The sequence below is a fragment of the Quercus robur genome, chromosome 2 (assembly GCF_932294415.1).
Source record: "Quercus robur chromosome 2, dhQueRobu3.1, whole genome shotgun sequence".
NCBI lineage: Eukaryota > Viridiplantae > Streptophyta > Magnoliopsida > Fagales > Fagaceae > Quercus > Quercus robur.
The window spans coordinates 60,605,927-60,675,607 of NC_065535.1; the positions used below are offsets into that span (position 1 = coordinate 60,605,927).

The 69,681-nt window shown below is 35.3% G+C and overlaps 4 protein-coding genes across 7 annotated transcripts; all 4 read right to left on the reverse strand.

Moving 5' to 3' along the window:
- Positions 1-730: 730 nt before the first annotated feature.
- Positions 731-9,770, reverse strand: LOC126714328 (uncharacterized). Of its 2 annotated transcripts, XM_050414423.1 has the most exons (11): positions 9,378-9,770; positions 5,945-6,047; positions 4,444-4,457; positions 4,100-4,318; positions 3,905-3,976; positions 3,645-3,731; positions 3,051-3,089; positions 2,451-2,555; positions 1,619-1,784; positions 1,109-1,218; positions 731-1,018 (listed from the first exon to the last, which is right to left on the reverse strand). In XM_050414423.1, the coding sequence occupies exons 1-11, from the start codon at positions 9,600-9,602 to the stop codon at positions 932-934; spliced, it is 1,227 nt and encodes a 408-aa protein (XP_050270380.1). In that variant the 5' UTR covers positions 9,603-9,770; the 3' UTR covers positions 731-931. The 2 variants fall into 2 exon arrangements, with proteins under 2 accessions (XP_050270380.1, XP_050270382.1); XM_050414425.1 differs by lacking the exon at positions 4,444-4,457 and having other exon boundaries at positions 9,378-9,463.
- Positions 9,771-15,436: 5,666 nt separating this feature from the next.
- LOC126714329 (NAC domain-containing protein 54-like) lies at positions 15,437-20,376 on the reverse strand. Its single transcript, XM_050414426.1, has 7 exons — positions 20,257-20,376; positions 19,846-20,140; positions 18,182-18,459; positions 17,728-18,060; positions 17,023-17,460; positions 16,412-16,490; positions 15,437-16,321 (listed from the first exon to the last, which is right to left on the reverse strand). Exons 2-7 carry the CDS (start codon positions 20,000-20,002, stop codon positions 15,621-15,623), a joined length of 1,986 nt encoding a protein of 661 aa, XP_050270383.1. The 5' UTR covers positions 20,003-20,140; positions 20,257-20,376; the 3' UTR covers positions 15,437-15,620.
- Positions 20,377-26,513: 6,137 nt separating this feature from the next.
- Positions 26,514-39,600, reverse strand: LOC126714330 (PH, RCC1 and FYVE domains-containing protein 1). Of its 3 annotated transcripts, none has more exons than XM_050414428.1 (9): positions 39,243-39,600; positions 37,770-37,856; positions 35,471-35,554; positions 35,282-35,350; positions 34,958-35,152; positions 32,101-34,191; positions 29,333-29,479; positions 27,159-27,568; positions 26,514-26,832 (listed from the first exon to the last, which is right to left on the reverse strand). In XM_050414428.1, the coding sequence occupies exons 1-9, from the start codon at positions 39,291-39,293 to the stop codon at positions 26,730-26,732; spliced, it is 3,237 nt and encodes a 1,078-aa protein (XP_050270385.1). In that variant the 5' UTR covers positions 39,294-39,600; the 3' UTR covers positions 26,514-26,729. The 3 variants fall into 3 exon arrangements, with proteins under 3 accessions (XP_050270385.1, XP_050270384.1, XP_050270386.1); XM_050414427.1 differs by having other exon boundaries at positions 35,282-35,362; positions 39,243-39,598; XM_050414429.1 differs by lacking the exons at positions 37,770-37,856; positions 39,243-39,600 and adding an exon at positions 35,733-35,848 and having other exon boundaries at positions 35,282-35,362.
- Positions 39,601-51,732: 12,132 nt separating this feature from the next.
- Positions 51,733-52,728, reverse strand: LOC126701513 (uncharacterized). Its single transcript, XM_050399658.1, has 2 exons — positions 52,252-52,728; positions 51,733-52,143 (listed from the first exon to the last, which is right to left on the reverse strand). Exons 1-2 carry the CDS (start codon positions 52,726-52,728, stop codon positions 51,733-51,735), a joined length of 888 nt encoding a protein of 295 aa, XP_050255615.1.
- Between the last annotated feature and the right edge of the window lie 16,953 nt (positions 52,729-69,681).

Here is a 69,681-nt window from a genome sequence, read left to right on the forward strand (position 1 = left end):
TGTTTGATAACATAGTAATTGATCTTTGATTTTCTTAAAATTTTGCAAGCATGAAAAATATAATAAAAACATGCAATCCAATGGTTAGATTTTCAAAATTCACACTCATAAAAATATATGAGGAGTTTGTAGAGTTTCTCTCCAAACTGGTTTGGAGAGAAACTTTGTTCGAAAAAAAAAAAGAAGAAGAAGAAGAAGAAGGAAATACTACTTTTATAAATACATTCCAATTTTCGTTTTAATGAGTAGATCACATAGCAGAAGCTCAAAACAAGCTAGTTTTTTGCAAATATAAATGCTAGTTGAGAATATCTACAATATACATGAAAGTTCATAAAAAAAAGTAATTAAACACATTAATAAATAAAAAGCTAATTAGAGTTCTAGTAGAAAAGATAAATTTAATTAATTAAAATTTATTTAGTGAAGGTCGAATATAATGTAATAAGAATTTGTTTAGTTTAGCATTGTTTTATTAAAACATATAATTGATCTTTTCTAAATAAACACACAACAAATTAGCATTTTTTATGGCTCTAAACATTGAAATCTTTGATGAAAGCAGGGCTTTCAAAAGCTAATGTTGCTGCAGAGGAGGAAGTCCTAAGAATCAAATGTAATTAAATAAACATTTATTTCAGAAGACCAAAAGTAATTTAATTAGAGTTTGTTTATTGTTAAATTTCTTTGTCCAAAAAAATATATAAATTGTAATTAGTTTCAACTGATATGTAACAATGTAATATTTTATAGCTCTGAAAAATTGAATCAATGCAATTATGAGTGCTACAAATATTATGAAAAACTAATTAATAGAATTATATCCTTGTGTAGCCTATACCATCAAATTTAAGGAATACTAAACAACCTTGAGGACAAATAATTTGAAATTCATTCTAAAAAATAAAATAATTTGAAACCATATGAAGCATTATCCGCAAGCTACTATGGTGGGCTGCAATGCTACGGAGGTATCCCTGTCACACATGTTAGCACTGATGCTTATTACTCCTTCTTCCTGCATGTCAAGATGTATAAATTTGAAGCATGAACCATAGAGATTCTTCAAAAAAGAAAATTTCCTTTTCAAAATAACTAATATTTTTACCTTTGCAAGGTTTCTAAAATGTGTTGTAGTGTAATTTCCTGTAGGAAATAAAGCTTCAACAAGATCTGCTAAAACCAACTGGGGTTGAGAGACAGCTCCATCAAACCAATCTTCACAAGAAAATTCATGAAAAGAAAAAGGATTAAACAAACTACACATATATAGTCATCAACTATAACTAAAATTTATCACAGAACATAATAACATGCAGAAACATGGTAGAATTGAAGGAATTATATGTTGATGAATTAGATACACCATTTCATGTGGGTTCCAAGTTAGCTCAATTGGTAAGCGGACACTATAGGTTGAAAATCTATTATATGCAAAAAAGAAAAGAAAAAGATAAACGATTTCATGTTTCCTTTATAACTGCCTTTGACAACTTCTGCTTTTAGCAGTTAATTACTAAGAAACCAAAAAAATCTTAGCATTACTATGAAAAAACATCTATGAAACTGAAATCTAGAAAATTAAGTGGAAGAAGAATTTCATTTTGAAAGTACTTACCAAGAGTAGTTGAGTTGTAAACTCTTTTATCATATCTCCATAAGCTTTGGTTTGTAAGAAAAGCAAAACAGGAGTGATCTTCAATATTTACATTCTGGAGAAAAGCTGCTAAATTGTAGCCAGATGGATCAGCAGTATATGTTTCGTCAATAATGACATCCACAGTCTACAAGGAGAATTGAATTCAAGTAAAAATGTGATCCCTATCAATGAAAAAAAAATTATCTAAGATCTAAAAATTAATTTAACACATTTGGCTCTCAAAGATTCATAATCATTTCATATTCAAAATTCATTTTTATTTGAAGAAGAGAATTTAACATTAATTTTAGATCAAGGCTAACAAGCTTTCATATTCTTTATGTAAGAAAAATATATGGACCAATCTCTCTCTTTCACATCCAAAGAAAAAATGGCATAAAGAGAACAGAGGACTCCCCAAAAATTTAAGGAAGAATTATTCACTGATAAGGATTGTTTCCAAGAATGCTTGTTTTTGATTTATTTGAACTATTACAGGCACAATTTGCTTTAGTACTAAAACATCAAACTATAGATAAATTAAAAAAAAATTTAGGTAACTTACGTTTCAAACAAATGTTTTTGCCAAACAATTTATGTAAAGAAGAAAGGAATAATAAAAACAAACAATAGTTTAATTAAAGGATAAAATTGTTTCCATAGCTAAATTTTATAGTTTCTACAGTTGGATATAACATTCCAGTAAGTTAAAACTTGAAGAACAATTGGATTCATACAAATGTACAATTTTAGTAAAATATGTAATCTGGTAAGCTTTTCACTTCATTCGTAATTTTATGATTCAACTTACACATAGGATGGCATGCAATTCATCCAAATCATCAGAATTAGAGATGTTATAGCTCATCTTATTGATAGAGTTGTCCACATTCCCTCCACCTGCATCTTCTGTGTACTGCATCAAAAGTATAAGTACATACAGATCCATTCAAAGAGTTAACAGGATTGGCTTAGCTAGGTTGAAGATTTGAATTCTCTTATTTTCCATACTTTTTCGGTGCAAAATCAAGACGAGAATAAAGTAAATGCTAAATAAAATCAAAATACGAAATATAAAATAGACCTACAACTTTTGTTGGATTTCAATGTAGGTTTATCAGTAATATTATTATTAAGAAGTGGAACTATGAACTATAAATTGAATGGATAGCATGTTAATTTTGTTCAGAAGTTAAAGTTTATTAAACTTCTTACAGTGATTTAGTTTTTCTTATTTTCTGTCTCACAAAAATTGTTGCAATAAAAAGTTTAAAACTACTTTGAATCGGACAAAAGCGATGGCATAAAATTTTAATCACAATGATTCATTAACAATAGATCCATTCCTGTGTTATGCCGTTATGATTTTTATGGTTTGACATAATGAAAAATTGCAAAATTTATTTGGTACCTTCATCTTGTATGTTTCCTTTGTAAATGACCAGACACCCTGCAAAGGAATAGCAAACCTAAATAGTAAGTTGCATAATTTTGCTTTGAAAAGCAATAGTAAGTCGCATATTATTCTTCCATTTGATTTCCTTCATTTTTTTTTTTTTCTGTGATTAATGTTAAAGGAACAATAGCAAGTAATTTTCGTTACTACTATGAAGCACAATTTATGTAGTCATATAAAGATTATAACTATAAAAACGAAATGGATATAGTTGGCAACAAGAATTAAAAATTACGAGGCAATCTAACAGTGTCAATGGAGGAAATAGTACATGGAATTACTAGGTAATAATGAAAGAAGAAGTTGCCTAAGGTGGTTTATAATATCACTGAATTACATAACTCTTTAGTCTTAAACTATATGTTAAGTTGTTGAGAAAAGATATATCACAATGATTTTTTTAATTGAATCCTATATTTCACTAACCCATTTGATAGCCACCCCAGAGGTTTTATCCAGGATTACTTTGATTCATGTATGGGTTATGCCTATATAAAAACACTATATTTTTCTGGTAAATTTAGAAACACTATTAAATAAGGTACAGACATCATAATATCCCATCCAGGCTACTGTTGGTTTGAATGATTTCTTGCTCGCCGCGACTTTAGTCAAGCACAAATAATTTTCTTTAACCTGCAAAGCAAAAATTATTTGTTAAAGCCACAACAAAAAAATCTTTGCATGGGTGTAAATATAATATTGATTCCAAAAGAAAAACAAAAAGACCTGTAATGGTGCACCACTTTCTTGTAATATTGTCACAATCATATATAAATATGTAATATATCATATACTGTTATACTTACTGCATCGTAGACTTGATTGGCTGTAGTTTCAAGATTTACAAAAACTCCCAAAAACTTGATCCACTCTGCCCTCTACCATTCAAAAACATCAAGGTCATATACATAATACTACGATTCTTTCATACTCATTCGGGGCATGTGTGTGTGTATATATATCATGTGCATGAATTTTTATTTATGAAATTACATGCATACCTGCAGAGGTGTCTCTTCTCCAAAGGGAGCAAAAGATGCAAAATTGCAAGCTTCTTGTTGATCAGTGTTGGTAACAAAGTGTACTGCAAATTGCGCAAGTTGTTGGGGCTCACTCTTGTTAATTATCTCAATTTCTCCACCTTCATACAATTTTAATACACATTGAGAAGCCACAGAATCTGATGTAATGCCCTTCAAGCTCCCTAGTAAGCCAAGAAGCTGTTCAAAAAGACATCAAGAGGCAAACTTTAAATGACGTAAAACAATTTCATTGAACATTTTTCTTTGGACGCTTCTATATATAAAACCAGAATTACAACTTACTGTAAGTCTGTGATCCTCACCTCGAAAAAGGAAACTGAAGTTTCACCAAAAGCAAAGGAGATGACACAAAGAAAAGGGTCAGATAAAATAAAGACCAAGGTAAAGGAAAGAGTTAAAATTTCTGTTCATTTAGATTGGGAATAATACACTAGAAATGAAGATGATGATGATTATTATGGTGAATGGTGATGAGTGACAATGCAATGTTAAATAAACAATAACAAAAGTCCTCTTTAGTTGGGCAAAGAGAGAGCTGAACACGGTAGCCCCTGTCACGGCTAATTGTGCAGAGCTTCCCAAATCTCATAATTAAAGTCTTACTATGAAATAAATAACTCTGCCCTTCTGTCATCAATTGGGGATGCTTGGAAGGGGCCAAAATGAGGATATACCCCCTTTCAGCCAAATTTTCCAACAAAATGTCTCATGTCTGAAACTATTTAGAGATATGTTCCTGTTTTAAACTCTAAAAACTCGATTTGCTAAAAATCGAGTTTCAATGAAAAACTCGATTTGCTGAAAATCGAGTTACAGGCAATCAAACTAAAAAAAAAAATTCATGGAACTCGAGTTCCATGCAAATTTTTTCAAGAAACTCAATTTTCAGTAAATCGAGTTTTTCATAAAAACTCGATTTTTAGAAATTTGAGTTCCAAAACAAGGACATATCCCTAAATAATTTCAGGCATAGAACATTTTGTTGGAAAGTTTGGTTGAAAGGGGTAAAACCCAATTTTGGCCCTTGGAAGGTGAATGTTGCTCTGTAATTGGTTTAATGAAAGTTTTCTTTATCAAGAAGAAAATAAAAGAAAATAAAAGAAAAGCACTCTTAGTACTCTATAACATTAAAGCTTTCTTGTTGTATAGAATAGAAGCTTTTGAATTTTTGTTAATTTCTTTTAATGTTATCACATAGGTTTTTAAAAGCTCATATTTTTCTTTATGTTATTAGTCTAATATACAAATTAATTAATTTTTTTTAAGTTGAAAATAATTTCTAAATAATTAGATGAAAATAATTAGAGCTCTTTGTTTTTTTTCAATAAAACAAATTAACATTAAAAAAATTATGATTAAATTAGGTTTTGATTTTCTTTAATAAAATTCTAATTTAAATTAGGTAAATTTTTTCAAGAGAAGGTCTTAGAACACAATTTTTATCGCAGCTTTTATGTAGTCGATCGTGAGTGATGAAAAAAAGTTGTTGTGAGTTCAAGTGAAAGTAGTAAACAACTACTCACAATTGGCTATATAGAATTGTTGCAAAGGTTGCAGCACAAAAATTGTGATTGTAGAATAACTGTTCTTTATGTTATTGAATTTAACTTTTTATATATCAATACTTATTAATCAGACATATATGAGAGACAGTGTGATATATATGGGGTGGGTGAGCTATTATCAAGAGAGAGAGAGAGAGTAATATATATGGGTGTATAAGCTATTATCTATTCAAAAACTCAAGTATAACACCGAAATTAATGGAAACATTAAAATGTGTGGTGTGAATAGCTGAAGTACCTGCAAATAATTCGGTATCAATGGAATAGTTTGACATTGGGATGACGAACGATTTGATCCTTGGGGTGCAATATTTTGTCCTTGCTGCCATCCTCGAGTTATCCTATAATTTATTTGTAAATTTTGACAAAATAAGTAATCATATGTATTATTCAAATGTTTTTAGTAAAAAGATACTCATACTACCATCCTAAGCAGTAGAAGAAAAATAATGAAGGATACCAAATTACCATGGTGGGAATGGTTGGTAAGCGGATACATTATTCAAACATTGAGTTGGCTTAGTAGATAGCCTGCATTTTGGCCCAAAGTATCGTTTGCTTTTTTTTTTTTTTAGACTAACTATTTTTTTTAAGAGAGTTTCAATTTATGACATTCGCTCTTAATGATAACTCTTTATATCAGATTAAGATACCAATCGGTTTTTGGTATAAGAGCAACCACATCAGCTCTTCTAAAAGATTTCGTCTATTTTACATAAAAAAACCTACTTTTTCTATTTCACACCATCATTTTTACAAAACATACACATCAATTCATCTATTAGAGCACGTAGTGGTGCTAAATAGTTATATTGCTAAAAATATAGCTATTAATCACAAAAGGAGAGCTGCAGTAGTGGAGGTAAAGCTAAAAAATTTAGCTTTTTAGTTACAGTGCACATCTAAAGCTCAAAGGTAAAAAAAAAAATATATATATATATATATATATTAATTGATTTCTCTCTCTTCTTTTATTAAATTAAACTTTTCTCTCTCCTTCTTTCTTTTCTCTTTCTTTTTCACATTCACTCTTTCTTCTTCACCGAACCAAACCCAGCACTTCTCCCTTTCAAATTTTTTTTTTTTGTTCCTTCCTCTATCAATTTTTTCTCTATTTTTTCTTACTACTTCACCTTTCTTTTTCACTGAACCCAGCCCTTCTCTTCTCCACCTTCATTTTTTTATTTCTTTCTTCCTCCAACTCCTCACCACTCCTTAGCCACTGCCCGCCAAGCTGCCAGCGACACAAGTCCTAAGCTGCCGGCGACCTAAACCTGGTGGTGGTGGTTTTGTTTTTTTTTTAAATCAGAGTTGTGGGTGGTGGTTGTTGAGGTAGGTTTGTGGTGGTGGTGGTGGATTGTTGATTGGGCTGTGTTCATGGGTTGTGTTTGTGGTCTATGTTCATGGTGGTGGTGGGGGGTTGTCCCAAGCCATTACTGTGGGCGGTTGTTGTTGGCTGTGGCGGTGGTGTGGGGTTTTTTTGTTGGTTGTTCCTGGGTTTTTTTTGTTGCTGGATTTGTGGGTTTGTTGAATTTTGAGATGATTTTGTTGCAAATTTGATGGATTTAGGTTGTGTTAATGGTGGCTTGTGGACAGTGGAGGTGGTTGTGGGTGGCTGGGGTTTTGGGTTTGCTTACTGTTCTTCAGAATCTTCAGTTGATTGATGGTTTTTTTTTTTTTTTTTTTTTTTTTTGCAGTGGGGTGTATTATTTTATTGTAGTAGATATATTATTTTATTGTAATATTTATATTATTTTATTGTGCTAAAAGCTAAAATAGATCCACTGTTGCAGGATGTTTTGTAAAATGAGTAGGTAAAATAGATAAAGTGACTTTTTGTGGTGCCAAATAGTTAAAAAAATAACTCCACTGTGGATACTCTAAATGCACTATATTTTATATAAATAATATTTTTATGAGTTGAAGAGAAAGAGAGAGTAAGTGGAAGAGAGAATGTGAGGGGAGAGAAATAATACTAAAATAATGTATAGAAGAGCTATAGTAACTGTGCATATATGCACGGTTACTGTAGCACTTATGAGGCTAATAGGATAGCCAATTAGTAAAGAATAAAGATAATAGTGTTATGACTTATAAGGCTAATAGGATAGCCAATTAGTGTTAGCCTAACACCATGACCATATATAAATATGGTTATTGTCTCTTTTAATTTTGTGCTATAAGAGTAATCACATCAGTTTGTGCATAAGATTCCGTTTACTTTACACTTAAAACCTACTTTTTCTATTTTATAACATCACTTTTACAAATCATTCACATCAGTTTATCTATTTTACAAGATATTTCAATAAAATATTCATTCTTCTCAATTTTTTTTAATTATTTCTCTCAACTACCACTTTACATTCGCGCGCCCTCTCTCTTTCTCTGCCCATTTTCTGATTTGTTGCTCTCTCTCTGTACCCATCTCCATCCATCTCTATACCCAGTTAGATCTCCATAGATAGCTTCACTCCTCAAACAAGACCCAATCTCCAAATTAGCACCGATCTCCAGCAAGACCCATCTCTCTACCCATCTCTATACTAACACAGATCAACTCTCCCTCTCGGTCAAATCTCCCTAGCTCTGATCAGGCAAGACCCATCTCGGTCAAGCTCTGTTCAAGCAAAACCCATGAGCTCCGATTGTTCCACAAGCACCGATCAAGACCCACGAGCTCCAATCTGTCTCTCTGTTGGTTTGTTCGTGTGGGTTTGTTTGTGTGCGGGTGTGCTTGTGTATCTTTGTATTGATTTGTCTGTGTGGATGTGTTTGTGTGTGGGTGTATTTGTGTGCATCTGAGGAAAAAGAAGATGAGGAGAGGAAAGTCACTGAGTTCATTGTGCACGGAGAAGAGAGAGAAAAAAAGGTGCGAATGGAAATTAATAAAATAATAAATACACATGCTACAGTAACTGTGCATATATGCACGGTTACTGTAACAATTGTGCACAAATGCACAATTATGCACAAGTTAGTGTGGGTGTTTTTTTGCTCAAATTGTGTAAAAGTAGTTAGTTTTTTCGTTTTGCACAATTATACCGAAACTGATGTAATTGCTCTAAATCTCTATAAGAGCTCGGTTTTTTTAAGATGGATTTCATGTGAAGTTTTTGGGTCTTCGGTTGGTACAGGGATTTCAATCCTAAATCTGTTGGGTTTATTCACTTTATTGTTTAGGGATTGTAGCTGATTATTTATTTATTTATTTTTTTAAAAGGTCACCTAGCAGGCCACATGGCAACATAGTTGGCATAAAATTAAAAAAATAATATTTTAATTTACAGTAAGTCACCTCACTTTTTTCTTCCATCATTCAATGATTTGGATTATTTTGACAAAAATATCAAAATGTTAGAGACTCTATACGACAAATATCATATTAGGGACAATTTTGACATATAAGACAAATGTTAAGGACGAAAATAATAATTAACCCTACAAACTATATCAAAGTTACAAACCTCTCTCCTAGACTTGAGGGTAAAGTTTGGGTCTATAATCTATATTAGACCTATTGGGAGACCTACTGGGATGATGGCCGTATCTACTTTCGAGCACATATCATCATTTTGGATGCATTACAGCCCGAGTTTGAGTTTCTCCCAGATTAGTATCAGTACAGTAATAGACTAATAGTAGCGCGTAAAGAAGAAAGAAAAGAGTACCTGGATGAGAAGGTAGCTCTTGCCGTCAATGGCATTCTTGATGACTTTGAAGGTCTGGCCATAGTATATATGGAAATTGACGGCATCTTCCACCTTTGAAATGTTACCCACTTTCACCGTTGTTGCTGCATGAACACCATCAAGACACCCAACATTTAAGAAGACCACTACGCCAAGGAAGAAGAAGAAGAGTTGCACCACACAACAAGAGCAATAAGAAGCCATGCTAAATGAACAAGATCGAAAAACAAGACCCTTTTTGGCTTTTACTACTCTATAACATTTCTGCTAGCTCTTTGAGCACGCGCATGAATATATATTATATGTAACTATGAACACCCCACACAGCTATCTAAAAAGAGAGATAGATTTGCAGCTTTTAGAATTGGGAATAGTGGTGGTGGTGTCAAATTAATTACATGAATATTGGGGCGGGAATCATTTTTTGGCATCTTGTGGACTGGGGCATATGTACTTCGTTAATTGGTCTGTGAATAGTATGTTACCCGTGAACCCATAGGTTGTCATTTTCTTTTCAACCTTTGCCATTTGTTCCTGTTTCCTACCCTTTCTGTCTTCTCCATCATCAAACCCATGTGGTGCGCACCACTACCAAGTCAAAATGTCCAAATTATCATATGCTTTAGTAAAAATATGAATTTTTTTTTCACATTATAATTTACACACTTAAAAATTTGGGCTAATTTTAATTTTACCAAATAAAATTTGAATTTACTCCATTAAATTACACAACGTTTAGATTTAAGCAATTCTATCTATGTCTGTTGATAAGCTGACTCTTAAGTGCCACGTTAGCTCAAAATGATATAATTTTTTTAAATACATTAAAATGATGTTGTTTTGTCTATAGAATATATATGTGTGAGTGTGTCTAAGAGTTTTTTTTTTAAAATTTTTTATTTATTTTGTTTTCATTTTCATTTTCACTTTTTCTCTTTTTTTCACTCTTTAGTGGCATTTACCTCTTGAATCTCTCTTCTTCAAAACAATGGTGTCCTTGTTGTCCACTTTGGGCTCTTTCTACTCATTGTCTTTGTAGGTCGACTCATTCAACTGGAAGTCTGGAAAATTCATCGGAGTTGTCGTAATCGAAATGGACCATACCTATATAAGTAATGAATGACATCATTGTCATCCGGTAATGTCTTTGTCGTTGACATCATCTTCGGCAACTTAAAAGAGGCTGAGAGAGAGAGAGAGTGAAGAAGAAGAAGAAGAAGAAGAAGAAGAAGAAGAAGAAGAAGAAGAAAAGTAGAGCAACGAGAGAATGAATGAGAACGAATGAACTTAGAATTTTTGTGTGTTGAGTGAGTTCATAAACAATGAAAGTAAAAGATTTAAAGAGCAAGGAGTGGGAAGTAGTCATCTCAATCACTATTTGGCCTTAGCACAGAGAGAGAGAGAGAGGTAAAAGTTATTTTTTGTTGTTGTGAATTTTAGTAATTATTTTATTTAATATATATATATATATATATTTTGTAAATTGTGTGACTGTGTTTTAATTGGGCCAATGGTAAAGATTGTGGGCTTATTTGGAATTTAATAAACACTTTATCAACAAATAAGGTTAGAAAGGTTTAAATCGAAATACTATATAATAATAGGAATGTGGATCCAAAATTTCAAAATTTATAGGATAAACTTAAAATTACCTTAAATTTTAATGGTGTAAATTGTAACTTAGTCTCTTCTTTTTGTTGTTGAGAATTTGTGTTCTTACTATGATTAAATGATTTTGAGATTTTTTGCAATAATGCCACAAACACAACTATTTTAAAAATAAATTTCATAATTATTAAAGTGATTGACTATAAATGAAGAAAAAGTAATGGATTTATGAATGTGAATTGTGTCCATTACTACTCACAATCAATTTCTTCGGTAATTGTAAAATCTATTAGGAGAAAAGTTGTGAACAAGTGCTTTATTACGAGGGCCTGCTATATAGAACTATAGATCGAATTATTCACGGACCTCTAGGCTCTGGCTAATCCCCCTCAAGTGGATGGATCGGATGGGTGTAAACGAACCTTATATGCACAAAGATATTTTTTCTTTGTTTATTTTTAATGAACATAAAGATCTAATATATCTTTTTTTTTTGGTTGATAAAGTAAAGATTTAATATATCAATCCTTCACAGAAAAAGCACTTATATTTTCCTATTGTAATGACTAGAGAAATCAATATTTTATACTTTCTCTTTCTGAAGCTTAAGAGTTAAGACCATAGATGTGATTGGGTGGTTAGGCAGGTCCAGTCGCACTTTTGCAGTGCTCATCCAGCGGTGTGTTCACAAGAAGAAGCAACATTAAAAGATGGGTTGAGTTGAATAATATCAAATTGGACCCCATCTTCCCATGCATCTTAGCACCCGTGATGACCTTGTATATCATTATCATTATCATTATCTTGATATCATAGAGCTCAAGTGTCTTTAGCATGGGAACTGGGGATGTAAGAAAAAATGCCATTAAATACTCCTAAAAATCTTTTCAAAAGTTCCCTTACCTTTTGGCCATAAGTTGTGATAGACAGAAGAGACCGAGGACTGTCGGGTTGTCTAACATCCCCTTAATACTTTCATGCCACTCATAAGCTAGATTTTTAAAGTCTTCTATTGGCAAATTTTAACTCTTACTTAAAAAGAAAATTTAAAAAAATAAAAACTCATTCAAATTCTGTTATGACCCAAGATAATGTGCTGGGTAAATTATTATTTGTATTAGAAGTATTTAAATTTAGGCTTGGTGATAAATCTTTATCTGAATAATGTAATAGTAGATTAGTATTGTTATTTGCTTGTATTTAAATTGATCCATATGTTTTAGGAAAGAATTAGTTCCTATGTTTTAGGATACGTTGAATGCATTAATGAAAATTAAGCAAAAAATTAACTAAAAAATGCTTACTTCCTTTCTCAAGTTCAGAAGGCTAATTACTTCGAATTGACTGATCTATCTTTCAACTATCTTGGTTCACAACATTTGGTATTAAAGTATTTCAATCCTCTCACAAGCACTATAACACAAAAAAAATAAATCAACGATTGTATTTTTTTTCTACCCAGCAGAAAACCCGTCTTTCAAATCACAACTTACCAAACGACCACCATCTTACTCAACCAGCCACAATCTACAAGTACAACCCACCAAAAAAAAAGGGGCAAAACAACACTGGATCTGCAAGCCCCAAACAACCTGTTCCATCAAGAGTCCAAGTTTCCAACCAGTAACCGTACAACGTCCAACTTGCTTTTTATTTGCCCCTAACTTAAAACCCCAAATAGTTCCTGACCCAGCCAAAAAAAACCCCACACACTAGTTCCCACAATTCACACCCAAAAAAAGAAAAAAGAAATATTTTGAAATTTAGTTTTTGCATCAAACAAAGTAAATCATGTCTAGCCTATATCAATGCTTCAATCTCGAAGAACAATGAACAATGTCAGAGCATGCAACCGAATGTTAGAGATTGTCAAGGATATGTCCAAAAGCATTGCAAGAATGGAAGCAATGATGCAAGATTTGTGGGATTAAATGATAGAGGTCTTAGATAGTTAGATGAACAATCCAATGTAATTTTGGAAATAAAAGAACAATCAAAAGTTCAAGGATCCCATGAAATTTCGGAGAATCGAAGTGATGTACTCCAAGCATCACCAATAATTCTAGAGAGCAATAAGTCGGAGGATGCACTTGCTATACAAATTACATTTGAAGATCAAAGGATTAATGAAGTGGAAAAGATAAATCAAAGGGATCTTCTCGTGATTTCGAATAAGCCTAGTCTAATTTCATCAATTGAATTTGTCATTCCCTGTGAGTTCAAGGATGTGAAAATCAAGGTTTTTCCGTTCACAAAAATGCTTAAAGAATTAGTGCAAATATCTATGGTCCGAATTCTTATCCTTCAACTATTTAAAGTTTGAGGTCGAGTATTCTCTAAACAATATGAGCAAGTATCAATTTTTATATCTCGGAATCTTGAGGACAAGATTCATTTGAAGGGGAAGAGAATGTTATGACCCAAGATAATGTGTTGGATAAATTGTTATTTGCATTAGAAGTATTTAAATTCAGGCTTGGTAATAGATCTTTATTTGAATAAGGTTGTAGTAGATTAGTATTGTTATTTACTTGTATCTAAATCGATCCCTATGTTTTAGGATATAATTATTTCCTATGTTTAAGGATTTGTTGATGAGGTTGTCTCATCCTTGGCTGTTTATGTACGTTGAATGCATTAATGAGAATTAAGTAAAAAATTAACCCAAAAATGTTTATTTCCTCTCTCAAGTTCAGAAGGCTAGTCACCTCGAATTGACTAATCTATCTTTCAATTATCTTGGTTCACAACAAATTCGGTTTTAGTACTTGAAATTAAAAATCAGTAAATCTATTTATTAAAAAGTTTAAAAGGTATAAAATGTAATTTTATTCTTTGATCAAATTAACTCTAACAATGAAAAAGCTTCTTTGTCATCTCTGGGAGTACGAAACCGAGTGAGAATTCGAGGCTTCAATCGGTACAATTAATTTATTATAAATGAGTTGGGGTTTATAATGGGAGAACTAAAAAGGAAATCAAGCACTAAAGCTTAATAAGGACTTGAGAGCAAAAAACCCAAAGGAGTATGAACACAATAATGCTGATGTTATATTTAATCAAAAACAAGTGAACAAGATATTTCTCTCTCTATTTGTGCATTCCCTTAAGTTTTTGGAGGGGGGGGGGGGGGGGGGAGGGAGGGAATAAGCTCTATCTCCTCCCTTTTCACCTATCTTAGCAGTGGATTTCAGTAGTGGGATGGATACTTGTTCCATCAAGGGTCTCCTCCACCTTTTACGAGAGGTGAGTATGTGTCAATAGCACTGGTCAAATTGGTCATTTTGTTATAAATGCAGCCTTGTTAATCAAGGGGGAACATCCATTTAATGTGAATGTGACCTTTGCCAAATCTAGGCGTTATCTTCTCCAGTTCGTTGGAATTATTCTCATTGTATAGTGGGAGCTCCTCGACCATATTGCCTATGACATTGGTAATTCGAGATGAACTTATCAGACAAGACACAAACTGTGGATACGTAATGAAATCCGAAGCCCCTAATTGGGCTCTTGGGCTTTCCCATTATCAATTCTAGTCGAGTTGTAACACAGCTCATTGGGCCGGGCTTAACCCATTTATTACTATTTCCTTAGTCCTAAGCATCGTGGGCCCTTGTGTATGGGCCGATCTTCTCCACCCACACCATCTTTTCATGAAACACAAATGTTGAAGCCTTGAGTTGAGAGAGGACGATCAACTGTAATAAGTTCATCAACAAGAGATTTTACCATATGTAAAAAATGTGCAATAGAGAGATCACCATGCATGCTTGAGACTTTAGAGTTGCATGTGAATACGAAAATTTTGGATGTTGGAAGCAGAAGCCAGCGAGGATTCAAGATTAGCTAGCCCAAATGTCTTGAGGGTTATTGAGACCAACAACAAGAGGTAGAGTCTCATCCAAGATATAAGAAATAATTAGAAGTTGATCTTGGCAAGTCTAAGAGATGAAGGCATGATTTGGAGTCGAGACATTGTGAACACATATCGTGGAAGGTGGACAACGGTTGGAGCCATAAATAAAACCCATAAGATCTTGGCCTTTGGGATATGGAATCACTTGAGTTATTCAATAAAGGTAATTTTTGTTGGTAAGTTTGAGGGATAAAAAATGGTTAGCATTTGACGAAGAAAGAACATATGTAGTTTGTGGAGAAGTATCAGTTGGGTGAAGTGTGGGGGAAGATGAAGGAGATGAAGAGAGAAGTTGGAAGCCATGAGGGTTGAGATGGCTCTGATACCAAAATTGAAACATAAGTTGGTTTGGGTTAATTGTTCACTCACTCAATCTATTGAGTGTTTGATGTATTTTATTTACATAGTACAAATGATATTATGATAAATATTACAAGAATTCATAAATGCGTTAAGTCAAATACAAGAGATGAGATAATGTCAATACTGCAGCCAACCTATCTTGAAACAGATATGTGAAAATTCTATAAATAGAAATGAACAATTAATTATCAAATAATTTAGAGTCGATAAGAAGTACAAGTATATTGAGATGTAGCTGCCTATAATATGGAGAAGGGTAACTTTTGCCCTCCCAAATTAGCAACTATGGTTAGAAATGAAGTAAAAAAAAAAAAAAAAAAAAAAAATTCAATCAATCAATCCCTAGGTATAATGTGGTTAGCCCACATGGTAAAAAGAGCCAAAGAAACGGTGAGGAAAATCTCTATTCTCTTGAAAAAAGCACTAAAGCTATTCCCCCCTTCTGTGTTAGTCACCACTGAAACCTGTCCCCTCTTGTCATTGCACTTGATTCTGCCTGGTATTTTCTTGCTTTTCCCATTGTTAGAGCAACCTTCTTCTTTCACACTGCCAGTTGAGCTAAAGCCATCCATCAATTTCTCTTCTTCCATATGCTCCCCAAGATACATGTGCACCAAAAGAAGTGTGACCACACACATGATTGCACATGGATTCACTGCTTTGGTGAATGCCACAAACTTCCCTCTTGCGAATGCCTTGAACTTTCTAAGGAAGGAAGCTCTATTCTCAGCTGTAATTTGTGAATCTTCTTTCTCTATTGAGAAGCTACTCACCAGCACGGGGTTTAGGTGGACCTTAACTGTCTGTGAAGGCACTATTTGGTGAAAGAATGTCTCGGCTACCTGGCGAGTTGAAATGAACATTCCATGATTAACTTTAACTTCCTCGATGACCTCGAAGCTCGGAGAGCTTGAATAATCTTCCAAGTTTCCATCATCAAGAAAGTTCTCATTTGGCTCATCGATGAATCCAAGTTGGAAGTTATTCATCTCTGAATCATTGAATTCCTTACAGCTTTTGTCATGCCCACTTTCTCCTGCAATTAAACGCTTGTTAATGTAATAAAGGAAAATGAAGTGGTCAGAATATAGAAAAGAAGGTAAAGAAGCAACTGCCATTTAGATACCTTGAAACTCATGCTCTTCTCTTCTTGGAAAGTTTGAAATATCTTCTATTGGAACGACCTTGTGTTCTTCAATAAAACTCTGTCCATTAAGTATTAAAAAAGAAAGAAAAAAACTATATACGTAAGGATCTATATTAAGCACTTTCATGGATCTGGTCGTGCTAAAGAACTAATAAATATACTTTGATGCGATGCAACTAGGGTGCACAATGATATTGGTTCCTAGTGCAAAGGCAGTTTTTCTATTATATATGTATGGTTCCTTACTTGTATGGCTTTCCATAGTCGGCATATTTTGACTAGTCATCATTTTGAGTTGATGGTTATACTTTGTGTGTTAGTGATACTATAAATTGTACTATATAAATCTTATAAAGTATAAATCACTAATTACCCAAATATATATATATATATATATATATTTATTAAATGACATTGATCACATTTATTATTAGATCGGTTATATTTTGTAGTGACAATGTTATAGAAGTTTTAGCATTTTCCTTTTATTTTTCCTAACATTTTTATCAATTACTTTTAGAAATTTTTTATAAAAGAAAACAAAACTAACAAGATAAATCCGCCATATCTATCAAATAAAATAAAGGTACCTTCTCTAGTTCTTTGTCTGACATTCCCACCCATCTTAAGTTCTCTGTCATCCTTTCTGTCTTAAAATCTTCATCTAGACCTCCAATCTGTATTGACCTTGCATTTGGATCTTCCCAGGGTTTGTCTATATACCTCTCAGCACTCACATCATTAACTTGATTGTAAGTATCTCTGCCAACCATAAAGGAAAAATCATCATCCGGGGCATAATTTCCACCCCATGTCCCCGGAAAGTTATTTTGATTTGTCAGTTCCTGAGAAGCTTGAGCAACTGAAAGAATTTCCTGCAAAATATCAGTTTCACTTGCACTTTCGCATATGGGTGTTAATTGTGACACTTTAAAGTCAGTGAATCCAACTTGAGGGAAGTCCTCCATCTCCAATGAAGGAAGTGAGAACCGATGCTGCAACCTTGCACACTCTAATGTTATATCTACCTGCAAAGGCATAAGAAAATAGTATGATCAGGAGCGCATTTGGGCTTCTCAAATAATAATAATAATAAAAAATAAAATAAAAAAAAGGGAGCGCATTTGGATGTAACTTTTTGCTGAAAATTCATTTGCTTATTCACTGAAGGTTTATTAAAGAATAGTTAAACCTAGAAAATGTAAGGCTTTAAAAGGCAGTACGTAACCAAATATGTTAAAATGCTTTAAACACAACATATGTTGATTAAAATGTCTTATATTAGAAAATTTTACCTTAGATGGAGGGTATGAAACGGTTCCATAATTTGAAAATGTTGGAGGTGTGAAATTAAATGCATCTTCTGATAAGAACTGCATCCATTTCCCATCTCTAGTTCCACTGATATCATGTGATGATCCAGCTACCATGTTGGGCGAGCATGAATTATCATATGGCATTCGATAATCCGTGCTCTCCAAGTCTTCACATCTTCCTTCGGAATACAGTTCAATGCTAGATGAATGGTCACTAGTTAGTTGATAACTGGTAGAAGGGATAGCATAATGCTCTCCTATTTTTGGACCAGTTGCACTCTTTTTGAACACACGACAAAGCGCATATGCATCCTGCAAATATTAATTTACAAATTAATATGTATTTGGTCATCAAGTGGTACGAGAATTATACACAAATCAAATGATTTTGAGGGCATATGAATGAGAAAAATAAGAAAACAGGTTAATGTACCTGCAAGCCTGAAGGAATTTCACATTCTCTCTCGTCTAGACGATATTCATGCATAACCCAATCTGTTCGAGCACCGTGAGGTGCTCTCCCTCGATAGTAAACTAGGGTTTTCTTCATACCCACGGCTCGCGTCTGAGAGTTCACTTTTCGATCCTTCCCGGTGGCCTTCCAATATCCAGCTTTAGTTGCACGATTAGTCCTTGATCCATTCGGGTACTTCCGATCCCTTGGACTAAAGAAATACCACTCCAGGTCTTTGCTAGGCAATAATGATTTTCCTGTAATGTTTAGGTTCGTTAAATTTACAATGTCATAGCACTTGCAGTGACCGTGTGTAGGTAGACTCGAAAGAGAGTACTTCGTTTTTAGGAGCAACCATAATGAAAGCCATTAAACACAAGCCTTTGGTTTTTTCATGTTGTCAAAGAATTGAACAATGAAAATGCGACAGAAATATCTTTCTGTTAACTTAAAACTCAAAACATTTACAAATTCTGCATGCACCAACAGGAATAATTATTAAAGCATTGAACATATTACTAGGGTTCATTTCTTAGATATGAACATGGCGAGAACTTTAGATATAAGAAAATCATAGGGCTTCCGTGATCTAGAATCTGTAATAATTAATATGTTTATGTACCCTTGGGAGTTGGGAATTAATCATTTAGCTCATGTTAGTCAAAATATATGTATTTAAAATATTACTAGTAAATTTTAAAGCTACAAAAAGCATTGGTACATTGGTTGAAACTCATTATCTCGAAGACAATGCAATGCTTTTACTTTTTCCATATTGTCTTTTGACTTGGGTCACCCGAGTTGTCTCCCTACAATTCTTCATGTACACAACAAAAAAAATCTAAAAAGGAGGGACCATGCCTTAGCGTCCCAAGTACCATTCCTTTTTCCAGTGAAAACAAAAAACCAAGGTGGAATGAGCTATATTTTATGTTAAAGTTAAGATATTTGACTAGTATATAAAGCATGTTCAATGAGTTTAAGTAATTTTCATAAATAGAAAAATGGAAAAAGAAGCTAAATCGTGTCTAAAGCAATGGTTAGGTTCAATATGGGTGTGGTCACCTTTTGAAAAAGGTTTCATGATGAACATCTTTCGGCCTTATCTTAGTCAGATTTCTAATGAACTAGATACGCACTTAGAGAAAAATGACCCTGATTATATATTATTCTCCAAAATCTTATTATAATTTCAGTGGTAGGTCATTTATTAATTATGTGTAGTGCAAAAGCCAAGGAAAATTTTTCATATTCTTTATGCAGTAAGGTAGGAAGAAGATCCAAAAGAGAGAAGGAGAAAGCAGCTAAGAATTATCATGCAAACCCTATTTAAGAAAAAAGTTTTTTTATCACACATATATGTAATTAATTAACTTCATAATTCGACAACTTTTCAAGAAGCAAACAATATTCCTTGATTTTTCTTTTACCAACCGCTTATTCTTTTCTTTCCCCATTTATCATTGGTATCAAGCAATATTGTGGATGGCATGTAAACCAAGTAAATGGCTCAATGAACAACTTCATAATAATAATGCAAAAAAAAGTTTTCGTTTTTCATTTAAAATGAAATAAAAATATGCAAAAAATTAAAAATAGAATAAGAAAACAAAAAAGAGGAACACTGGGAAAAAGGGATATACCTGGTAAGTCCCAAGGTTCACACTTGTATAGATCAACCTCAGGGATGATCTCCAAATCAATCTTACGGCCATTGATCTTTCTTTTGAGATAGTAAGCGACGAGTTCCTCATCGGTAGGGTGGAAGCGGAAACCAGGAGGCAATGAAACAGGAGCCATATTATATATGATCACCTTCTTAATTGGAACTTCTTCTTGTCCTTTTTTAAACAAAAATGAAGGAAAATAATGACCAGCCTCGTATTCAAAAAAACAAGACCAGCCCTTTGAATTCAAACAACTGTACAACAATTAAAACTGCACCACAACAAAAACAAAGCAAAACCCTGAAGAAGTTAGTAAGCACATTAGATAAGAACCATGCATGTTAATGAAACAAACATGCATACGTAGAGATAGATAGAGAGAGAGACCTTAGACAGAAGAAGATCCAAAAGAGAGAGAAGGAGACAGAGAGGAGAGAGTTGATGAGGAAAATAAAAAGGGGAGAGAGAGGTGGAATGTGGGAGTTGCTTGGGGTTTTGATAAGAGAAAAAAGACAAAAAGAAAGAGAGAAACAAAAGTAATGGGAGGCTGCCGCCACCTTTAACTTTTCATTTGTTTTTTCACAAATCAAACAATGATTCTTGTTATCTTTCTTTTGAAGCTACCATTTTAGCAACTTTTCTCCCCCCAATCTCTCTCTCTCTCTCTCTCACAAATTCTCCAATTATCCCATACTTCGTTCTTGTCCTTTCTCGGAATCAGTGGTCCACGTGGTAACGTATGATTGGATGCATTGCCGGCCTTTTCCATATGATTAACTAGAAACTGTGGAAAACGAATTTCGGCGGCATTCTAACTGAAGAATGTCATGTTCACATGCTCATTTAATCAATCTTCTGTTGTCAGTACTACGTATAGTACAAACAATATTACCAAACAAGCAACAAGGGTTAGCAAAACCATTATACACGAATTACAGGAGCCAATAGGCTTAATAATGACTGACAAAGGAAACCTAGAATAAAATCCTTACAAGGAATACTGCTATGGATGTGCATTCAAATTGAAAACCGATTGGTCTTACCATTGCAACTTAAACGGACAAGCTTAATTAGGCTTTCTCATGTTTGGGTTAGTTTGGTTTGATTTCATAAATTGAAGGGATGGATTTAGTTTTAGCTTGGGATTTTCACAAACCTGAAGAACCTCTTCCTTATGCTAATCTTTACAAGTTTACCATTTCACTACCATTCACCTAAACATTTTCTATGTGGTCCATATTTTTAGTCAATTTATGACTGCACCACAATCCTCAACCATTGTTCTCAAAATCCTTTGATATTTGAAAGGCACCATATTTCATGCAGTTCACTTTTTCGCTCAATCACCATTGACTCTCCAAGGTAACTAGATAGGCTATCCCACTAATGCCTATCCCACTAATTGCCGATCTACTATAGGGTATTCCTTTCTTTTTGGCAGCTCTCGTCTTTTGGTGAAGTAAGAAATAGACTGTTGTCACTTACCTTGAGACACTAAAAAATCAAAGCAGTGACATTGATATCATATTAAAGACTAAAATCTTATTGTATTGAATGTGAAACATTGTACAATCGACTGCCTCTTTATATAGCAAAGTATATATGTTGTACAAATAATAGAAATGCAATACAATGGGCCTAATCTTATGCAGCCGAAATTTTAACAATTCACTTTTCCATTCAAAAATAAAATCTAATTGAAAGTGTTTTAACAATAAGAAAAATTAAGGTTATTAGGGTAAATTATGAAATTTAAAAGTCAAATTCTATAAATTAAATTAGAACACACATTTTATACTTAAATTCTATCTACTTTCGATTACTTTGAATTTTTTTTTTTTTGAGAATCCGATTACTTTGAATTGGTTAACATTGGTTTCTTAGATCTTTTACCCAATATATTCAGTTTGAATGACAAATCTATATAAGACCTTCCTCTGCTTTTCCTACAACTAACTCATGATAATGATATCAAGAGTAAGGAATTATTGTAAGTCATCGTAACTTTTTTTTATTAATTTTTTTATATTGTGGGTAAGTATAGGCTATAGCTAATTATTCAAGAAAAACAAAATAAGTGAACAATTCTAAGATTACACTGTCATCACACATTTTTTATAATTATTTTATATAATAAATTGTGATTAGTTACTTATTAATTTCACATAAATTTATTTTTTTTTAAATTATTTACAACATGTTACAACAAAATTGTGAAAAAATTGTGTCACAAAAGTGTGTTGAGTCCAAATTTTTTTTCAAACTAACCATACTGTCCCAAATGAAATCCTAATAAAACAACGTGAGAGGCAGAAGGTCGCGAGGAAACGAAAGACTACGGTCCAGTAGCAGGGGCCCATGTGGGGCCAGCTTTGGCCACGTGAAGTAAAGTTTCCACGCGGCAGAGCAGGATCACTTGTAAGTTTTCTCATCCTTTTCCCTATATTTCAGTATTTCTCTCTCTTTACTTTTCCTTTCCATCAATCCATCTTTTGGTGCTTTTCTCCTTTTCTGGGTTTTATGCTTCTCCAAGGTGTTTGACTGGTTGTCTTCTTCTCACATTATTATGAATATGCCAAAAATATAATATTAGTATTAGTATCATTATTAAGGTAAGGGTGATCAGATTATGCATTTGAACCTTTCGGGTTATTTATAAAGTCGTTAATTAAAACCCACATTGATCAAACATTATTCCATGATTTTCGCCATATCCTATGATTGGGCTCAGGGAGTGTGTCAAGGCTAGAATTAGGGACAAATATCTCGGGTTTCATGCGTTTAACATAATGTGTCATCGTAGATTTTGCTGACATGCCTCACTGCTTTGGCCTTTCTAAATGGATCGAGTTGGGTAGTCTAAGACTTATTTTGCTCTCTTATTTGTCTTCCTTGTCCATCCTTACTTTGTTTGGTTTGGAAGATGTTGCAAAAATGGCTGTTTGCAAGTGCTTAAGTTGCCATTTTTTAGCCAAAATAAAAGGGGGCTCACATGTCCTTTGTGGTGGGTCCGAGTTGGGACGCGTTTTTTCACATGAAAAGACGTTAAAGAGTGAATGATAAATTAATTCCTAAAAGAGGGTCCATCATGGGATCACTCATCTAAAACCATTAAAGAATGAATGAGAAATTAACTCCTAAAATGCTCATTTAAACATGGTTTAAAGTGGTATAATTTTTAAGTCTCACATAGAAAATGAATTGAACATTGGATAGAGTTAGGTTTTGAGTTGTAAGTGTCAAGTATCAAGTATAAAATCATGTCCAGGATGCTCAAAGGAAAGGAGATTATGTGATCTAGACCAACTCTTGACTGACTCTTAATCAACTCTTGACTGAATCTAGATCGATTGAGACTCATGAAATCAATATTTTTTCCCTAACATGTTTTTATTTTAAGTCATTTGATGATATGGGGAATTGTAACCCTAAGTACATAGTATATTTAAAGGTCCATTAAGCACGATTTTCATAATGTTGTAGTGGCAAATAAGCTTGTGTTGTTTAGAGATGATGCCATAGTGCAAATCAAGAGCTGAAGCCACAAAGTCAAATGCCAATGTTTTGTTATAGAGATCAAACCTTCAAAGTAGTCCTTGGAGTCACAGATGAGGTTTGTGTGGAGAATTCCATATTAGTAGTGTCCAAGAGACTTAGAGCTATGTAGGATCACATCTATAAGTACTACTGGAGGTAATAAATAGAAATAAAGGTTTATTTCAATTGTATACACTTCGATTTTGATAGTGAAATTTTTCTTAGGGTTGGTGATAACCGTTATAGTGTGTTTTTTTATTTAATCCTTTGGAAGTGCCCATTGGTTTTCCACTTCATCAACAAATCACCTATGTTATTTAGTTTATTTCAATTTGGTTTATTGTAGCTAATTAATGAGACTTCCATAATTCCTTTGGACATCATAATTGGTTAATGCAATAAAGTTGATTTAATCATGTTAAAATAAACCAAGAGGTCTAAATAGTTCATTTCATATGGTTTATATACAAGGAAATTGGCTATAGTGTTAGGCCCCAATGGGCACCCAACTTTAATGAAGGGGGCAGAACCTAACCAATGAGCATGCACTTCCACCACAAACGAGCATGCACTGCCTTCATCGAGCTAAGGCAAGTCAGGTTAGGTGGGCTTGGGTACAGTTGCGTGTGCGTTTGGGCTAAGCCCAGTCCAACTAGTATTTAGTTAATTTTTTTATTTATTTATTTAGTGTCTATTTAATATGAGTATCCGAAACGTAAACGTAGTGGAATAATATGTCTATTCGGTATTGCATCTTTTATAAACCGGTGCAAGTGTGGCTATAAATAGGGAGTCTCTCATTTCATTTCCGTCAGCATTTTTGCATTCATGCATTAGAGTCTTCAAAGAGGGATTTATAAAATGCCTCATGGTCACAAGATGAGCTTGCTAATTGAAACCAAAATTAAAATTAAGAGTTTCAAATTTTGTTGGAATTAGTTAAAATAGTTTTGTCATTTACTTTTGGAGTTGAGTATCTTTAATGATCGAAGTAAGTGCAAAAGTCACCATACATGCTAGCTAATTGAGAGTAATGGTCTTAGAACACTACCTGAACATGTAGAATAAGTATTTGTGATTGACCATATAGTAAAATTGGTACCTCTCGTCGATGATATAGGTCATTCATAAGTATTGTGCACATGATACCTGATATGTTCTATAATCATTGCAGCCATTTAGAGAGTATACACACTCACCATGTTTTTGGATTTCATGAAGAAAAAGTATGTTGACAGGCTTAAATGGACTCCCTCACACTAGCAATTACTCTGGCGCTTAGGTAGCGACTAGAAATGAGTCATTGTGTAATTTTGTGCTTTGGAAACGTGCAAATTTAATATGAGATTCCTTTGATACTTGAGAATAAAAGAAGACGAGGCATATACATATAGATGTCACCTTAGTTTGGACTATAAGATGAGGCCACTGATATTCTTGTTGATTAAAATCGCCCACAAATTGAATCCATGAAACCTATCATAAGTCAAATGCAAGACATTAAAGGTCCGTTTGGAAAGAATTTATTTTGTTGAAATTAAAAACTGAAAACTGAAAACATTATAACAAAATAATTTTTAAATTGATGAATAATACTGTGGGACCCATTTTTAATAAAAAAGTTGTTAAAAAATGAGATTTGTACGTCCGTGAACAGTGCACGAATGTACTATCCATAGAAGAATAGTCAAAAGTTACTGTTACTGTTCATAAACAGTAGCCATAACAGTGCATGAAGCTCTTGAAATGCGAGCAAAAAAAAGAAAAAAAAAAGAAAAAAAAGAGTAAATGCAAACGCGGATGCAGAATAATTTTGCACCCAAGGGGCCAGCAAATAGAGTACTCATTTTAAGCAGTTGGATAGTGTCAAGACAAAGATTGTACAACGCAATTCATACATGTGCCTTTTTGACTACTACAGGAGGCGAGTGAATATGTGAGTCCTATGAGACCATGGGTGACCCCAAAATGCCATATGTGACCTTGACTACGTTACGAGATAGAAGAATTTAGTGATTGGTGTGCCAGCATGTTGTCTATGGCTGTGAATGATGCAGTCTAAACAGACATGATTTTGAAAGCGATTGAACCAAAGCTAGCAGGAGGGCAAAGGAAGGCTATTTGATAACACATCCATATTTTGTATTTACAGGAGTTAAGTTGTGTTGCTTTGTAGATGTTGCAACACAATCAAGGATACGTTACAATTAGTTGGTTTTAACATAACTGTAAAATGATTAAGTTAAAGAAAGACAAAGTTGTTAAATCCAATGTGATCAACTGAGTCTAGGGCATATCGAGACACTGATGAGGATGTTGCTAAACCAGTCTCTAACAATACTTAGTATAGTCTGCCTTTGTTCACCTGGGCTCCACTGATGTGACTGCTGTGAGATTGGTGTGAAAAGTTGTGGAATTTTCGGTGCCCATAGCAAATTCCCGCAGTTTATGTCCAACTAAGCAAAATCTTACCTGACAATTGTTGGATATACAGTTTGTATGAGATGGAAAGGGAGAAAGGAAGCTTACCTCTGGGAAAGCCCTTCCAAATCCTATGTTAGTGGCCATCAAAACATTAAGAGCAGCTTCAGATTTCTCACAAGCTCAGTAAGAATGAGTTTGAACTTAGAAGCAGGCCAAATCGATCCTCAGAACATCTGCAACCGTCTTTTTTATTCTTCTCTTCCAGCAGATTTTCATATAAGGTCTAAAGCAACAGTTGGGGTTATCATGAAATCGAAGAACCATCTAGGGCACACATACTTTGATCTGCACTTCTTTCACAGGCATTGAGAGTTAAAGTGGGATTCCTATTCTGTTGCTCAGTTGTTACTAAAGTCATCATAGACACTGTTTTTTTGCTAGTATCCTCACCCATCGCAGCAGTCACCAATTGTCAGACTCCCTTAGTCCTCAATGATGTCGTTTCACAATACGGTTCTTCAATCCAACACATAAGCAAACAAGTAATGACAACAGAAAACATTTATAATAGTGGTTCCAAGTGAATTCTGCAAAATCTTCTTCTGCTGACACCCTTTGCAATTTTGTTGTAAGCTTTAAGAGAGAAAGACACACACACAAGAGAGAGAGAGCGAGAGAGAGAGAGAGAGAGAGAGAGAGAGTTGCTTTTTATTGAAAACTGTACACAGGTTGACAAAGGCAAAGGTACTTCACATATATGAATGACACCTACAATGATAGAAGAACTTTTCCATCCTCTGCAACTTCCTTGTAACATTTAACGTTCTCCACTGGCTATGGAAGAAAGTAGACAATACCATCAACTATAAAGGGCAAGTTAAAATTATCTCTTCCTCTGATTATGATGAGTTGCTATATCCTTCAATGTCATATTTTTGATACACAATAACTTGGTTCTCCTCCCACCATCGCACAGCTTCCCTCTCAGTGAATCGCTTTCGGCTGCAAAACACAGCAGCAAGTAGCACTGATATTCAGATAAAAACATAGCTAACAATGCAATCATCTTGATAGCAAGAGAAATAATACAGAAAGAACTAACAAAACTAAAAGTAACATGACTGGAAAACAATGACAACTCGCAATAGGGTTTTTACAATAAATATCTATTTAAGGTCCCATGTCTAATAACTGTCAACATCATAAAAAAGCCCAATTAGTTTGATTTGCATGCAAGCACTTGTACACACTCACGCATAAATTTCCATTACCATATGTTTCAAAACAACATCCTAGCTGCATGGAATGATCAACTTGGAAGCACTTACCTAAATCTCACTCGCTTCAGCCCCTTTTGCCCGCTTGGCAAACTTGTAAATGTGATATATACCCCAGGTTCATACTGTTCCACCCATTCAGGCTTCGATTCATTAATTCCATTCTTTGGAGATTCAGTTCTTGTGTCATGTGAGTTCTCAACTGATCTAGTTTTTTCATGGCAAATTTGTCTCCCATACTTGGATTTTAATGTATCAGAGAATACAATAGGTGTATTAGATAGACTATCTACTTGTCTGTCTTTTGATAATCCTACTTCAGGAGGCAAATGTGTAGCCACAATCATATGGTGCACACCCTCAATGCGATCTGCATATACTGGCGCAATTTGAGGCAGACTCACATGAATTCCGTCCTTGCCTTCCTTTTTAGAAGAGGCTTTCTCTGACATTGTATGAAGCTGCAGCAATAATATTTGTATCAAGTACCTCTCAAATAAAGACAAATGGGGCCCACTGTAATAATATATAGACCAATGAATTAAGTAAAGGCTTATAGGGTTGTCCAGTAAGAGTTGTATCGGACAGTTTACTTTGTATGGAATGTGGGCAAATTCCTCAAACTTAAAGAGGGCGTTGCAATGTCAATCATTAGCACATGTAGAATGGTAGTAGTAGCAGCATGAAATGATAATATTTCATGAAATCATGAAAAATATCCCATGCAATTAATTTTGTCTTGAGCTATAATCCTACTTAAATTAAATGGACCCCTTCAACTTTCATGAGATGACCAAATGCACCCAAATCTATAGTTATACCATTGATTAACTATGGTGTGCCAATAAACAAGTGTCTTTTTTCCAATAATGGAAGCCTTATAAAGAAGAGACACAAATAGAAACACTCAATTTTATTTATACCAATATATTGTTCATGTAAAATAGGAACCACCTAAGCAACCAGAATGATGATAACTAGATAGGTTTAAAACCTAGAACAATTATATCATAACTATATCAGAATCATTTCCATAAATCTAGCACTTTGCTGAATATAAATGACAAAACAATAAAATATGAGTAACCACGTTATCGTTAATTTCATGTTAGATTGGGCATTGAGGCAGAATAAGTAAAATTGGGCAAAGCTTATATTCACAATAACAGCATAGGCTACAGATAAGTTGCACCAAGAAATGTGTTCAAGAATGTATGTGAATGTATGTAATATACATGAACATCTTAGTCAGATGCAAATGATACAAGTCAATATTTCTAATTTATGTTGCAATCTAATCAAAGCAGGAGCAAGGCTAGTCTGCATAATCTCAGTGCAGCAGAGACAATTATAGGGTTGGTTCCTACTATACAAATATTGAATGCATACACAAACAGAGGAAATGCAAGAAGCAAGAAAAGAAGTCTATTAGTTAATAATTAGAGTAACCAATATCTTAATCCTTCTGTAGCTTTCTTTAAAAAATAGACAAAGCAAACCCTTTAGACTGTATTTATGACTTGCCAGTTGCAACAACAGCCCAAATAACAATTGACAGCACCATTTTGATAAAGAAGAAAGCCCAACTTTCCAGGACACAAAGTGATAAGAGACTTTGGAGCAAGCATTGTCATTCAAGCAAAGCCATTGTGGACAAGTCCTACCTCCGAGCAAAGCTATCATTTAGACCATGTGCTTTATTGATTTAGACATGTCGGAATTAGATAAGTTTGGGATTATTTTAGCATGTGCCAAATTCATTTACATGTGCTTAGTAATTAGTTAGTTAGGTATGATGACATATTACTATGATGGCATCGTACCTTGCTTTGTCATATAAACAGCAATGCTATGTCCTTGTTAAGGAAGCTATTGATAATTGAATGAGAATTTAATTTTTGTTTGTGTTTGAAGTGAGGAATAGTTTCACTCTTTGTTTGAAGGCACCTTTGATGTTACTGCATTACAAACCTCAACGAACATCAGTGCTTTCAATAACAATGGGATAATTTAATAAAAAGATCTTTAAAATTATATATTATTCTTTTACCTTAACAATTTCTTAAGATGGAAAGAGGATATAGGTAGGTCAAGTGATATAATCACAGCTCAAACATCCTTAAAAGTGAAATGAAGCTTAGAGTGGTGCTAAATTGGAAACTTGTATATGTATCAGAACTGAAGCATTCAACCAACTCAAAATAATGAAACATAAACAAATTTACCTTTAGTGCCAAAGCTTTTATGACCTCTTTTGCTGCCTTACACTTGGAAGCTTCTTCCTTTGCCAGGGACCAAGTTTCCTCAATTTGTTGTTGACATTCTTGAATCTTCTGGCTTCTAGTCTCACATTGCTTTTCAAGACTCCTAGCCTGTAAGAAAAAAAAATCCATCTAAGCTTGTAAGGACAAAGCAATTTCAACCATACAACCAAAATAAAAAATATACATATAATCAAGAGAATAAAAGAAGGTAAATACACACAAAAAAAAAAACCCTTATCTAAATAAAAGCTTAACACGATGCTTGCTTAGAAGGGAAGAGAAAAGTCTCATTTTCCTTTGTTTGGTAAAAAGGAAAGAGGAGAGAAAGGAGATGTGGAGAAAAATGGTTTCCATAGGTCCCACCACTTTTTTATTTTTTACTTCTCTCTCCAAAGTCACTTTTATATCCTCATATGTAATTATTAATTTATAATTTACAAGGATAAAATTGTAAAATTTTCTTTAATTATTGGAGTATTATTATTTTATTCCATTTCTCTCCTTTCTCTTCCCTTCTACATCAAAATACGCATAAATAAAGTATTTTCTTTCCCCTTTCTTTTTCCTTTCCCTTTCCTAATTCTTTTCTCTCCTCTTCCCTCCCCTTCCACACAACAAAACATAGTGTAGAAGGAAGATATGAGGACAAATACAAGGAATGTCAATCAATTTAATCCAGAATGGGATCAAAGGACACGTCTAAAACACTTTGCTAAAGGGAGGGATTGTGGGAACCTTCCCTCCCCCCAACTCCTGACACTCCTCTGAGAGTATTTACATGCAGAATGTTATACAGCAAATACAAGCCTTTTGTTCTGTTTTCTGCTTTGCCTTCAAAACTTGGATAAAAATATATATAAATAAGAGAAAAAATCTACATATACACAATATATCCAACCTATCATCATGAATATCATATGCCCCTTATACATTCATTGTTATGGCATGTTCTTGGGAACATAATAGAATAAAAAACACTCAAACAAAAACACAAGACGATAAGATAATTATGTCCCTGCACAAATTTCATATTAACAGGGGCAGAACATAAAAATTGTTTTGTAGAAACAAGATGAAGTAGAAATTAGGCAGAGGCCTAGTAGATATTATGCCAACTATAAAATAACATTTTCAGCAATAAAACTCAACTTATAGAAACGCCTAGCACCAAATTTTAGGGGCAGATATAACAAGTTTCCTTTCGCCATTAGGACCTTTGTGCGATTATATTTTTCATTTGTCATTAGCAATTGGACCAGCTTGCAGATCCTTAAACCAGGTACCAAGGAGTATATTCTCTATATCAAGTAATTTTTGGATTTTATAAATAATTAAATGTATGCTTTTCTTTTGCATATATATTTGGCACTGAATCAAACATTTAGTAAACAGTTGATTAGTTGAACCTCAAGTTTTCAACAGTCATACTTTTTAGTTATAAATCTCATTTTTGCTACGAAAATCATCTTAGAGTAACTTAGCTTCAATGAAATGTAGGTTTATGTTTCTTTTCTTCCAATGTTATTGCTTAGAGTAGTGCTACAGGTTCTTCAAATTTTTCTACATTGAGCTTACAAACTAATGTGTCACCAATCACAAAAAGACAATTCAAATATTCATTTATGAAGTGGATGAGCCCACCAATCACATTCATTGCCACATCAATTTGAAAGCTTTATGTAGTTATACTTGTAGTACCTATAGCACTTTCCTCTCGCTTATTAGATTTGAAAGGAAATTGCTAAGATAAGAGGGGTTTCTTTTGAAGTTGAGTTTGTATTATGTTTCTTCATAGACCAATTAATTAATTAGAAGCAAGAGTGCAAGTGTGGCCATAATTTTTTTGACTTTGACAATATAAGAATGACTTTGACAATATATGAATGATTTTGACAATATGAGAATGATCTGTGTGTGTGTTTGTGTGTGTATGTGTTTAATAAGAATACGTGTAATAAAAAGTGGTGAAAATCCGGATGAACTCAAAAAAGAAGAAAAAGAGACTGACATTGAAACATCTAAGCAAAACAAAGTTAATAATCACCTTCAAATTACATAATCAAGGGGTGGGCGTGTTTATTGCAATATGCATTGCTTCTTCGAATAATGTCTTCTGGATATGTAGTCTACTAAAAATTCTTCTAAAAAAAAAAATTATCTTCTTTATAAAAATTATTTCTTCAAGAGAACATGTTATCTCTTATCAAATGTATTTTTCATTCACCTAGTGTCCTTATTATTCCAGTATACTTCATGATTTCCCTCCAACAATTCTGATGTCACACCAATTACAACCCAGCTGTTGGGCATACTTCTCTTATTGATTATTGAACCTCTTCTTGTGATATTGTTTCCAAATTAGAGCAATTTAAACAAAAACCTTTAATATTTATACATTCATATATGCAACCAGAGTTCATAATCCTTGATTGCACTGAAGTGAAATTATATTCTACACGAACAAATTAAGTTACTGTCTGGCTAGAGACCAAAATGTGTGCACAGGGCTAAAATAAAAGTGGTATAGGTGTGGCCAGTACTTTTCAGTTTCATCCACTTTCCTGGATGTATACAGATTAAAACTAGTTTTATTTGTTGGCTGTCTTAGTAATTTCAAATTTAGGTATCAGACATTGTCTTCATGTGTTCATGCACATACTGAAAAATGAGAAAGGAATATGCAATGCAACCATGAAAGAAAAATATAAAAATAAATGGAAAAAAAATACCTCAGCCCTCAGCCTCTGCACTTCTTCCATGAGCATCTCATCTGGCTTAGATATACCTTTCTCTGCATTTAAGTCGCTGGAAACAGCAGATACAGAATGAAGTGGCAAAACAGAAGAAAACTGATTTTCTGCTAGAGGAATAATTGCTCCAGCATTTTTTGGACAACATGTTTTAAACAGAGGAGGGCATGGGACTTGCCCCCATTGTGGCAGCCCACCTGAAGAAGAAACAGGTTCTGAATGGTACTGGTTTTCCCCTTTGTTTTCTAATTTCTTCCTTCCACCATATTGGCTTCCTCTGGTACAAGATTGTCTAATTGACAACATCTGACTCCATTTGGGAGTTACATCTCCCCTTTCTTCTTTCTCATCAGTGAATACTTTTCGTTGGGTCAATAGTTGCCTTGGACTGCCACTTTCTAGTTTTAAAAGCCTACCTGACTGTGTAATTTTCTGCAAATTAGTAAAACATGGATTACAGACTCGAAAAGCCTTGCTTGAATCAGGTGCCAAAGAGGCATTTGTAACCTTCTTACTACAACATGCACGGCAGAACAAGAGACCACAGTTATAACAGTTATGCTTCTTCCTTGTAAACCCAAAGGGCAATGTACATCCACTACAGGCTGATTGGTCACTAACAGAAACAGATTTGTGTAGGCAGATTGCAGCCGTGAAACTTGATCCACAAGAGATACTTTCCACTTTTCTGTCCCTCAAGGTCTCCACTAAAGTTGGTGAGTATCTATCTTCTAAATCACCTAATCCTAACTGCCCATTTGCACCTTTTCCCCATGTAAACACACTTCCACTAGATGTCAAGACAGCAATATGATTTGAACCAGATGATATCTCCTTAATAAACTCTTCTTTAAGCTTCCCTTCAACAACTGTGATTGATTTATCTTTGGCCTGTGGATTCCCTAACTGCCCATGAACCACACTTCCCATTGTATAAACTGTACCCAAATTGGTAAGCCCAACTGTCAACATTCTTCCACAAGAAACTTGAACAAAATCATGATCTAAGAGTTGTGTAACACATGTTGGTAAAAGCTTTCTCCCTTGAGTAGCATGCCCAAGCTTTCCTTCATCCCCATCACCCCATGTAAATAATTTCCCAACTTTAGCATTAAACTTGAAACGGTCAACCATGACATCAACAATAGCAGCTGTATGCCATGATCCACATGCAACAGATTTTACCCACAAACCTTTGAGAGATTCCACTTCTTTTGGTTGAGAAACACTTTGAAGATTACCATGCCCAAGAACTCCAAAAGTCCCATCTCCATATGTAAATAACTGCCCAGAAGTGGAAACTATCGCCGTATGCCATTCCCCACAAGCAACATGTGATATATTTACACCCTCCAAAGGGCCAGAAAGTTTACATGGCAACCACGAACTTCTATTTCTCTCCTCACCCATTAAATCAGCACCACAACCATTATCACCCCATGTATATAGCTCACCAGAGTCTGTCACAGCACATGTTTGATATTCACCACAGGCAACAGATTTTACATGGAACCCTATAAGGGGTTCAACAATTTTGGGAAAGCTCACATCTATATTAATTTTGTGCCCTAGTCTACCCCCCTTCTCCTCACCCCAACAAAATACTTCCCCATTTTTGGTAACTAAGGCAGCATGTTTCCCTCCTAAAGATATGTTCTGCACATCAAACATCATGGTGGATTCCAACAATTTGGGTAATACAGCATCTACTTGCATTCCATCATGGTGACCAAACTTATCCACCCAACCACCAACAATCCCTCCTACTCCTTCACCCCAAATCATAACATCCTTCAAAATATTGTTCTTTTCTTTTTGCTGAGATCCACAAGGCATAACATGCCTATGAGGCACATTCTTTCCATATTCTGCATTAGCATAAATTGATCCTTTCTTGTTCATATTATCTGCTTCAATATACGGAGAATTTGGAACCGAAATAGCCATTGCATTTCGCATATTTGATAGGATCGACTCCGATGAATAAAAGCAATCAGAAGAATACGATAAGCCATCAGAAAAGCACCTCTCTGAAAGTGATAGACTAGGACTTCCACATACACTGCGCACCTTCAAGAAGCATAACAGTCATGAGATGATTGATACACGTCATCTTCTTTGGCTTGCCTAGACCAAATAATTCTTCTAAATTTGTGCATCACATTCTTGAAGATAGTTTAATCAAATACCAAAAAATAAAAATTAACTACACTCATCCATTTGGCATGTTAGTTAATTTACCATGCATGCCTATGTTATTTTGCATCTCAAGTAATGGGAGGACAAATGAGTTATTGTGACTTGCAAACAATCCATTTTCCCCCACTTATCCCAAGTTCCTCTATATACATGGCGGCTCTCACTTGTTCAGTTCAACATCTTATAGAGGCTTCTTTCACATCCTCTACAAGAATAGTAACAAAATCTTAATCTTGAGTCCTCAACAGACTAATTGAGGTCAAGCACATGCATTATTCTCCGATATTCTATAGAACACTTCATTACAAACTGTTTTTCACGATATGAGGAATTCTTGGCAAATTGAAGGTGCATATTATAACGAGTAACTATCAATTATTGTCCATTTATTAGGATAGACAGTTTGCCACATTTGGAAAATCGTTTAATTGTTTTCTTGATTATCTTTTGGATTATTTGCACATTTTGTGATCACATTTTTTTTTTCTTTTGGATAGGTTTTGTGATCACATTTAATAATTTACAAAACTTTCTTGCATAATTTTAAAAATTTCAAACTATTTTAGAAATTACTAATCAAGACTTTGTCTGGAAAGAACTAAGGCAAGCAATAATTAGAAAGCTCAGTATTCAAAACCTGCGAAAGTTCAGTTGTATCCTCCAGAATTCCTAGATGATGCTTTCTCCGAAAAAAACCAGCAGGACTGTTGACACAAGTTTGTATCCCTCTGCGGCTCCTTGAACTGCTTAGCGGTCTTGGATGGTGAAACCTAGATATTACAGCTCTCAAGCCAACATACCAACAATCAGCCTGCAATTTGTCCTTGCATATCTATTTAAAAGACAATTAGAAAAAAAAAAAAAAAAAAAAATGATGCAGTAAGTCTTAGCCTTAGAAGGATAACTCAAACTGGCAAAGTAATATAACTTGTCATATATTAACCATGGATACAAAGATTACCAGATCAAGTGAGCGTTCACCATAGATAAGTGAAAATGACTGACATTCCTTTCCAGGTTGAAGCTGCCTCTGAAAGCTTACCTGTGACAAGTGGAGTTATCGTTTGAATAATGAATAGGGAAATATTGAATCCCCAAAAATCAAAGTATAACCCAGACAAACAAATACCCATTAGCATTTTGAACATACCTGTCCAGAAATTATGTCAGTAACAGAGCTCAATTTTAATTGTTTTTCCTTCTGGCTGGAATACCAAATCAAGTATTTCTCATCCTGAAAACCAAAAACAAATAGAAGTCCTGATTATCAACGACAAACAAAATTTTACTTGAAGCAGGGGAGAGAGAGAGTGTGTGTGTGTGTGTGAAGTAAATAAGATGAAACAACATGATAATCATATTTTTATGGTGTTTTGCATGGGAATTGGATGTTTTAGTTTTGGCTAGAGTACCACAAATATCATACAGAAATGATTTAGGCCAAAAAGGAAAACTATGCAGACATGATTTATTTTAGATATTAACAGGTAGTTTCAAACTTCTATAACAAGCATTACAACTTTATTTTCCTCTGTTCCTCCAAAAAGTATGCTTAACTACTAAAAAGTTAAAAGCATGCTTGATTTTTTTTTTTTTAACATAACATTTCATTTCAACTTCAATGAATTGTATTTTGTTATAGCATATCAATTTTATATTGTTATTGCATGTCATTAAATTATCAAATGTATGAGACAATTAATTGACCCTAGTTTATATGTCTTACTAAGGTTTATGGTTCTTATATTGGTTGGCCTGCATTACACTGGTATACGAGAACCCATGTAGAGCAAAACCACAATTATGTTCTAATAAGTTACATCTGCACTGCCAAGGCAAGAGACAAAGTTTTTGAAGGGGAGGGAGCCCCCAACAAACAGCCTCCCCAACAACCCAACAAATGGTTTTGCCAAGTTATTAAATAATTTGTGGTCCAGCCCACATTGAAACATTATATATATATATATATATATATTCCACCAACAACCCAACAAAAAATTTTACATTTCTTAATTTCTTTCACATTTTTTTCTAATGAGTTACACTTATGCTGTTTTTAATGGGGCATCACTACATAAAAAATAAAAAATAAAAACAGAAACAAAAGCAGTTCATGGCATGGGTGAACTGCCAATTGTCATGAATAATACCTTCTTCTTTTTAAAAATTCAGTTTTTTTATTTATTTATTTTTTTATTTTTTTATTTTTTTATAATTATTTTTACGATACAGCATCACCTTTTTAGGACTTTTTGTGCAACTTCTTAATAGAATCCAAAGTACTTCAAAATTTCTTAAAAGTTTGCAGGTATATTGTCAAACTTTTAATGATTGTACATTGATTTGTTTTCTTAATTTATTCTTAAGTAATCAAATTATCTGCATAAAGTTCTTACATTGGATTATTCTTTTAAGTTAATCTGTTGAGAAATATATGTTGATATTTTTGTTTAGATCTTCTAATTGACACTAGGCAAGAAACATATTAATATTTTTGTTTATATCTTTTAATTAACAGTAGGCATGATTTATACTTATGTCATATTTTTGTGTGAAAATTAAATTTTTATTTATTTTATTACTTATATTCATTTATATTTTCCAAAATATATTTTTTTTCAACCTTGTATTTTAATCTTGTCCCCCAAAGCTAAAATTTTGACTCTGCTGTAAATACCTATGACAAATCATACATTTCATGAGCATAAACCCTACTTCATAAATTACATCTGCACTGCTAGGATATGCCATACATCTCAAGAGCATAAAACATACTTCCTACATAATAAACAACAAGAAGTAACATCAATAATTCTTCACTAAGAAACAAAGAACACAAGAGAGAAGCCAACTTTCTTATGCAGACAAAAGAAGTGACAGAAGTCTACATAATATATTAAATTTTAAGGATGAGTCATCATCACTTCATATAAAAAATTTGAGCATCATCAGTACTGTTGCAGCATCATCTCATGTTCTGCAAATATCTTACATCAACTCCAGATTGAAGTTATCCTGATAACAAAATTTATTACATATCTCTTGTCTTCATAATCTTTCTCAAAAATTTTTTTTTGGGGAGGGGGTCTAAATCAGGAAGTTTGAACTACATGGAAGAACATTTCCTGGGTTGGCAATATCTAAGTCATGTCAGTTTTTAGTAAAGCCATTGTTTCCTGTATAGATATGTTACAGGACATTACTAACTATTTTGTATAATAAATCCCACACTTGGTTCAAGAAGCAAACTTTTAGAGATTGCAGACTATGACAAGATAGATAAGTTGGTTAGGTCGTTCACTCATACAGGACCATGCTGGTTGAACACAATTTATTAACACTAATCAAATAAATATCATTATTATTTAATGATGGAGTATTACAAACCTGTATTTAAAGTGAAGTACTCTTATAATTCTAAAAAAAGATACAGTGGCATATGTACACACCGTGGAAAGTCTGAAAGGGCAAAGTTTGGGCTTCCCTCTTCTTCCACACTTCAAAAGGTGTGCACCCTTCTTTATGGATAAAATTGCCTGCACAAACTAGCACAATAAGGTTTCAGCAAGAGGAGAGAGAGAGGAACCATCCCCCAATTACTTAAAATTAACATATGCCCTTCTTCTACCAAGCACATATTTTGGCAAAAATGAAAATTCTTTTAAGTTTTGAAATCTTGGAAGACTCAGAAATGAAACAACCAAATAAAGCATCTCTATAAATTGGAGGGAAAATAAAGCATTTCAATTCCCTCACCTCCCCACCTCTTTAATTTTTTACATAAACTAACAGTAAGCTTTAGATCCTCTCATCTCAATCTCTCTCAATTCTGATCAAAAGTGGACTGTGTCAATTTCATAATTTTTAAAAATTATTGTGTGCACCTATAAGGCTATAACTAAAAAAAATGACAAATAATTGGTCAGAAAATAAGTAAATACATCCTAAAAAAACATATAAACAGAGTCTGAAGTCAGTGACTGAGATTGCATCAAATTATGCTCTTATGGTTGCAGATTATTTCATTCAATAAGAGGTGAAGCCTTCATCAATGATCATAATACTGTCATAAAAGTAAATTCTCCTGTGTGATCCCTGACTCCAGAACTGTTGACTGTAAGAATCAAGTCAAAGCTTTGGAAACCAGAACTATCAATTTCAACCACAATCTTTTGAAATATTAGAAGAGAAAATCCCAATTTTCTCAACCAGAAAAAAGAAAAAGAAAAAAGAGACAATTGCAATAGCACACGATCAGCATTTGATCTCTGGTTAAAGCTTCAGCAACTAAAAGAACACATCATTTTCAAAATCACCAGGAACATGTGAAATAATTAAGTCATTTAAACCAGCATTAGAGGATATAAAACAAAAGAAGAGTACAGATTGTGAAATTACAAGTAGACACTGTAACAATGCACAAAATAAAAATCAGCAATATGGGATTAAACATAATTTAACATCTTTACAAATAATGCCAAAGCAATGCCTGATCATACAGACTCAACAACCCCCCATCCCCCAAAGAAAAACAAAAAAGAGAGAAAAGAGAAGCAATGCCTGTTGATCCACAAATTAGAAACAACTTTTTTCCAAAACAAAATTGGATCCAAAGTTTGAAACCAGTGATTGCCAACCAAAATTGGAACCACCAATGTGATCACAACTGCGAATTCAGTTGAGTTTGAGAACAGAGAATCTCATTACATACCAAAGATAATTATTTCATACAAAAATAATAGAAAAAACAAAAGATAAATATATACACTTTAATCACATTCAATAACATAACAATATTAAAAAACTATACCAACAAGATGAAAATTTTGAAATGATTCCAAATTAAACCAAAATGGGCATCATTTTTATTTATTTGTTTGGATTTCTCCAAGGGAAAAAAATGTAAGAAAGCCAAAGGAGACCTGTTCAACTGCTCTGTCAAAGGGTACTGTAGCTAAGGATGCTTCACCCATGTTTAGAAGAGAATTTCATGGCAGACAAAAGAAGCAGAATGGGAGAACCTTGGTTTCCCAACAAGGAAACCTGAACAGCAGAATGTGTGAGAGCTAAGCATGCAGTACCGACGAAGAAGAAGATGCTTCCTCTGCTGCTGCTTTGCGCAGAGCATAAATATTTTTGAGAGTATAAACTAGAAACTAGAAAGAAAGAAAGAAAGAGACTTTTCCTCTCTCTCTCTCTCTCTCTTTCTTTCTCTGGGGATACCTTTGTTTTATAATAAAGGGACTCTATGTAATGTGCTTATACTGCACTAGTAGTGAATCTGTTTCTTCCATCACTGTTTGTTCACTTCGTAAGTCGTGCAGAGAGAGAGAGAGACACACACACACACAAAAGGGGTTTTAAAATAAGTAAACTAAACCCATATGCACGTGTACTCCATATCACATGCGCTATTTATCTACAGTATTTGACAACCATTTTACCACATGCTTTATTGTCCTTTAGTTTTTACACTTTTCTTATGGATTTTTTTTTTTTTTTAATTTCCTAAAAATCCTACCCTTTTCTTATGTTTGTTCAATTGTGTTCAAAGTTTTTCTCAAAAAAATATTCTTAAAAAAAAATTAATTGCTTTAGAAAATATATTTAGAAACTTTTCATTTAGATTTCTTTTTTTAAAAACTTTTTGACAACTTTTTTATATTATTCATGGAAGTATTATCAATTTTTTAAAAAAAATAATTCATTAACAAATATCTTAAAGACATTCATTAACAAAATCAAAAAAAAAAAAATGTAAGTATAATATTTATACATCAGAGCCTAAGAGTCAAGTTATTAATGATAGGTAAAAGACTGATAATAATTGTGAATGAAAACAAGAACCAATATCAGTTTGCATTTATGATTTGTTGTAAGACTATTGTGTGGGTAGCACTACTAAAAAAAATGTTAAGTCCACAATATTTTCATAACAAATCTTATTATTACAGGTTTTTAATTTAAATTCACCACTGAAATTAGTTACTTGCCCATTAGTAACAATCCATGACAACCTATCATCTAAAATTTGTTATAAAAATTGTTATCATCAAAACGTTACAGTTCAATTTTTACCCTTTTTTGGGCTGGCCCTATGCACTGCTCAATGTACGGATGACCTTTTTTTATATTATTACACATTGACTACTACAGTTTTGGAGGGAACTTAAGTAACTAATGATCCTTCTTATAATGATGAGCCAAAAGTTTAGGAACCCATAATTATAGGGATCCTATCTAGACATGAATAGGCAGAGTATATTTCGATGTAACATATGATTTTCATTTTATAAGAATAAAAACCCGTAATTTTGTGTTAGTAATCACAAGCACAACCTCCAAATATTCAAAGTGTGATCCTAAAGCTAGAGTCAAATCTACTTTCATGATTTTTCTCAGAGAAAAAAAAATCTACTTTCATGATTAGAAATTAGAATGTAGAAACTAGTTGCTGCAAAAAACCAAAAAAATTAAATATGGAAACTAGAAAGTACTACTTGCTTCGAAAATATATTTTCATGATTTAGCATTATTTTCAAATAATTTGAAAAAGTCAAGAAACCTATAACTCAATTGACACTGCATAGTTTTTCTAACGTTCATAATTGAAATTCTCCATTTTTAACTATCAAATTATAAAAGTAAAAATAAAAAAAAATAAAAATTGAAAAGGGAAATAGTTTTAAAATAATAAAGACATTGATACTTTTTAGATTGGAAAAGTTTCATTTCCTAATATTGCACCAGACTTTATTGTTCTTTTTCCCTAAAAATATAGGTTTTATTATTATTTTGTGAACAGCAAGAACAACAAAACTGGTCCCAATATTTTAAATGTGAGAGTTGAAATCAAGCTATAAAATTAAACTCATTACAACTGACATTTAAATAATTTAAAAAAAAAAAAAAAAAAACCTCATTATAATGGGAAAATTTGTAGGTACTCTTGGAGTAACTATTCTCTGTGCTCCAAGAGTACTTAAAAATTACTCATTATAATATCTATAAAGATGAAGATTTGTGAAAAAAAAATCAATATATTTGGTGAGACTTGTAGAAGGATGATTCTTTATTCTTTATTTATGTATTTATTTTAAGAATGATCTTTATTTTATGAGATGGGTTCAAGTCACACACATGGTGTAACTTCAAAAGAGTTCTATCAGTTTTAGGCCATCAATTTCTATGAGATCTGACGGTTAAAAAATGTCAACTATTCATATCATCATTAAACATTTATTGCTTACCATATCCTAGCTAAATTTATTTAATGGGTCATGCTAACAAGTGCCCTAAGGGCACTCGTTAAGAATTCAGTTAAAGAAAGTTTTGACATCATTTTTATGAGAAATGAAAAAAGCTATCAAAATATTAATTGTTTTTTTTTCCCCATAAAAATTTTCTTTAACTGAATTTTTAACCAATTCCTTAAGGACACTCATTAGTATTTCCCTTAATTCAAAAGCTATTTTTTCCTCTGTCTACGAATTCTTTATTACAATCTCATTTAAAGAGAGAAGATTATGTAATATTTATTACAACCTCTTTACATGTTTAGAGAGAGATTTATCACTAACGATTTTTTTTAATTATGAAAATATTAGAATCGATCTGTGTAGAAGATGAATTTGAATTAAAAACAAATGCTAATTACAAACATTGAGGAGTATATAGTTTTTTCTTCTCAAAAAACATAATAAATAAAAAAATGACCATTTTTATCTTATCATAATATTTACAATTCGATCATTTATATCTTTATCTCTAAGGATTGGATTTGGTTTGAACTTTTTTTTAACGATTAAAATAATATTTAAGATTATTTCTATCTTTATCTCAAAGGATCAGAGTTGTGATTCTTTCTCAAAAAAAAAAAAAAAGATCAGAGTTGTGATGCTACACAATAGTCTCTATAGCAAGAAGGTTGGAATAAAAAAAATATCAAACCAAAACGATCCGGAGAAAATGTTGCTTAAAAGAACAATTACAATATATTCACAAAATCAATCCTAAATAATAATCAATTATTGGCTTATTGCTTGGACGGCTAGAACCGTGAATGAAATCAAAATCTAGACAAAAAAAAAAAAAAATATATATATATATATATATATATATATATATATTCTAATAGATGACCAATACGTACGTATTAAAAAAGAATAAGGCCATGCTAAAGAAGATCCGCAACTCAGAAAGGTTAGGAATAACACTTGTGCAAGGATACGAATAAATTAATTAGGGAGAGAGAGAAAGTACAAAAAATAATATAATATTTTCTAAAATTAATTCGGTTAGCTGTTGTGGCAAGCAATAAATGTTTAATGATGACATAGAAAATTGACCTTATTTAACCATTAAATCTCATAGAAATCTACGATCTAAAAATCTCATAGAATATGAATACTTTTATTTATATATATATATATATATATAAATAAAAGTATTCATATTCTATACTTATTCTTCTTCTTTTTTTGGTGGATTAAACTCTACTTATTCATTTGATTGTCTTTCAATAACCTAGGGAACTTGACATAAAGAATCTAACCAAAGTTTGGTAATTAAAAAAAAAAAAATACTAAAATGCAAACTACACTCCTAAAATTTAGGGGTCTTTGGATTTTATACTCTAATTTGGATTTTATCCCTAAATCTATATTTTATTTGCATTAAAAGCCCTTCTATCCAAATTTTTCGTTAGTGCCAAGTAAACTTGTCATATGTTCAAATTTTGAAACTCCAATGCCTATAATTAAAAAACTCCCAAACTTTAGAGCCGTATTTTGTGTGTACTTTGTAAAATGAATGATATTTTTCATTGATATAAAATCTTTCCGTCAAGTGCTGCTCCTCCAGTGCATTGGATGTGACTCGTCACCAATTTTAAACACTTATGCACTATACATCCCTTAATCAAATTTGGTAAAAATACATTTTGCTCCTTGTATTTATAGAGAGTTCACTTTACCGACTAGATTTTTCTAATTAATGTACACTTTACCAATGCAGATTTAGAGGGTGACTCCTAGACCATCTTAAAAGCCTTGTGCAACGGCAAGACCTGTTTCGCACAGTTTGGCCATCTTATTAATGATGCTTTAGCTCTAGCATCATCCTTTCAATGGTTGCATTACGCCTATGTTCGCAGGCAGGGGAACATAACTGCTCACTCCTTTACTTAAAGAACAAAGTTTCATCCTGAATTTTTAGCTTGGTTAGATGATATTCCTCAAGATATTGATCATGTAATCTCTGTCGATATGACAGTTTTCCATGGAATTACACGTGTATGCCATGTAATGTATGAAATAATTTAGGAACCCTAAGCCCTTAAACCCTCAATTAGTGGCTTTTCAAGACAAAATCAAACACATACAAGCAAAGTGGAAAAAAAAAAAAAGAATTAGGAAAGAGTATTGTGGGGTCACAATTTAGAGCCTAGGCCCAACAAGTATGGGGTTTTGGTTCAAAGAGTCCCGAGACAATGAATTTATAGAGAGTGGACTATAAAACTAGGCCTAAACGAAGTGTATTCTAGCTAAAGTTGGGCCATAAAACGATTGAAAGTAAGAAAATCCCCTTCACGTCCATAGATTCTTAGTCCGAGGAGACGCGTGGAATGAACACGGGTCCTTGTTCAAAGACTATAGTTCTTGTACTGTTCTTCTGTTCTAGTTTCCTTTTTTCTCTGTCCTCCTCTTCATGGGGACTTCCCTTTCTTATATAGTCTTCTCGAAGTCATTAGGACCTTTCACTTGTTGATCATCTGGACCTTCACTTGAGTGTTTGTCCCATCGGACATCCCCCCCCCCCCATCTTTCTGTGAGTTGTGGTAGCCAAGGCAGCATTGTTCACAGGTCCTCTCCACATTAATGCGGCTAGAAAAGTAGCTGCAATGCATTTAATGTGGCAGCTGCAGCCTCTCCTTGGACACCCTACGCTTCCTTCCTTTCTACAGGCTTGTGGGACTCATCCTTGTTACTAATGCCCGTTGGGGTGGGTCCTTCAAGCAGGTAGAGTTCATGTTTGAGCCATATTTGTTACGTCCGAGGAGACATTTCTCCTCGAACCGCCTTCTAAACATCTTCAGGCCCACAAGAGCTGGGCCAGGAGCCCTTTTGGCACCCACGTCTTCTCCTCGGACGTGGTCAATCTTCTCATACGGGGCCCAAGGCCCATTGTGTGATCTTGGGCCTTTGCCCCTACAATAGCCCCTTAAAATTCTGGTTTTTCCCTCTTATTCAAGGAGAAAATGTGGGATTTTGATGCTTATGGGATAACTTATTATAATTTCTTAACCTACGCGTATGAGAGTACAGCCTCACATGCCTCATTATTGCCACTGGCGTTTCGTAGCCCATGAGGCACTATTAATTGCACCAGGTGGCTTTATGTCTTCCGCATCCAACGGTAGGGCATTTAATCAACAGTAGATATTTCCCCAATTCTTTGGGCGGGAGTAACCCTGTTCAGTTTCTTCTTGCTATATAAGGTTTCTGAGGGGAATTACTTCCTCCTTTTAGAAAAGGTACTCAAACATTCCAGAGCACTTCAGCATTTCCTCTCACAAAACACTCAAAAGTCCATAGCCACTTCCGTAAGGATTTCCGGCGGGTTCTTGGAAAGCTTGGGAGGTTTAGGATCTGCGCTCCCGTAAGTGTTCATTTCCCCGTATTCCTTAACTTTTCTTCTCTGTTGTTCTTCTTAGCTTCCTTCCCTTAGTAAACCTTCTTCGTACCACCTAGGGTTAGTAGGATGGGTAAGTTTCAGAAACTGGTAGATTCTCTGGCCGGTATGGAAGGTTTTAGGACCAAATACCGTATCTCGCCGAGAGTGGGTCTAGAATACTGCTCCTCGGACTAGATCTTAACCAAGAGAGAGACGGGACAGGTCGTCATTCCTATGATCGCTTTCATAGAAGGAGGAATGACGGTCCCCATGGGAAGGATAACTAGGGATTATTTGCGCAGTCATAGGCTGGCCCCCCACCAGTGCGCCGCTAACATGTTCCGGATCCTAGGGTGTGTAGACGCTCTAAACGAACAGATGAACCTCGGCCTCTCATGGCACGATGTAGTTCACTTGTACGAGTGTCATTGCCTCAATGAGTCGTATTACCTGAAATCCAGGTCCGACGAGGTGAGGCTGATATCCTGCCTTCCCAAGTCCAACAAAGGCTTGAAGGACGACCATTTGATTGTCTCCGGAGCATGGCATGACGGTCTTCACTGCCCAATTAGGGCGGGAACACCAGGTGGAGCACTATAGGGTCAGATCCCTCGGCAGGGATCTTAGTTCTGAGCTTTCCTTTCACTTATTTCCATTTTGGTTTTAATTATTTGCCATCTCGGACTGACATAACCCTCCCTTTGGGTATTTTGCAGACAAGGAACAAACAACTCCGAGGATAAGTTTGGTCAACGTCCAAGCCCTCAACTACCCTCTAAGATCCGAGATCTTTGTGAGTGAGGACGGGCAATTACGTGCCATTCCCCTTATCTTGGACTATGAGCCCCTTTCTCGCGCTTTTGTGGACGTGGGTCAAGCAATAAGGGCTGGAAGTCCCCGATTAGCCCATATTGACGTCTCTAAACCAAGCTTCCTTGCTCGGAGAGACCTACCACCAATCCAACTGCCCGTTCAATGCGTTCTCCAAGAGGTAGCCGCCCTAGGAGAGAGAATTGACTCCTCGCATTCATCTCTCGAGGCTGAAATCGACCACTTCCGCTTCACCGAGGAGGGCGAGGTGCCAACAAAGCCCGTAAAGCTCTCATATTCCGGCTCGGATCTTGATCATTTCTCGGCGGCTCACTCTCCTGGCCTGGTAATTACTCAGATTGACACGAGCCAAGAAGTCGAAGAGGAGGATATGGACTTGAAGCCAAGGTCCGGTCTGAGGGGGCTCTTATCCAATAGGAACAAGGGGCAGTCTTCCAAGGATGCCTCCAAGGAGCAAGTTCCAGCTAAACTCCCTCCTCCTCTTCCTCCTTCCATTGACCTTGCACTACAACCCCTTCCCAATTTGAGGCGGAAGAGACCAGTGGAAGAGTTGGAGGAAGGTGAGGTCGGCCCTCAAAAGGCCAAACAACAGAAAAAGGGCAAAAAACCCAAAGACAAGAGGACAAAGTCCATCGATAGCCGAGAGGAGGCGGCTATTAGGAGGGAGCAGCGCACCTGGTCCCCCCATCTAGAGCTGGACGGTGCCCCTATCTCGTGGGACGCAACCCTTTGGGAGTCCTAGCGGGGGCAAGCGTCTTACCTTGCCGAGGCCTTGCAACAGCCCCTCCTTCTGCCTCGTGACATAGAGGGGCTCCGAGCCACTCGGCAACCGGACCTCTTCATGTCGTTGAAGAGAGATCTGGCCATGGTAAAACGAAGACTCTTCCTTGTTCAGGTTCTTTATTCCATACTCGTCTATCCATCATTTTCATTTTAATGATTCTTCCATTACTCCTGTGCAGGTCACCCAACAAATTTTTGTGGTTGAGAAGTGGGCGAAGAACTCTCGGGAAGAGCTGAACACTGAGGTTCAGTCCCGCCTTACCGTAGAGAAGGCTGCGAGTGCTCTTAGGCTGGAAAAAGAGCACTTGGGCAAGGAGATTAAAGAGGCATTTAAGGCCCGGGACAGTGCCGAGGCGGGCCTCAAGACTACAACGAAGCAGGCCGAGGACATGCGCCAGTAGCTTCATCTATCAGAAATAAACCTTGCGATCGAGAAGCAAATGGTCTCGGACCTCAAGGCATAGCTGCTACAGGCAAAAGAGACGGCTCGTTTGGCTAGGGAGGTGGCTGAGGCTGCGGTGGCAACCTCCTATGAGCGCGGAGTGGCAGATACTAAAGCCAGGCTGACCGAGGAGGTGGCTGCGGTCTACAGAGACTATATCACCGTGTCCTGGGGGGTAGCCTTGGACCGGGCGGCAGTTCCTGTGGACTCCGACCTTTGGAAGATCGAGAATATCTTCTTCCCTAAGGATATTTGCGAGATTCCGGGTTTGGTTCCTCCTGAGGAGCCTCCTTCCGCCCCGACCACTGCTCCCAATTCCATCATTCCTGAAGGAAAAGGAGGGAATGAGGAGGTACAGCCACCAGCTAAGGACAAATCGCCTAAGGACGCCCTCACCATAAGGGACGTTGTCACGCAAGCCAAGGAGGCCGGACCCAAGCCTACGGCAGGAGGTGATCACCTCGAGGTAGAGGTCCCTACAAAGAGCTCAGCCCAAGATAAAGCTTAGGACATTAGTGTAGGACTTTTCTTGTAGTTGTTTTGTTTTGTCTTTCATTTCCTTAACTTTTGTCAATGTTTGTAAGAAGATACATCTCAGAGCTTAATGAATGATATAATTTCTTCTTTGAATCTTGTTTTACTGCTTCCATTTTTGCCTTCATTATGAATGAATTTCAACTATGTTACTAGATTTCTGAGGATAAACCATTACTCATAGTTTAAGTAATACGGTTAAGTATGAATGAAAGAATGGTGATTAATTTCCCCCAAGCCGGTGGTCCGAGGAGTCACGCAGGACTTGGGTTCTGTTTAACACTTAGATAAAAACTGCGTAGTGGTTAATTTCCCCCTAGCCTGTGGTTTGAGGAGCCACGCCGAACTTAGGTTCCGTTTAACACTTAGATAAAAACTGTGTAGTGGTTAATTTCCCCCTAGCTTGTGGTCCGGGGAGCCATGCCAGACTTGGGTTTCGTTTAACACTTAGATAAAAACTGTGTAATGGTTAATTTCCCCCTAACTTGTGGTCCGAGGAGCCACGCGGGACTTGGGTTCTGTTTAACACTTAGATAAGAACTGCGTAGTGGTTAATTTCCCCCTAGCCTGTGGTCCGAGGAGCCACGTCGGACTTGGGTTCTGTTTAACACTTAGATAAAAACTGCGTAATGGTTAACTTCCCCCTAATCTGTGGTCCAAAGAGCCACGCGGGACTTGGGTTCTGTTTAACACTTAGATAAGAACTACGTAGTGGTTAATTTCCCCCAGCCTGTGGTCCGAGGAGCTACGCGGGACTTGGGTTCTGTTTAACACTTAGATAAAAACTACGTAGTGGTTAATTTCCCCTTAGCCTGTGGTTCGAGGAGCCACGCGGGACTTGGGTTCTGTTTAACACTTAGATAAAAACTGCGTAGTGGTTAATTTCCCCCTAGCCTGTGGTCCGAGGAGCCATGCGGGACTTGGGTTCTGTTTAACACTTAGATAAAAACTGCGTAGTGGTTAATTTTCCCCTAGCCTGTGGTCCGAGGAGCCACGCCGGACTTGGGATCTGTTTAACACTTAGATAAAAACTGCATAGTGGTTAATTTCCCCTAGCCTGTGGTCCGAGGAGCCACGCGAGACTTGGGTTCTGTTTAACACTTAGATAAAAACTGTGTAGTGGTTAATTTCCCCCTAATCTGTGGTCCGAGGAGCCACGCAGGACTTGGGTTCTGTTTAACACTTAAATAAAAATGCACAGTGGGTAGTACCAAGAATACGAGCTTTCATTAATAATAGTACATTTTCAGATTATTTACATTTCAAGGACGTGGCACTACATGTTTATCCAAATCTTCTAAAAAGTAGGCTCCTATGCCGGCCACCGAGGTGATACGATATGACCTTTCCCAATTTGTTCCAAGCTTTCCCCACGCGGGATTTTTTGCAGTGCCTAGAACTTTTCTTAATACCAGATCCTCAGGTGCTAATGGCCTTAGTTTCACCTTGGCATCATAACCTTGCTTAAGTTTGTGTTGGTAGTAGGCGAGTTGGACCATTGCTCTTTCCCTTCTTTCCTCGATGAGGTCTAAGCTTTTTTCCTGCAGCCCGTTGTTAGCATTAGGACAGAATGTGCTGGTCTTCAGCGTTGGGAAGTTTGTTTCTAGAGGAATGACAGCCTTAACTCCATAGGTCATTGAAAAGGGGGTTTCCCCTGTGGATCTGCGTGGCGTGGTGTTATACGTCCACAGGACATGAGGCAATTCTTCTACCTATCTTCCTTTTGCGTCATCTTCCTTTTGCATCATCTAACCTCTTCTTCAGCCCATTTACTATGACTTTATTGACGGCTTCGGCCTGCCCATTCCTCTGTGGGTAAGCCGGAGTGGAATATCTATTCGTAATTCCCAACTCGCTGCAATACTTTCTGAAAGCTTTACTATCGAACTAGAGACCGTTGTCCGAGATTAGGGTGTGAGGGACTCCGAACCTGGTGACGATGTTCTTCCAAATAAATTTCTTGGCATCTACGTCTTTAATGTTTGCCAATGGCTCGGCTTCGACCCATTTTGTGAAATAATCAGTGCCGACGAGGAGGAACCTTTTGTTCCCCACTGCTTTAGGAAATGGTCTTAGGATATCCAAACCCCACAAGGCGAACGGCCAAGGGCTGGACAGCGGATTGAGGGTCCCGCCCGGTTGATGTATATTTGGGGCGAACCTTTGGCATTGGTCGCACTTCTTCATGTATTCGTGTGCCTCTTTTTGCATGCTCAGCCACCAGTAACCTTGGGTTATGGCCCTATGGGACAAGGATCTACCCCCTGTATGGCTCCCACAAATTCCTTCGTGCAATTCCTCTAAGATAAGCTCTGTGGCATCTGAGTGTATGCATAGCAAGTATGGTCCTAAAAATGAGCACTTATACAGTTTCAAGTCCTCAGACAGCCAGAATCGAGAAGCCTTTCTTCTAATCTTGTCGGCCTCGCTCCTCTCTTCGGGTAAGACGTCCTCCTTTAAAAACAGTATTAAAGGATCCATCCAGCTAGGCCCTGCCCTGACGCTGTGAACATGCATCAACTCGGCCTTCACCACCGAGGGCCTGTGTAGATCTTCCACGAGTATAACTCGAGGTAGGCATTGCGTCGAGGAGGTGGCTAGCGTGGCAAGAGAATCAGCATAGGTGTTTCCGCTCCTGGACACATGCTTTAGGCTAAACGGGTTAAAACGCGTCTGCAAGTGCTTACCTTGAACCAAATACTCTTGCATTCTTTCATCCCTCGCCTCCAATTCCCCATTTACCTGTCCTACAACAAGCCTTGAGTCCGAGAACATGTTTATGGATTCCCGCCTAGTTTCTCGACCATAGATATTCCTTCCAACAGGGCCTCATATTCTGGCTCGTTATTCGTGGCCGAAAAACCCAACTTTACTGATTTCTCGATGGTAATCCCCTCGGGGGAAATCAGGACGAGCCCCACCCTAGAGCCCTTTTGATTTGTCGCGCCGTCAACGTATGCTTTCTAACAAGTGGGCCCTTACTGAGAGATTGTGTCGACTAGTTTTTCATCTGTGCTTGGTACCCTTCCCCCTTCTTCTAGTGAAGGTTCAGTAAACTCGGCTACCAGATTCGCGAGGACTTGGCCCTTCACAGCGGTGCGAGGCATGTACCTAATGTCGAAGGCCCCAAGAATGGTCCCTCACTTAGCTATTCTCCTTGTGTAATCGGCACTTCGGAGTATTGACCTGAGCGGGAGTTGGGTTAATACAACAACGATGTGTGCCTGGAAATACTGGGGGAGCTTTCACGTGGCTTGTACAATCGCGAGGATGGCCTTTTCCAGGGGGAGGTAACGGATCTCTGCCTCATGCAACGACTTGCTCACGTAGTAGACAGGCCGTTGTATGCCATTGTCCACCTGGATCAGCACCAGGCTCATTGCGTGAGGGGCCACAGCAATGTAGGCGAATAAAACCTCGTTGGCTTCAGGACTGGACATGATTGGCGGCCAAGCCAGATACTCTTTGAGCTGTTAGAAGGCTAAGGCGCATTCTTCAGTCCACTTGAACCTTTTCCACTTGTTTAATAAGAGAAAGAAAGGCCTACACCTATCTGCCGAACGAGAGATAAAACGGATCAAGGCGGCAATCATGCCGGTGAGCTTTTGGACCTCCTTGGGGTTCCGAGGAGGCTGCATGCTGTGGATAGCTCTAATCTAGTCGGGGCTGACTTCAATACCTCTATGGGTCACCATATAACCTAAGAATTTTCCTAATCCAACTCTGAACGAACATTTAGAAGCGTTTAGGCACAGTTTGTACTTTCTCAAAATTTCAAAGATATCGCCGAGGTCCCTCAAGTGATCGAACACCAACTTACTTTTCACCACCATGTCTTCTATATAGACTTCGATGCTCTTGCCCATCTGTAGTTCAAACATCCTGGTTATCATCCTCTGGTAGGTGGACCCGGAGTTCTTCAAGCCAAAAGGCATCACCTTATAGTGGTAGTTTCCAACGGGGGTGACAAAAGCCGTCTTTTCTTGGTCGTCGGCGGCCAGGGGTATTTGATGGTATCCTTGAAAAGCATCTAAGAAGCTCATTCGAGGGTGTCCAATGGTCGAATCCACCAGTCGATCTATCTGAGGCATAGGAAAAGGATCCTTCGGGCAGGCCTTATTCAGGTCCGTGAATTCCACGCAGACTCGTCATTTCCCACTCTTCTTCTTCACCACAACTGTATTGGCCAGCCACTCGGGGTAGAAAACTTCTTTGATAGCCCCTGCTTTCTTTAATTTCATCACCTCCTCTCTCACCGCATCCACATGCTCTTTCAACGGTCGTCGAGGAGGTTGTTTCTTAGGCGTAACGGCCGGACTAACATTAAGATGATGGCAAATGAAATTCGGATTGACCCTCAGAGCCTCGTAGGCATCCCATGCAAACACATCCACATTCTCTCTGAGAAAATCAATCAGCTTTTCTTTCTCTTGGGGCGGCAATTTCGAGCCGACCTGAAAAAATCTTTTCGGATCGGAGTCCACAAGAACTCTTTCCAAATCCTCACAACTCGCCTCCTCGGCAGGTCCCCCACCACCCGGGGCCGGGGTTGTTAATTGCTATAAGTCATTCTCGGCAGAAGTAGAGGGCTCGATACTCGGTCATCGCGAGATGGCGGACACCATGCATTGCCGGGCCATGGCTTGGTGTCCTATCACTTCTTTGACCTGACCCTCCGACGGGTACTTCACCCTTTGGTGTAAGGTTGAGGATACAGCTCCTAGGGCATGAAGCCACAACCTGGCTACAATGGCGGTGTAGGGCGAATATGCGTCCACCATTATAAAGTCCACTTCCACTATGTTTGAGCCTGTTTGTATAGGCAGCCTAATCTGGCCTTTCGGAGTAACAATTTTCCCTTCGAAACTTACCAAAGGGGAGTCGTATGCTGTCAGGTCTTCTAGTTTCAGCTTTAGCCCCTTGTACAAGTCGGGGTACATTACCTCCACGGCACTGCCCTGATCAACTAGCACCCTCTTCACGTCATATCCCCTAATCCTGAGTGTGACAACTAGAGCATCGTCGTAGGGCTGGATGGTTCCAACTTTATCCTCATCCGAGAATCTGAGTATGGGCGAGGCCATCCCTTTAGCCCTCTTAGACTCACGGTCGTCAGCTTCAACGGGGAGTCGGGCCACTGACATCACTCTGAAAGGATGGGAGCCGGTTCTTCCTGGAGCGGCAAGAATAACATTTATCGTGCCAATAGGCGGTCTCAAGGTGCTTTGCCTTACCTCGACGCTCGTCTACTTTTGTCGTCCAACGAGATGATGCAAGAGATGTCTCAGCTTTCCCTCTCGGACTAGCCGGTCCAAGTGGTTTTTCAGGTTTCTGCAGTCATCAGTGGTGTGCCCCGGTTCCTGGTGGTATTCACAATATAGGCTCTGGTTACGTTTCGCGGGGTTGCCTGCCATCCTACTTGGCCATTGAAAGAACAGTTCGTTCATGACTTTTTCTAAGATCTTATGTAATGGTTCTCAGAACATAGCGTGGACTGCCTGTGCCCCGGTGGATCCAGACTGCTCCGAGTAATCCCTTCTCGGTCGGTTATTGTTGCCAAATCGGTTCGACCTGAAGTCCCTCATTTCCTGAGGGACAACCTTCGCTTTGCCCTTTCCCGTCTGTTGGTCCTCTTCGACCCTCTTGTACTTGTCGATTCGGTCCATGAGCTGGTGCACGTTGGTGACCGGTTTCCCAGTCAAGGACTTCCTTAAACCGTGCTCTGTCAGCAGGCCTCTCTTGAAGGTGCTGATGGCGACATCATCGTAATTTCCCTCTATCTCGTTATACATCTCCCAATACCTATCCGAGTAGGCCTTCAGGGTTTCTCCTTCTCGCATAGACAAGGACAGAAGGGAATCTAAGGGTCGAGGAACCCTGCTGCTCGTTATGAAGCGAGAACCGAAAGCTTGGGTTAGCTGCTTAAAAGAATTTATGGAGTTTGGCTTGAGGTTGTCAAACCATCTCATCGCCATGGGTCCTAAACTGGACGAGAACACCTTGCACATCAACGCCTCATCTCTAGAATGGACGGCCATCCTCTGGTTAAACTAGCTCATGTGCTCTACGGGGTCTGTCCGACCGTTATATATAGCGAAAGTGGGTTGGTGGAACCGCCGAGGAAGTTTAGCCCCTTCTATCCTACGCGTGAAGGGTGACTGAGAGATGCGGTCCAGGGCCTTACTCATGGCGTTGTTTGCTAGGCCCTTGTAAGACGGACTTTTGTGGTTGCGTTTGTGAGGTTGCTCTTCCTCATAGGAGAAGGTTTCACTTGGTGGGGTTCTCGACCTTCACCTGTACTCATTGTCCTCTTCATCGCTAGTGTCTGGATTGGGGGAAGGACGTCTTCGCTGCGCTCGGTGCAACTTCCTCTTTAGGTCGTCGATTTCTTGCTGTAGAGCCCTAGTATCGTCTCGCTTTTGGGATGCATGACCTTTCCCTTTCGAGCGACTTCTGCTCGTGTGGGAGGTATTCACGCTACCCTCTCGTTGCTTGTTTTGATCGCTTTCCCATTTGAGGTTTAGAAAGTTGTCCTACCGTTGGGAGTCTGCGGGTCCCGTTTGGCGCAGACCTAATCCTTCCATTTCTAACGGTCTCACTTGCTGAGGCACAAGTTCTTCCCACAGACGATGCCAATTGTAGGGTCATAATTTAGAGTCCAGGCCCAACAGGTATGGGGTTCTGGTCCAAAGAGCCCTGAGACAATGAATTTATAGAGAGTAGGCTATAGAACTAGGCCTAAACGAAGTGTATTCTAACTAAAGTTGGGCCATAAAATGATTGAAAGTAAGAAAATCCCCTTCACGTCCATAGATTCTTAGTTCGAGGAGATGTGTGGAATGAACACGGGTCCTTATTCAAAGACTATGGTTCTTGCACTGTTCTTCTATTCTAGTTTCCTTTTTTCTCCGTCCTTCTCTTCATGGGGACTTCCCTTTCTTATATAGTCTTCTCGAAGTCATTAGGGCCTTACACTTGTTGATCATCTGGACCCTCACTTGAGTGCCTGTCCCATCGGACATCCCCCCCATCTTTCTGTGAGTTGTGGTAGCCAAGACAGCACTGTTCACAGGTCCTCTCTACGTTAATGCGGCCAGAAAAGTAGCTGCAATGCATTTAATGTGGCAGCTGCAGCCTCTCCTTGGACACCCTACGCTTCCTTCCTTCCTACGGGCCTGTGGGACTCATCCTTGTTACTAATGCCCGTTGGGGTGGGTCTTTCAAGCATGTAGAGTTCATGTTTGAGCCATATTTGTTACGTTCGAGGAGACATTTCTCCTCGGACTGCCTTCTAAACATCTTCAGGCCCACAAGAGCTGGGCCGGGAGCCCTTTTGACACCCACATCTTCTCCTCAGACGTGGTCAATCTTCTCATACAGGCCCAAGGCCCATTGTGTGATCTTGGGCCTTTGCCCCTACAAGTATAATTATTGAAAAACTGCAAACCTTGATGATTTGTGTTTATTTTGTCTTAAAAAGTGACCAAATCAAACATTTAAAGCCTTAGGGTTTCCAAATTGTGTCACATATGTGACATACATAGTGGTGGTGAATTTTTTTTTAGGACCAAAATGTATAAAGTGTTGACAGTATATATTTTTTTCCTGTTAATTAAAGACAAAAAGAAAAGAAAAATAAAAAGTTGTGGACATCTTGAAGATGTTGGACTAGACGGTGAATGGTATCAGATAATAAAACTTCATTCTATGCGACCCTTAAATGATGAATATGAGGAGGAGTATTAGAAGTATGTGATTAAATTTATTATATCCCAAAAGCTTGACAAACCCTATTCAATAATTGGAACAGTCTAAGAACAGATAATGAAGTTTTTTTTTTAAAAAAAAAAAGAAAAAAAAAGAAACCTCTAAAAAGGATACAACAGTTGCTTAGCAAGATGGAGAAAATGAGACTTCATTGTGCAAGAGTAATACTACGTGCATAAAAAATTAACAACATTATTTATAATAGTTGAATTGGCCAGTTAATACTGACTTTTATTATTATTATTATTGTTGTTGTTGTTGTTGTTATTTAATTTTATTTTAAGAATGGACTTTTATTTAAGGCCACCATTGATTTCATTTTTATATATCATTAACAACTTGCCACATTAGCTTTTTTTTTTTTTTTTTTTTAATAGACCTTTTCCTATGATTGCATTTAATTCTACGCGGGCTAACTAAACCCTTAGAAAGTTATGGAATCGCAACAACTGGAATTTACGCTCTGTTTGTTTCAGCATTAATATTTTCTGGAAAATTGCTCATTTTCCAAAGAGCATTTCTAGAAAACTGTCTCATTTTCCAATGTTTGGTAACAATTTTGAAAATGAGCTTGAGAATGTTTTCTAGTGTTTGGTATGCAATTTTTTTAAAAATATTTCTTTTATAATTTAAAACATGTATATTATGTAAACTAACTAATGTAATCATTATAAATAAAAAAACCAAGAATGAATTTGGTTTTCATACTAAAATTTTGACAATAGATACAATCAAAATTAATTAGTTGTCAAATTTTCATGATCTCTACCACTCATCTTGCTCATATATATAGACAGTAACGTACGTACATATACACACACATATATCAACCATTTGTCTATATATATATATATATATATATATATATAAATTTGACAAGGGAATACGTTATCAATAAGTATAAATAATAATAACTTTTAATTGTCTACTTTTTTTGTTGGTATACTAATTGTCTACTATGGTCAACCACAAGTCTCCAATATTATTCTAAATTATGTATTTACATAATGTACTGTATAATAAATGCAATTCTCCTAAACAATTATCATTCATTATATAATAATATTATTAGTCCACGGTAAAGATTGTCCCATGTAAAAGCAATTTAGAGCAATATAGGTACTATGTTTAAAATTTTCATCTTTTACTTCATTCTTTCTTTCTTCTTCTTCTTCTTTTTATTTTATTTTTTATTTTTTTGCACTTTATGTACGAAAAAGAAATAACTTTTGCCTGGAATCCATCAAATTGAAAATTTCTTAGAGAAAAAAGAAAATCGAGCTTGAAATTCAAAGCAAAGAATTGGGATTTTGGTAGAGAGCAATGAAATAATTACCACTGCAAATTTGCTCTCCTTTGCAAGTCGGAGCTATTAACCGATTAGTGAATGAAAAAAAAAAAAATCTAATCAGAGAATTGCGTTACAGAGGGGAAGAGAAACATGGAGAAAAGAGAGAAGAGAGACAGAGAGAGATCTATGGGAAGAGGAGAGACCAGAGTTAGTGACAGTGAGGGTGTGAGGAGAGAAAAAGTAAAGGGAAGAGAGAAAAAGTGAGAAAACTTACCATGAGAGAGAGAAGGCGCCAAAAAATTATGTTTCCCACATCTATAGATGAAGATAATATTTATAGGAGATGCAACGTGTGAGAGAGAGATTGTTTTCCAAAATTTTTTTTTGGAAAACAACCTATAGAAAATAAGCCTTATTTTTATTAGAGTTTTTTGTTGACCAAAGATAGTTTTCCATTGACCAGGTTTTTTTTGTGTTACCAAACACTGGAAAATGTGGAAAACTATCTTTACAGAAGGTTTTCCAGCGAAACAAACAGAGCGTTAGGTCTATCAGAGAATAAAGAAACGGTATATGCCTATATTATAAAAATAATAATAAAATTAGAGAACATAATTTTTTTTCTTAATAATTTATAGAAGTGTTACAAACTTCCATTAATCCAATATTTATAATGTGTCATGCATTTCGTTTCCTTTTTTTTTTTTTTTTTTTTTTTTTTTTTTTTTTTTTTTTTTTTTTAATTTGAAAAGCAAACAAGAATATATCAAACTTCAAAGTAGACTAAGTAGTCCCATTTATTTTCTATGTATGTTAGGTTGAAGTTAAAAGATCAGTTTCCTCTTGGCGCATTTACAATATTGATGACAAATTGAAATTATGGGTTATAATTAGCCTATTAAGTAAAGTTTTTTTTTTTTTTTTTTTAATAAGAAAAGTATTTTATCTTTGCATAACAGATTTGAGGTTCAAATTCTCCCTACACTAAAAAATCAATTGGTGTGATTTAATGTTAGGGAACAATCATAATAGAGAGGACGCCATGTGTTTAAATTCTATCATATCTTTAAGAAGAAGAAGAAGAAGAAGAAGAGGAGGCGGTCATCTAATGGATATCAAAACCATCACCTAAATTTTCTCCCAAAAAAAACCATTACCTAAATGGAAAGTACTTTAGGTAAAGATTGCTACGTAAATGGAATTAAAATAATCAAATGAGGGTGTTGATGCAGCGCACGAAAGGTGCTTTTGTTTTTTGGCTGAATAGAAATTTCCCAAAATAAATCAATAAATGGAAGCACTGCATGACAATATGAATATGGTGGGTAATCCCTATTTAAACACTACCCCCATATGAAAATGGAGGTGAACTTGAAAAGAACATGTCAACTACAACAGTTGTTTGGAGATGCAAATGTGGTTGACATAGTCAGTAATGAAACTTTTGTTTTTTTATTTTTATTTTTTATTACTCTCTAAATGTTTATCATACCACACTCTGGATGTAGACATATATATTTTTTGTTAGTTCATTCAATTGACCAATTGAATAAAAAATTGCATGAACTGATGATGAATGATGATGTTTCTATTGCATTTGAAATAAAATACTAAACGATTTGCATGTGGACTAGATTTTTTTGCCTTGGAGAAAGAGACATAAATTACTTATTAAACAACTGGAGATGACAGTTCAAAATTGTTATGGGTCTCATATACAGCTAAAAGTTGAGAGAGAGAGAGTTGGTGGTGTCTCATAATTTCAAATTCCCTCAGAAGTTAGGTTTACCAAAGTCAAAAGAGCCGCTGAACCCTGGCAATCAGCCGCTCATGTTCTTCCACAGTTCACATTGACTGTTAATCCTTCTTTCCCTTTCATTCTAAATTCAAAAGTCGTTTCCTCTTTAATGGCCAGGCCAAAACAATATGATATCTTATTATCAAAAATGAGAATATTTAGCATATAAGATAAGCCTGAGGACGATAGACTAATCTAAAAAGATTAAATCCAATAAGGACTTGGTATAAAAGTTGTCATTTACATCATTGTAGACATCTTATTTGGCAACTTTACTTTAACTTCACCAAGGACAAAATTATCATTTAAGAATGTAAGAGTAAAATAGTAATTTTAACCTTTGAATTATTTAATACTTAATTGAAAACAAATCTAAAAGTTCCAAAGATAAAAACGACATCTCTCATGCTTAACTTGGACCACCAAATTAAAAGTTATTGTGGAATCAAGATTTAACCGTCAATACATGTTCTTGTGATTTAAAGTAGACACATGTGACAAGGATGCAGAAATAAGCATGAGATTATTTAATGGCAATGGATAATTAGATTATTTTTTAACTTTAATTAAACATTTTAGAAATAAGATTTTTAATTAAAATAAAAAATTCTCAAAATATCCATTAATGTTATCTGATCTCAAGAAAGCTAAAATTTATGTTCCAAAGTCATATTGAACTAAAAAATTGATCTAGAAAAACGTAAGTTGTGGAACAAATCGAAAATGAATCAAATCAAGACTCTAGGTCAAAGTGTTGATTGGCACTTTAACCAGATAATCAACTCTAACACATCAAAACTGTTGGTTTCCATAAGCCTATTGATTTGAACCATGGACAAATCTCACTTTGAAATCATTTTCTATATTAAAAAAATCATATCTTTTAAAGAATTTTTAGAAAATGAATTTTTTTTTAAATAAAATATATTACTTTTTTAATTCTTGTAAAGGAAAATTATCTTTAGGGTTTCTTTAAAAGGGATTTTTTTTTTCTTTATATTTTGAAATAAAATATATTTTAAAATGGGTTTCAAAATCTCATGAAATTTTGGAGAAGGTATGTTAAAAAAGATGCAATTTCTCATGAGTTTTTGGGGAAAATGATTTTTTAAAGAGAAATTTAACTCTTTTGGAAAATTCTATAGAATTTGAGAAATACTAGAAAAACATTTTTCCAAGGAAAAGTGAAATTCCTTATGTTTTAGAAATTTACTTTCAAGAGTAACAAATCTCAATTCATGAGAAAACATTTTCTAAAGGGGAAACCCCCCATGATTTTTGAAAATCAATTTTCAAAGAGCAACCCCATGGTTTGGAGAAGACATTCTTTGGAAGGAGAAAATCCATGCGGTTTGGAAAACAATTTTTCAAGGGTCTCTTTAGAAAGCATTGCAAAGCAATATATCATGGGTTTTTGGGAAAAAGTGTTTTTAGTAATGAAAAATCCCATGAATTTCGCAAAATAACATAGTCAAGTAACCTTGCTTTTAGCCTTGAGGCGGCAACAACAACAGATTAAATGATTCATGCAGCGGTAGCGGTAGCGGTAGCAGTAGCACTGTAGCAGTCAATATATATTTTTTTTGACCAAACTGTAGCAGTCAACTTGATGCAGTCACAACTTGGAGTGTTAATCAGCATCAACTATTGGTTTAATCATGTAGTAGCATATGATTGTAAATTGTAATACTATCAGAAATAGTTATTTCTTTTAATAACAACCAGAGAATGTAGCTAGGACTTTTGTTACAGGATCTCAATTAATAGCCAGGGCTGTTTTTAGAAGTTTGTTTCAGTTAGCTAAATGGGTTAGTAGGTTGTGAGAGCTAGGTTGGTCTATCTAGGCCTAGAGCTATTTGTTGAGTTTGTTAAAGGCTAGGGTAGTTGGTACTTGATCACATGTATAAATAGTCCTAAGCTGTACAATTGACTCAGTTTTTACGAGAATACAAATTCTAGGCTTTCTATCCTAAGTTCTAGTGTTCTTGAATAGTTGAATTTCCATTCTTGTGGTTCTAAACAACTTATCCTTTGATGTCATTTCAATTCCTGCTTGCCTTGCCTATTGCTTTTTTTGCATCAAGGCATCTTGTGGTTTCCTTGAATGGAATGATGCGAAAATGTCGATCTATTTCAATTCTCCTCTTAACTATTGAATCATTTTTTTACTTCTCCTTCTCAATTAAAAGACGGGTATTTTAGCCATTTTAGTATCGAACATAAAGCCAAGAGTATAAAAAAAAAAAGGTTCATGAGTCTTAACAACAAAGTGGATGACATTAAACCATTTGTTTATTTCCATTACATTATTCTTGATCAGGGCACAGAAGATAGAAAATTTGGGCATGCCTAGCTTCACTTATATTTTAATTTTGCTTTGTTTTCGATCAACGCAGCACTGTACAAGGACATTCAACATTCCTTATCCATATTTCAAAGAAAGGACGATTATTCATAATTTGTTTTCTGTCTAGTTCTATTACAACAACCATATTATAATTAAAAAAAGTTAAAACTATATATATCTTATGTCATATTCATAAAAGACACCCGTAAAACACCACCTTTATGGTGCAATAATTTATAAATCAGATTGCGGGCTACCATGTAGGCCTAAAAAATCATTAACATGCTTACAATTGCTAGCTATGGCTTTTCTTCTTCTTCTTATTATTTTTTTTTGTTACGGCGTTACTTTAGGTAGCCGTAACACCGTAGCATGTGCGCGCCCATTGCCCAGCACAACATATTATTGTAATGTGTTCATCAAAAAATATATATTATTGTAATGCCATGAGCACTTATTTTATTTTGTTTTTTATTTACACGTTTATATATAAATTTGAGTAATATTAGCACTTTTGAGAGTTGAAGTGATGATTCGGAAGCAGTGACATATTTTGTGGTGTCTTATTTCTATTATTCAAATCCCGCTTAACTTATTTGGTGCAAAATTTTGACTGGTCTATTACACGCAAACCACAGTTTTGCTGTGGATTAGTCTTCTTGTCCACACATTAGAGAGAAAAAAATCTTAGAGTGGAAAAAAGTTTAAACCACAATAAAGGTATAGCCGTATAGGACAATAGAAAAACTCTGTGAGTGGAAGAAATGTGTAAACCACAATAAAGGTGTAGGACAATATCAATAAAGAGACGAGTACCAAAGTAGTTTTCATCACATGTGGATAATGGATAAGGTGTTTAGATTGTCATTGCCTAAAAAGTTAAGAGTTCAAAATGACAAAATTAAAAAGTTTGTTTGATTTGTTACAACTTACAAGTGGCAAATTATAAGTGTTTTTTTTCCTTTAAAGAAATTTTACCTTATTATAATTATTAAGTAATTTCTAATGTTCTATATATATATATATATAAAAGTAGTTTCTAATGTAATTCTTGAAGGGAATTTGCTTTAACTCCCAAAATCCGTGAGAAGCAAAAATATATAAGAACACACAAATAACAATAACATGATACAAAAAATTTACATAGTTCACCAACATTCGGGTGGTCTAGTTGGTAAGATATCGGGCTAACAAGTCTCAAGACTTAGGTCCGAGCTTCAAAAAACTACATGTGTGTTAGTGCTCCTTATATCCCATTTCTATCACAAACGGTTGACCTAAAAAATAAGTGAGTTTTCACACAGACCAAGAGTATGGGGTCTTGCCTGGGAGTAGTTAAGGTGCTACTAAGATCACGCTTAGGTAATGAAGCCACACTAGTTGCCACCCTCTACCCATTTTTTATTTACCAAAAAACAAAAATTACATGGTTCACCACTAGGGCTACATTTAAGGAGTTGCATCGATTTTCACTATGTCAGCAAAGAGAATGATACGAAATAAATTATGGTTAAAATTATTGTTTAAGTTAATTAGATATAATGATTTTTGTTAATTAACTTATATATACAAATTATATTTAGCAACTTTATATTGTTAAAATTTATATATAATTTTTACAATGAAATTGATTATTTATATTATCAATAAATTAAAAATAATAATTTGATATTATATGAACTTTTTTACAAACTTACACCATCTAATATAAAGTTTACATAAATAGTTTTTTTTTATACATGTATGTACATAAACACGTTATAACATATATTATATTAAATCAAGTAGTTTGTTCACAAACACATATTATGATGATTGAACTTGACTCATGTAATAGTCAAGTTTAAACTTGGAGTTTAGCTTGACTATTTTGTTAAACAAACTAATACAAATAACTTTATTTACAAATTAAACTCAAATTATTCAAAAGCAACTTGATTCATTTAACACCCTAGATATAAGGAATACCCGAGCTAAAGGTTCACACACTCCTTGCATAAAAATTTAGTGGATTAGTGATTATTAATGCGAGCCCCAAACATATTTGACTTCTTCTCTTTATTTTTCCTCTTAATAATCTTTGTCTGAGCTCAAAGATGTTCATTTAAGTTTAACCGAAGCATATAGGTCGAGTAGATCCACTGGTCCACTGGTTGAAGGAAAATACTAAAATAGCAAAGTTCAATGGCAAAAAAATTGGAGGACATTCTTATAGGGTTTGAGTCCCAAGGAATTAGCTGCTGTACATAAACTGAAACAAGTGCCTTTAAAAGTTCCTTGGATTAGCAAAACTCAAAGCAATACCATGTGAAGCTAAATCATTTTGTCCCATTAGTCATTACAGGAAGATTTTTTTTCAACTTTTTCATTTTTGAAGTATATAAATATGTAAATACGCGCTTCCCATATCCCGTACATTTGCTGTACATGGAAAATTTTAATTAAAGTTTGTTCATGGCAGACCGCTTTCATAGCAAAGTGATCGAGTTCTGAGTTTGGTTCTATGTTCCTTTTGGTTAAAAAGCAAATGCAAAAGTGAAAAATAAACTGCTTAGGGAATCAAACAAGATTCTTTTTTTCATTTTTTTGGTTTCATTTCTGTGTTTTGGCACAAGGGTCAACTTGATTCTCAATGCCATCATTTAAGACATAGCTAAAGTTGTTGCTTTTGGAAGAAAGGCCTTTAGTTTCAACCAAGACACTCGTGTTCTCGTAATTTTGCTATTTGAGGCATTTTTATAAGGTCACAAATATAGGTAAAGTTTTCTTTTTATGATCAAGGGTGATTGGACTGAAAAAGCATTTCTCTATAGAATATATTTTCGTGTGGATCTTGGAAGTAGCTGACTAACACAACAGTCCAAGATTTTGATTAGAACTAAGCATCCCCATTGATCAAGAAAATTAATTACAGGACTCATTAAGCTTGTCAAGAGAAACGGCAATTGGGCTCAATCATTTAGAAAGAGAGAGAAAGAAAATTTTATTTGTATGAAGGTGAAAGTGGGATGAATGTGCTTCCTTGGACTAACTATAAGTTTTAGAATCATGCGGGTCCTCGAGTTTTTCTCTTTAATGTTTCATTGGAGAAAGTGACTTCTAGCTCTAATTTTTTACATTGAAGTTAAGTTTAAAGAAAAATAATACTATCAATGCATGCTGGGTAAAGTTTCCCAAGCTGAATTAAAAATTTAACATGGTATATATAGAAATACAAAAGTGTATTTTATATTAGATATCATGCTTATATGAAACCGTTTAATTTGAAGTCTCAAACCATTGATGAATCCACTTGGTAAACAACTTTCATTTTTGGTATAGAATATTCTTTTTAAATTTTTTTTCATTCTAAGCAAAAATTTATCTCTCTGAATGATTTTTTTCTCTCTCTATGTCTTTGAGGTTTAATAGCTGCCGAATTGATTTTTGAACAAGTCTTAAGTGAAACACAATATTTTATCAACACTTTCACACTATCTATGCTTCATTACTGCCCAAAATAATGATGATGAATAATGAAGATAGGCAAAAGCTCCAAATTGAAATGATTTCTTAAGTTTAGGGTTTTAATTGACAATATTAAAAACCTGAGACCTAATCTAAAACTTGATATAAATTCTAGACCTTTTATGCAGTTTCTCCAAATAACTATTACAAATTAGAAATTAGTATTATTAGGAATGACATTGTTATTTTTATATATTCACTAGATGAAGGCTCATGTGTTGCATAATTTTGGTCATGAACTTATAATATATTTAATTTATTGACTAAAATATTGTATTTGTCTTTAAAGTTTGAATGAATTTTGTTTTTCGTTCTTAAACTATTGAAAATGTTTCAGTTTCTATCCTTAATGTAGGGGTATTAGGCCCAGGAGCTCATTATCTATGTATATATTGGGCCTAAAGCCCAAGCCGAGAACTAGAGGTCATCTGAGAAGGAGTAAACATTATCAAGGAAGTTCGTGTTAGTAGATGAAGAATTCAGTTTTGGTCATAATGACATAAGAGGGTAGGTTGAGGACAAATGTCTCCTCGGATAGCCAAAGCTGAGGTCCGAATAGGTGGTCTGCCATCCAAGGGAATGTTCCAGGGAGTTCTATTAGTATGGATAAGCATTGTAGAAACATAGGACAGGGGGGAATCCTAAGATATCTAAGGAGAAAGCTGCTACCACCGTATTAAACACTCTGCAGCTAACTCTCTGGCTACATTAATGTGGAGGTGATACCTGAACAGTGGCTTTCAGCCTTACAGCTACTATATAAAGACTTTAGGAAGGTGTTGATGGGACAAGTATCAATACAAACCATCTGACTTGCATGTGGAGGGTAGAGATGAAAGGGGAAGAGAGTATTAAAGAAGGAGGAAGCAATGGGAGAAGGGGATCAAGAAATTAAGAGAAAAAGACTGTAGCAATCAAGAACTGCATTTGTAACCAAACTTAAGTAAAATATATAAAAACTGAACTCCTCGGATTGTGCTTAGGACGATTTTCTTCAGTATAAATTTGTCTATCTTCATTCTCTTGTCATTTGAATCCACTTTAAAGGTTGTTTGATTCATTAAAGCCTAGTTTTCCAACAAACTCTCTATAAATTCATTGTTTTGGGTTTTTTGGGCCTAAGTCCAGTCACCTTATGGGCAAGGGACTCAAATCTGATCCTTACACTTAAAATTTAGAAAATATTTTTTATCCCATAACTTTTGAAAAAGTTCTTTCTTGTTCCTATTTTTGCCCCTAAACTATTGGAAAAATATTTTTACAAAGTTTAGGGATAAAAAAGAAAATTCATGCAAACTTTGGAGATGAAAACAATATTTTAGCCTACTTTACTTGATAAAAAATAGCTAAAAGAGTAATTATTATATAACTTCAAAACTCTTATCCAATGTACTGACCATCACGACTCACAATGACATTGTAGTTGCTAGTAACGAAATTTTTGTATTTAAATTGTGTATCTAATATAACTACAATATAATGAGTTTTGTAAGAAAATTGTGATACATTCAACTAGAGGCTTAAATATGTGTGCCTGAGGGTCTGCTTCATATGTATTCCTTGTATGCTTTGAGAAATTAATTTTGAAAATTAGAGCATGCTTAGCTAATTTAATTTAATATTCAATTAATTTGGAGCATCACAATCTTCTTCTCGAGTTAAAAAAGCCACACCTACATTAAACCTCAAGTGAACTAATCTAAGTCATAGTTGAGCTCCCTGTAGTTCTTTATAAAACATTTATCAATCTATTATATGCCCAATGTGGGACTTAGAAAACACACACGCAACTAATTCAATCAAATATCCAATCAATCTAGGGCATCACAATTGGGATTTTAAGGTGTGATTTGTCAGTTTTATCTAATTGGTTTATTTAATCCTAATGGAATAGAAAAAATCGGGTTGTGAACAAAGAGCCAAATTCAAAGATTTAATTATGTGAAGAGAATTCGTATGACAACTGTTACCTCCCTTTGATTATCTCTTGTGCGGTCTGCACAATGACTTGTAAATCAAACTTGTTAATTTTTGGAATAGAGGTGGATGTTCCAATTTTATCACACACATGTCAAGAATGATTCAGGCAAGTTGACGCCATTGGTTTTGTTAAGAAACAAATATTATCAAATTTCGTACTCCTAATTTCATCTTTTTGTCATCTTTATGTTTTTTAAAGCTTCAAGTGTGTCAGCAGTAAAATACATTGGATATGACAACATTGCCCACCAAAGTTGAGGTTTGGTTTTGTTTGGCTATGTTCTAGATCTCATTATCTTACGCAAAGACCTTATAAGCATAATAATGCAATTTGTTGTATAGCCACTTGGATTTTTCAATTTATTTGTGGGGTATTTTTATGATATAGATGTATCATCATGTTCATGTATATGCCTAATTATTCTCCATTCGTCCTTTTATACGCATTTAATGCGTGGTGCCATATAAATACCACAATGCTCTACATGAGCTCTTGCATGGGTATGGGCTTTCTTTATGGTCACAAGGCTATGCCTTCTTACGTAGGCCCACTCGGGTTAGTTGTCTTCCCTGTGTCCACATGTATGCACTGCCATGAACTTATAAGCAAAAGCATTTGTGTTTTGTCTAGTCCCAACCATAAAACAAACATGTATGGTAGTAATCACTTGGCCCTCTAGCCAGTCTTTTTATGTTCAGCCTTTAATATATATACGGCTTTGAGTTGGGACTATCTACGAAAATTACTAGCTAGGATGTTGATCAAGATCGATGTGCTTTCAAAGTCAATGTCTGGCAATTACGTACTTTTTCTATTTGGTTTTTGTTCAAGCCATCTACTGAGGTTGATACTTGATAGTTGATAGTACTAGAGCAGCATATTGCATATATGTGGTCATAAGAACATTAAGACAGTGAGTGGATTCAAACACATCGATTATATCTCTATGAAAAAATATATTAGGAACCTGGAATAATTCTGGTGAGGAATTTACGTAACTTCAAGCTTGAATTTATCACCAACATATTAGAAATAAATACTAGTTCCAATAGTCAAATTTGGAATCAATCATTCATAAAATTGATGGTACGCACTTTTGACATATCCGAAGAAGTTGAGAAGTTTATGAAAATGCTTCTTCTGAGGACAGTATATTTGCCTAACTGATAGCCTCTAATAGGTTACATCTGATGCATTAAAAAAAAAGTGTAAATGATTAATATTGTTAATGATCATCCTTTTCCTTAGATTCATATCTATCACGTAGGACTCACTGTATACGATCCACCATACATACAGCCCCCTCTGACAATAACCAGACAGTCATTTCAAGAATTATATAGGAATGCATTTTATTTTCCTTTTGGAACTTCACAAATGTCTATTACTATTACATGCTTCTGGTTGGTAAAACAGACCAAAGAAATAACAAAACAATAATGTGGAATGTGAGTCCAATGATGCAAATAATAACTAATGACACTGATTGAAGAATATATCTAAATAATTAGAATGTTAATTGCATATTACATTTGATGTTCCACAACTTTGTCAAATTTGACAAAAATTGTCTTTCTTTTTCATAAGCTTCCACATTGATTAGAAAATGGAAAATGTAGCATGCTATGATTGGAAGCATATGTTAAAATAATTTGGAATTTTACGTATAACCTTCCAAATATCGTAGGTAGGCCTCATATGGCGCATAATGACAGCAATTCCATGAAGCGAAAGTAGTTTTGGACCCATTTGAATGGCCTCTTTGTAGAGAACATGGGTTGAGTGAGTTATATCGATTGAAATCAAGAACATCATGGGGCAGATGTGGGTCATTGTGAAAGAAGTGATTTTACACTTCCCCAAGGGCCACCGAGCTAGTTTTTGACATATCCATTCAACATGTCCACATGCATATGAAAGATGTTGCACAAAAACATTAGGTTTCCTAATTGACAAGCAGTACGAGACATGTTAGAAAGCTGCTACACCATCAACCATATGCCTTGTACTTGACCGCATGCAGAACCAGATGGTCCCTTTGTCAAATCTTAGGTGAGTCCTAGCTGGGGTCTATGACTGCAAAATTGTCTGTTGTTGCATGACATTATTTAATCCCCTTAATCGCACCTCCTCCACTTTCATTGCGTTCATAGGGTAAAATATGAAATAGGGTAAAATATGAAAAATCCTAGGATCATAATCAATTTTACACTCATTTTCTTAATTATTTGATGTATTATAAGTAGTGGAAAAAAAAATGATAAATTCATATACGAAAGTAACAAATAGTTAGTTATAGTTTACCGTGTAGAATAGTTGTAAAAATAGGTGTGAAAGTGATTGTAGTTCTAAAATAACTCATAAAATATTTTTTAATCTGGATAGTAAATTTGGCTTGAATGAGATTGAGAACGTGTGTTCTTGATTTATGCGTTCAATGATCAAAGATTTGGTATTATCTTTTTTTTGCTAAAAAAGATTTGGTATTGTCTAAATTAAGAGAACATAGACCAATGAATAATGCATAAAAAACTTAGGCGTTTGTTTTGAAGGAAACATTCATTAAAAAATGACTTGTTTTCTAAAATACATTTTCTAGTGTTTGTTTGTAACTTTAAGAAAAGCTTAAAAACACGCTTAGAAAAAATTCTATAGGCATGGCTTTACTCTTCCTTTATATGTACTCCAAAATAACATGATCAGTAATTTAGCAATCAACACAACGGACTAAAAATTCACAATTTTACAATGTATGTGAGTTTCAGTTAGCTTGCTAAAGTCTTTTGTCATCCAATAAGAGATATAAAATTCAAATGTCACCTACATAATGATCTTATTGGTATATTAGTTTGATGATAAAGACCAGTTATTAATAAACAAATGCATAAATTTATATCGTATGTGTAGGGACTCAATTTGTAACGACTCAAAATGATATTGGGTTCGCACGTAAAAAGGCCCAAACAATATCATTTGTAGAGCGTGGGTTTGAAAGGTTAGGTCTTGGTCACCGGACGGTGGTTAGTCGTGGTGTTCATACAGAATTAAACCGTGTTCGCTCGAGGAGTCTTTCTCCTTGAGGCGGTTTGGGAGGCTCTGGTTCTTGGCATTTTTTCCCCAGCCTCCTCTCTTTTGGCGCATCAACCTTCACATTATATAGCCCTTCTTGGTTGATCCTAGCCCTCCACTTGTTGCTCAGGTAGGTGCCTACTTAAGTACTCGTCCCATCAGCTGCCTCCCCTTACTTTTTATTAGTTGCGATGACCGAAGCCAGCTTGTTCAGGCGTCTTTTCTCATTAATATGGTTAGGACGTTTACGGGCGCATTTAATGTGGAGGGGACGTATTTACCTTGGACCAGTTCCACACCGTACCCCCACGTGAGTCTCATTCTACTCGCCTCTTCT

Excerpts from the sequence above, each read along its gene's own strand:
- LOC126714329 (XM_050414426.1), bottom strand. The coding sequence starts at position 20,002 with ATGGCTCCTGTTTCATTGCCTCCTGGTTTCCGCTTCCACCCTACCGAT. Across the intron at positions 18,460-19,845 it reads TGAACCTTGGGACTTACCAG|GAAAATCATTATTGCCTAGC; the intron begins GTATATCCCTTT and ends TAAACATTACAG. Across the intron at positions 16,491-17,022 it reads CAGACAAAGAACTAGAGAAG|AGTTTTATTGAAGAACACAA; the intron begins GTACCTTTATTT and ends CTTAATGGACAG.
- LOC126714328 (XM_050414423.1), bottom strand. The coding sequence starts at position 9,602 with ATGGCTTCTTATTGCTCTTGTTGTGTGGTGCAACTCTTCTTCTTCTTC. Across the intron at positions 1,219-1,618 it reads TTACAACTCAACTACTCTTG|ATTGGTTTGATGGAGCTGTC; the intron begins GTAAGTACTTTC and ends TTTCTTGTGAAG. Across the intron at positions 1,019-1,108 it reads ATTTTAGAAACCTTGCAAAG|GAAGAAGGAGTAATAAGCAT; the intron begins GTAAAAATATTA and ends CTTGACATGCAG.
- LOC126701513 (XM_050399658.1), bottom strand. The coding sequence starts at position 52,728 with ATGTCAGTGGCCCGACTCCCCGTTGAAGCTGACGACCGTGAGTCTAAG. Across the intron at positions 52,144-52,251 it reads AGTACCCGTCGGAGGGTCAG|CAATTAACAACCCCGGCCCC; the intron begins GTCAAAGAAGTG and ends AATGACTTATAG.
- LOC126714330 (XM_050414427.1), bottom strand. The coding sequence starts at position 39,293 with ATGGGTGAAGCATCCTTAGCTACAGTACCCTTTGACAGAGCAGTTGAA. Across the intron at positions 37,857-39,242 it reads TTGACAGAGCAGTTGAACAG|GCAATTTTATCCATAAAGAA; the intron begins GTCTCCTTTGGC and ends TAGTTTGTGCAG. Across the intron at positions 26,833-27,158 it reads CTGAAGCGAGTGAGATTTAG|CCGAAAGCGATTCACTGAGA; the intron begins GTAAGTGCTTCC and ends TGTGTTTTGCAG.